This window comes from Lutra lutra, chromosome 4, assembly GCF_902655055.1.
Source record: "Lutra lutra chromosome 4, mLutLut1.2, whole genome shotgun sequence".
Lineage (NCBI taxonomy): Eukaryota > Metazoa > Chordata > Mammalia > Carnivora > Mustelidae > Lutra > Lutra lutra.
In genome coordinates this window covers 178,578,035-178,649,503 of record NC_062281.1, presented here as the reverse complement: position 1 = coordinate 178,649,503, position 71,469 = coordinate 178,578,035, and the positions used below count along the sequence as shown (strand labels likewise).

At 47.2% G+C, this 71,469-nt stretch overlaps 1 protein-coding gene across 3 annotated transcripts; it reads right to left on the bottom strand.

Annotated features, from left to right (window-relative positions):
• Window positions 1–37,725: 37,725 nt before the first annotated feature.
• PAFAH2 (platelet activating factor acetylhydrolase 2) lies at window positions 37,726–69,381 on the bottom strand. 3 transcript variants are annotated; one of them, XM_047726594.1, is made up of 12 exons: window positions 69,233–69,342; window positions 65,827–66,036; window positions 62,133–62,273; window positions 61,026–61,179; window positions 60,368–60,464; window positions 55,262–55,330; window positions 54,528–54,669; window positions 53,425–53,538; window positions 49,759–49,850; window positions 47,600–47,770; window positions 45,683–45,837; window positions 37,726–39,076 (listed from the first exon to the last, which is right to left on the bottom strand). In XM_047726594.1, exons 3-12 carry the CDS (start codon window positions 62,220–62,222, stop codon window positions 38,982–38,984), a joined length of 1,179 nt encoding a protein of 392 aa, XP_047582550.1. In that variant the 5' UTR covers window positions 62,223–62,273; window positions 65,827–66,036; window positions 69,233–69,342; the 3' UTR covers window positions 37,726–38,981. The 3 variants fall into 3 exon arrangements, with proteins under 3 accessions (XP_047582550.1, XP_047582549.1, XP_047582547.1); XM_047726593.1 differs by having other exon boundaries at window positions 65,838–66,036; XM_047726591.1 differs by lacking the exon at window positions 65,827–66,036 and having other exon boundaries at window positions 69,233–69,381.
• Between the last annotated feature and the right edge of the window lie 2,088 nt (window positions 69,382–71,469).

Genomic DNA, 71,469 nt, shown 5'->3' with positions numbered 1-71,469 from the left:
ATATTGTGGGAGAGGTTTTCTCCTTGTCCCCAGCCACTCTGTTCCCTTTGTCTCCTAATCCTCAGGCACTGTGCTCTAACACTCCCTTCCCTGTTCAAGCCCGTCTGTGAATCTGTTTTACACGCCCAAGAGGGCGGGCCTTGTGCCTGGGTCTCCTCATCTCTCAGGCCCACAATGGGGCACTTGGCCCAGGACAGTGGGACCTGCATGGTCTTTAGCGCCAGAGCCACTTCTGTCATCTTCCGTCTCCTCCTCTGTGATGCTAGACACCTGCGCCAAAGAGAGGTGGTGAGGACTAAATGAGATGTTGTCCAGGAGAGCACTTAGCACGATGCCTGGCACGTTTTAGCTCTGGTTGCTAGAGAAGGTTCTTGATTACCTAGGTTATGGAATGAATGAATGGATTATTGAATGAATGAATGAATGAATTCCCACACTTTGATAGGAATCAGAGTCACTGGGTTAACTCTTCGTATTTGATGTTTTTAAAAATGCAGTTAATTTAACATTTTGTATAACCCATTCATGTAGTTTAGAGATAAGTATAAATAGGGCGCCTGGGTGGCTCAGCTGGTTAAGCGTCTGTCTGCCTTTGGCTCAGTTCGTGATCCCAGGGTCCCCAGATGGAGTCCTGCATGGGGCTCCCTGCTCAGCAGGGAGTCTGCTTCTCCCTCTGCTCCTCCCCACTGCTCTTTCTCTCTCACGTTTTTCTCTCTTTTTTTTAAAAAATAAAATCTTAAAAATTAAAAAAAAAAGAAGGAATAAAAGTCCTCTTCTCTTTTCTGTCCCCATCTGCCAGATCCACCAAGCCTCCCCAACCATAACCATTATCATCGGTTTCCTGGATATCCTAGAGTCTATTCAACAAGTTTCTAGGAGCACCTGGGTGGGTGGCTCAGTGGATTAAGTCTCTTCCTTCGGCTCAGGTCATGATCTCAGGGTCCTGGGATCGAGCCCCTTATCAGGCTCTCTGCTCAGCAGGGAGCCTGCTTCCCCTGTCTCTCTGCCTACTTGTGATCTCTCTCCCTCTCTCTGTCAAATAAATAAATAAAATCTTTAAAAAATAAAAAAATCAAAAACAAGTTTCTAGATGTGTATCCTTACTCCCCCTTCATCATACGGATGGTAGTTAACTGAAACGGTTCTGCACTTAGCATTTTTTCACTTCACAATACATGTCAGGGATCTTTTTCCTGTTCATACATTAAGCGTTTCCTTGATCTCAAATCCACTGTACAAATATTCCATAATCTGGTTAATCTGTGCCCTATCCATGGCTTTGAGGTTATTCCTAATTATTTCCTATTTCAAACACTGCTGTAATGAATAACCTTATATAATGTGGCATTTTCCACACATGGGTGAGTAGATCTGCAGGACATTTTCCTAGAGTGGTATTGTGAAGTCAAAGCATGAGCGCATCTGAAATTTGGACAGTGCCAACCTGCCTTCCCTTGGATTTGTACTAGTTCAACACTCACCATGTGGTGTTTTAATTCATTATCTCAATTCATTCAAAAATGGTTTGAAAGGCTTTGTCCCTACAAATTTCAGGCATCAGGGAAAAGGAGGGGGAGGACTAGAAATCCCAAGAAAGATGTGCCTGTCAATTCCGTCTATGTTAATACCTCCTATTAATACTCAACAAGCAGCAGCTGATTTCAGAACAGCTCTGGCGCCTGCGTGGTAGCGCTCCTCCCACTGCTCCCTGCGGTGTCAGAGTCTGCAGGTGTCACTCTGAGACTGGAAGCCTTTTGAAGGCAGGTTCTCTTCTTGGCTGTATCCCACTCCCCTGCCATGACGCCTGACTCAGTGCCTGGCATGCATCTTACTTAATTCTAAGACATATGTTTTCCCCCACATTTTTGTGTCTCTGAATCGGTTGTGCCTCATGGTTAATAAATAGCATGTCATAATTACTGAGAGCATATTTTCTTAGTGGGACATAAAATAATGGTATCTTAAAAATCAATGGCATTTTTGGTCAAAACATGGTAAAGGGCGCCCCTATTAAATGTGTGAGTGGAACGACTGCCAAGATGGCACTGATCCTGCCAGTCCTCTCGTCTGAGTTCTAACCATCACAGTGTCCCATTTAGCCGGTGGCTTTGCTAGACACTCAACCCCCCAGGTTTAAAGCTTCAGTCAGACTCAACATTTCCCTCTTTCTCGCCCAAGCCTCCAATTATGGAAACTTAGCATTTTCTACTAGAACGGAATCTTTAAAATGATAATAGCTACAAAAAGAACAAAGCTGCAGCACTCACACCTCCTGATTTCATAACTTACTACAAAACTACAGGAATCAAAACAGTGTAGTACTGACATAAAGACAGACAGACACCCCAAGGAATAGAATAGAGAGCCCAGAAATAAACCCTTGTATATGAGGTCAAATACTTTTGACAAGGAAACCAAGATTCATTCATTAGGGAAAGGACACTGTCTTTTCAACAAATGGTGCTGGGAAAACTGGATATTCATTCACACGCAAAAGAATGAAGCTGGGCCCTTAGCTCATACCATATACAAAAATCAACTCAAAATGGATCAAAGGTCTAAATCTTTATAAAACTATAAAACTCTTAGAAGGAAACATAAGGCAAGAACTTCATGACGTTCAATTTGGCAATGATTTTTTAGATGTAACGTCAAAGGCACAGACAACAAAGTTAAAAATAGACAAATTGGATTTTATGAAAATTCAAAATTTTGTACATCAAAAGAATATAAACACAATCAAAAAGCAACCCACAGATTGGGAGGAAATAATTGCAAATTATATATCTGATAAGGGATTCACATCCATTATACAGAGAGAACTTCTAAAACTCAACAAACAGCCTACTTCAAATATGAACAAAGAAAGGCCTTAAATAGACATTTCTCCAAAGAAGATATACGAATGGCCAGTAAGCACATGAAAAATGCTCAACATTACTAATCATTAAGGAAATGCAAATCAAGACCACCTCACACCTATTAGGATGGCTACTATAAAACAAAACAAAACAAAACCAAAAAAAAGGAAAATAGCAAGTGTCAGAGAGGATGTGGAGAAACGGGATCCCTTGTACACTTTTGGAAACGTCTATGGTATAGTCACTGTGGAACACAGTATGAAGGTTTCTCAAAAAATTAAAAATAGAATTGCCATATGATCCAGCAATTCCATTTCTGGGTATACACCCAAAATAACTCTGACACAGACTACAACATGGATGGACCTTGAGGATATTATGCTCAGTGAAATTAACCAGTCACGAAAAGATAAAAATACTGTATGATTCCACTTATATGAGATGCTTAGAGTTGTCAAAATCATAGAGGTTTAGAAAGTAGAATGATGGTTACTGGGGCTCGGGGGCGCGGGGAGGGACTGGGAGGTGGTGATTAGTGGGGACAGAATTTCAGTTTCACAAGGTGGAAAGAATTATGGAGTTGGGTGGTGATGGTGACTGCACAACACTAGGAATGTATTTAATATCACTGAACTGAATACTTAAAAGTAGTTAAGGGGGCACTTGGGTAGCTCAGTCAGTTAAGCATCTGACTCTTGATTTCAGCTCAGGTCACGATCTTGGGGTTGTGGGATTGAGTGCGCCATGGGGCTTCACGCTCAGCAGGGAGTCTGCTTGAGATTCTCTCTCTCTCCTCTTCCTCTGCCTCTTCCCGCACTGGCACACACTCTCTCTCTAAAATAAACAAATAAATAAAATCTTTAAAAATTAGTTCAGATGGCAAATTTTATATGTGTATTTTAATACAATAGGCATAAATGGAAAAAAATGATAATAGCTAACATACTCACAGAATGTTTACCATGAGGCAGGCACTGATCTCAATACTCTCCATGAGATAACTCATTTAATCCTCATAACAATCTTAGGAAATAGTATTAGCCTAACTGTAAAGCCTAGGAAAGGAGGGTGACCAACCAGCCTGGCTTGCCCAGGACTGAGGGGTTTTCTGGGATGCAGGACTTTCAGTGTTAAAAGTAGGAAAGCCCCAGCCAAACCTGGATGATCTGTTCATTCTAAAGGAAACTGAGACGTAGAGACACTATATCTTCCTTAGACATACCAAACAGGGTCCTTGCCCTAGGCCCTGCACTTCCAAGGGCTGCACTCTGACCCTCCAGCTGTGTCCCTTCTCCCAGACAAGCTAGGACCTGGGCACCCCTTTGAAACCACACTGTGGGTATCCGGGATTCTAGAATTCCTGGTCCAAATGACCTGAGTCCACTTTCAGCATCTCTACCAGTGTCTTTTCCTTGCTTCATTCCCCCAAGGGCAAACTTCCCTGCCTGAGTGCAGAGCTGGTTAGTTGTAAGGGGTGGGGACAGAACCTGGACATGAGGGCCAGGAAAAGGAAGTGAAGGGGCCTGGCTCTGTCACGCTCTGACCTGGAACTCCACAGACTCCAAGAATTCTCAGCTCAAAACCTGGCATTCTAGTTTATTATGGAGGTATTATTCTCAAGGTAGAAGGATAAAACATGTATCTTTAAAAAGTAGTTTGTTAGGGGTGCCTGGGTGGCTCAGTGGGTTAAGCCTCTGCCTTCGGCTCAGGTCATGATCCCAGAGTCTGGGATCGAACCCTGTGTCGGGCTCTCTGCTGGGAGGGGAGCCTGCTTCCCCCTCTCTCTTTGCCTGCCTTTCTGCCTACTTGTGATCTCTCTCTCTCTCTCTCTCTCTCTCTGTCAAATAAATAAATAAAATCTTAAAAAAATAGTTTGTTAGCTTGATTTATAACTTACATACTCAGACCTAGGTATGTGGGCTTCTCTCTTAATCCTCCTGCCTCGTGTCTGGCAAATGTAAGCAGTAGGCCTGCAGAGAATAAATCACTAGTCCACCAAGGCTACACAGAAGTACAGAGATTTGCAGCCTGGCACCAAATCTATGCTTTTAGCTGGCTCACCCCGTTATTTTCCAAACTGGCGGAAAAGGCCCAGAGAACTTGAGACAGTTGCCCAAGGTACCACAGCTAATTCATGTCACAGCAGGAATTTGAATCCTATGCTTTAAAAGATGTTGCAGGGACACCTGGCTGGCTCAGTTGGTTAAGTTGCTGCCTTCGGCCCAGGTCCTGATCTTAGGGTCCCAGGATCGAATCCTGCATTGGATTCCCTGCTCAGCAGGGAGCCTGCTTCTCCCTCTGTCTGCTCTGGCTGCAGCTCTCCCTGCTTGTGTTCTCTCTCTCTGACAAATAAGTAAAATCTTAAATAAAAAAATGATGCTCCAGGGACTGCTCAGTTACCTCTCGTGTGAGTGTGGGCAGATGTCTTCTCCCTTTTTAGGCCTGCGTTTCATCATCTGTGAAATCGGGGAAATGCCCCAACTTCATAGGGTTGTCATCAGGAACAACAACCTGAAATATTAAATGTAAAGTCTGATGCATAATAAACCCTCAACAGGGGAGAGCTGCAGTGTTAGTCATTAAGCACAGCTCTGATCATGCCACTTTTCTGCTTGAAAATATTTGACCTATTAAACCTTGGGGCACATCATATGAGAAGCATACAAATTCCTGAAACAAAAAAAAATTTTTTTTTTGATGACTCCCTTGGATTTATAGTGACAAGGGTCATCCCTGGCATGGCATTTGAGACCCTCCATGAGCTAACTGAAGTCTACCTCAAGATGAATTAAACTGAGACTCTTTGGTTTTTGATGCATTTGAAGATCTGTCATCTCAAAAAAGGATAGTTACAGGGTAGTGCAATTAAGATACATGGAAAGGGTTAGCTAAAAACAGAATGGACCTCCGAAGAATGAATGAGATTCTTGCTATGGGAAGTATCCAGACAAAGATTTGTCAGTCAGCTGCTGGGAATACAAGAAGGATTCTTGCATTAGGAGGAAGATGGACTCCCTTCATGCTTTAAGAATCTTCTTTAAAAAAAAAAAAAGAAAGGACGCCTGGGTGGCTCAGTTGGTTAAGCAGCTGCCTTCGGCTCAGGTCATGATCCCAGCGTCCTGGGATCGAGTCCCACATCGGGCTCCTTGCTCTGTGGGGAGCCTGCTTCTCCCTCTGCCTCTGCCTGCCACTCTGTCTGCCTGTGCTTGCTCTCTCTCTCTCTCTGACAAATAAATAAATAAAATCTTTAAAAAAAAAAAAAAAAAGAATCTTCTTTAATGTGATGGGGAAAGGCTTGCGATATTATGCCAATGAAAGAAACCAGCAAAAGCTACCCAACTGCATGTACAACATGAGCTCAAGTAAGAGCAAAATAAAATGCACCAAAATATTTGTTTGGAGGGTAAAATAACAATTGAGTTTAGTTTTCTTCTTTGTACTACTCTGAAATTTCCAAACTTCTTAAAGTGAACATGGATTATTTTTATTATTATGAAACATTTGTATTAAAAACAGAAAAGAATTTTGTCCTCCTGACTGATCTTGGGTACTCCTATGTCTCTGAAATCCCTACCCTCCCACGACCTCCTCCACCATTCCCAGCTCCATGAAAAATCATACAGCAAATATGCTTCAGTGTTTTGCTGATAATAATCCTCCGCCTGGAGTCCCTTGGCCTCAGGTCTTTTTTTTTTTTTTTTAAGATTTTATTTATTTATTTGACAGACAGAGATCACAAGTAGGCAGAGAGGCAGAAAGAGAGAGGGGGAAGCAGACTCTCTGCTGAGCAGAGAACCCGATGTGGGGCTCGATCCCAACACCCTGGGATCATGACCTGAGCTAAAGGCAGAGGCTTAACCCACTGAGCCACCCAGACACCCCACCTCAAGGTCTTGATTAATCTCTGCCTCCTCCAGACTATACCTGGTTTTGAGTCGATCCATACACATCTTTGTCCTCCTTGCTACACAGTGAGTTCCTTGAGGGCAGGATTACATATGATTTCCTCCTCTCATTCCTGCAGTGCCATGAATAGACACTCAGCAAATATTGAATCTTTTGGCTGACATCTTTTTGACCACTAAACAACACTTAGGCCCAAGGGTCAGACAGTATAACTGAGGGTTTATCCTGGAGTCTAGCCTCCTTCTATTCAAAAAATACCATCCCAGGAACATTTATATATATATATATATTTATATATATATATAAATATATATATATATATATTATATATTTATATATATATATTTGCTTGCTTTTAAGCTTTTAATTTGAAATCATTTCAGATTTCCAGAGTGTTGCAAAGGTAGTACACAGAATTCTCATAGACCCTTCAGCCAGCTTGCCCTAACAGTGAACATCTTACATCGTCATATAACAGTTATCTGGACTAAGACATTAACACCGGTACAAGGAAATGGCTGGCTTTAACAGGATTCTCCATTTTCCCATCGGATCCAGGATCCAACTTAGAAAACCACCTTGTACGGAGCATCATGTCTCCTTACCCAGCGACATTTCTTTTAAGGCTGGGGTGACTGCTTTCTATTATTTCTTCCAACAAACCTTTTTCCAAATATTCAAAATGTGAGCAAGAAAGATGGTATGGGGACAATGAGGCCGCAGCACTTGCCCTCTCCTGGGCCTCTGGGACTTCAGACAAGTAAGTGGACTGTTCTTCCCACCTGGGACTAGGAGGATGACTTTCGTGTCCGAAGATCTAATCTTCTTCTTGAATGGACACCTGTAGACCTAAATATAGAGGGGGTTTACAGGTTACTTTTAGTTCATTCAATTTCTGGGCCATTCCATAGACCACTTCTCCACGGCTTGGCATGGGGACACGTTCCCAGTTACTTCCCAAACTTCCCAGCAGCTGGCGTTTATCAGCAATTTTAGCAATTCAGTGAGAACAGAGGTTACAGCTGTCACAGGAAGCTGAAACCAAGCCTGCTGAAATCACACCCATTGGAGGGCGGGTGAAAGTACAGACTGAGTAGAATTCAAGCGCGGAAGGTGGGGGTGGCTGGGGTGTCAGGAGAAGGGTGGGATGTTGAACAGGAGCGAATACACGGGGTGGGGGGGGGAGAAAAGCTCATGTGTCGCTGGAACTCGGGTTGATTTATAGACTTTCACGGGCTTATTGCTGAACCCTTGTATTGATTAGTAACTAACATCTGCACTGCTGGGCTCTGGCAGACCCCGCCACGCTCCTGGATTACCGCAGCAACCTCCTCACTGGTCTCCCGCCCGCCCCCTCCCTCAAATCCATTCCCAGCATGGACCCCTGCCAACTCAGGTCTCTGAAGAGTGCCACCCCCCATCTAAGCAGGAGGGTGTGGGGTGTGTTACTTTCCGGGGACTGCCTTAACAAAGGGCCACAAGCTGGAGCTGGGTGGTGGCTTTAATGACAGGAATTTAGTGGATTCTTTTTAGGATCATTTATTCATTTATTTGAGAGAGAGAGAGAGAGAGAGAGCACGAGCCAGTGAGAGAGGGAACACAAGCAGGGGGAGTGCCAGAGGGAGAAGCAGGGAGCCCAATGCAGGGCTCGATCCCAGGACCTTGGGATCATGACCTGAGCCAAAGGCAGACGATTAACAACTGAGCCACCCAGGTGCCCCAGACAGAAATGTGCTGGTGCATAGTTCTGGATTCAAAGTCTGAAATCAAAGGTGATGGCAGGGTTCATTCCTTCTGAGAGCTATGAAGAAGAATGTGCTGTGCTTTTAGCTTCTGGTAGTCTCCAGAAGGGAAGAAGGTGCCAGGAAGAGGAAACAGGGCAACTAAACGCCCAGAAGAGAGAGTCAGCCAAGCACAGTAGTGAACCGCAAGTGGTCTTGGGTTTTAACGGGTAAGACTAAATTGAAGTCTGGGGAATGGGTGGGGCAGGAGCACCAGGGCCCTTGAAAGCCCTTCAGCGGGCGGCAAGGACTTTAGGATGCTGCCCTAGAAGCACAAGATCACAGGCCCTTTGAGCTGAGGGACTTGATGGGTCACTCTTGAACCCCTTTCCTGCATTTTAAAAACAAAAACCAACCCCAAAAAGTACAAAGAAGAAGACAATCACATTCCTCTCCCCCTGGAATTAACCATTGTTTACGTTTTGACATATTTTGTTTCCCAGTGTTTTCTTTATGACTATATAGTTTTAAATTCCTTGGGCAACATATGAATGCACTGTCACTTTTTTAAAGTTAGAATGTTACAAGGAAAGCTCAAGATCACTTTCACCTCCACTGGCTATCCCAACTCCCTGCTCCTCTCGCCAGAGAAAGCCACTCTTCTGAGTTGGGAGTGTATCTTTTCATTTTTCAAAAAATGCATTACATATGTTTGAATATACCACAGCTCTGTTTGGTATGTTGGAAACGTTGTATTGTGCTGTATGCATTATTCTACAACTTTCTGTCTTAATATATTTTGAGCTCTGTCCATGGCCCTGCATATATAGACCCAGTTTATTCCTTCTAACTGCAATCTAATGACCCATTATGAAAACAGACTTTTATTTATACTTTCCCTATTGATGGCCATTGAACTATTTTCCGTGCTTTGTTATTAGATACGAGCCTGCAGTGGCCAACCTCCTTGAATATACCGCCTAAGTATTTCTCCAGGGTAGAAACCAAGAAATAGAATTGTCAGGACACAGGGTATAAACCCATTTCCCCACACCTGACGTGGTCTAACTCTATTCCTTCTTGCATCTTTATAAATGAGAAGACAGGCCTGGGGCTGTACTGCTTTCTCATAGTTACAGAGCAGGCTGGGTTCAGGTCCAAGAGGAGGCCCCACACCCCCTGGTTCCACAGGGCTCAATCCATATAGTCACTGTTGGTTCTCCCTGGAAAATCAAGGGAAAGGCTAGCGTCTAAGGCAGTGGGTGGGGAGGGAATGGCTGAAATTCTCCAGCATGGTGATTATACTGTGAGTGGACAGACCTCCAAATCATCCCAGAAAATGGCTTCACTGTGCTCCACGGATCTGCTCTCCCACCCGAGGCGGTTTCTACCTGCAGCTTTCACAGCTACACACAGGCACCGTGTATTGTGATGTGATTGGCTCTTCCAGCCCAGACAAGGGTGGGGACAGAAATGGCGTCTCTTAAGCAGCCGATTTTTTCAGGGCTGCATCCCTGCTCCGGGAGGTTGGGGGAGGGCAAGCCTGGGACTCCTGCAGGTGCGGAGCTCAGGGAGGCCACCCTGCATCCCAGGCTCGCCAAGCCGACCACAGCACCCAGCACCCAGAGCGAGCCCCAGCGACCCCTCCCTGCCACTTGCAGCACCTCGAGGGTGGGCTGGCTCTGTCTGGGGCCCCGCAGCCAGCGCCTGAGTGGCTGGAAGGGAGCCAGCGCTGCAGAAAACGGCACTAAGGACAAGTCACCAAGACCTCCCCGGGCCAGCAAGCACGCAGCCGCGCCCACGCACCGGCGCAGATTTAAGATGCTGGACCCTGGAGGCACTGGCAGCAGCCGCCTGCTGTTAGCTACGAGTAAGAGACCCAAGGCTCGGTCAGCAATTCTCACTTCCCAGACTCCGATGGGGCTGTGGAAGCTCTGAGACAGGGACCCCCACGGAGGATGAAGACTAATCCTGCCTGCGTTCCCCCTGCGAGGCGCAGGAGGGGAATCTGGGTGAGGTCCCAGATCCCAGACCCTCCTTAGAGCTAGTCTTAGTGTTAGGTGCTTCTCCCCAGGGGCTGCTGGCCAGATTTCCCTTTTTCTTCAAGGCAGGAAAGACCAGAGGGAGAATTTGAGGGAAAGAACAAAGCTGGCACCGCCCAGCCTTCTTTTCAGAGCTCCCTTCCTCTCACAGTTGGGATTATTTGGAGGGTTGGCATTTTTTCCTCAGCTAACTTTTCTTCTTAGCTACCACGTTTTGAGCCCTTGTTATATGCCAGGAGCTGTACTAAGCGCATTCTCTCATCTCCCCTTCTGGACAACTCTAAGACCTTAGTCTCAGAGAGGATACGCAATTTCCCAAGGTCACACATATAGAAGTGGCCAAGGTGGGATTAGACATTTTCCCAGATGCTATGTTTTAAAAACTGTTTTAGGTTTAAAAATTAACTATTTGCGGGGCACCTGGGTGGCTCAGTGGTTTAAGCCTCTGCCTTCGGCTCAGGTCATGATCCTGGGGTACTGGGATCGAGCCCCGCATCGGGCTCTCTGCTCAGCAGGGAGCCTGTTTACCTTCCTCTCTCTCTGCCTACCTCTCTGCCTGCTTGTGATCTCTCTCTGTCAAATAAATTAAAAAAAAAATTAACTATTTGCTCACTTCCACTAGTCTTTCACGGGTCCTTTTTGAAAAAAATGACAACTGAGCACAAACACCACAAGCATTAGCTATTTTTACTCAGTGGGAGGAGGGATCAGAGTGCTGGGTTCTGCTGGCAAGAGTTTAGATAGATAACACTTTTCTGGAAAGCAGTTTGGCCATTTGGATTGAGAGCTTTTAAAAACTGTCCTTGCCCTTTAATGAGGAAATTGGCACCATCTAGGGAGACCACACTAGCTAGCACTGTGTAAAACGTACATTTTCAGGGACCCAGAAATTCCACTGAAAGGAATCTATTTTATAGATGGGTGTGCTAGCATATACATGATCAAAATGGTATATATGTAAGGACATTCCAAACTGCACAGCTCCAATAGCAAAAGATGGGAACCAACCTAAAAATGTTTCAATAGAATTCATTATGGCACATCCATTTGAAGAAATTCTATGCAATGTTTCTAGAAAATGAGGCAGTTCTTTTCATATATGGACCAATCATCAAAAAATATCAAGTGAAGAGCGCCTGGGTGGCTCAGTGGGTTAAGCCTCTGCCTTCGGCTCAGGTCATGATTTCAGGGTCCTGGGATCAAGCCCCGAATCGGGCTCTCTACTCAGCAGGGAGCCTGCTTCTCCCTCTCTTTCTGCCTGCCTCTCTGCCTACTTGTGGTCTCTCTCTCTGTCAAATAAATAAATAAAATATTTTTAAAAATACTAAGTGGGGGCGCCTGGGTTGCTCAGTGGGTTAAAGCCTCTGCCTTCAGCTCAGGTCATGATCCTAGGGTCCTGGGATCAAGCCCCACGTCAGGCTCTCTGCTTGGTGGGGATCCTGCTTCCTCCTCTCTCTCTCTCTCTGCCTGCCTCTCTGCCTACCTGTGATCTCTGTCTGTCAAATAAACAAGTAAAAAATCTTTTAAAAAATACTAAGTGAGGAGAGAAAGTACAAGAGTATGCATCTGGTATGCTATTTCTGTATGAAAAAATGAATATATATGTCCATATATATGTGTCTTTGTATGTATGTGTGTATATGTATATGCATATATATGTTTTTTCTAAGAAAGATACAGAAGAAACCAGGTAATAGTGTTGCCTTTATGGAGGAACACCATAGCTGAGGGACCAAATACGATACAGGTTTTTTTTTTTTCATTGTGTAATGAAATAGTACCTTTGGAATTATGTACCATGCATGCCTATTAGCAATTTGAAATTCCACTTAAAAAACAGATGCACTAAAATCCTAACTCTAGACCCAGTAATTCTCCTTTTGGGAATCTAGCTTAAGGAAATTTTTGGATTTCAAAGATTTATACAAAAAGATATTCACTGAGGTGTTACAGTGAAAAAGATACAAGCAATTCAAAAGTCCAACAGTAGAGGAACGGCTAAGGAACTCTGGTATGTACATGCAATACCTATCATGAAATCATAAAATGGATGCTTACAAAAATATTTTAGTGACATAGGAAAATGTTTATTACATTAAATTAAAAAAGCTGGACAGAAATTTTCTCTGCAGTATGATCTGATCACTGTAACCACAATTGGACATAGGAAATAATTGGAAACAAACGTGCCAAAAAGTAAACAATTGTGGCAAGTGGGCGGAGGGACTGTCAGTGATTTTTTTCTTCCTACAGAGCTTTCTATACTTTTCCACCTTTTTTTGCAACCATGTCTTGGATAATTAAACACACACACACACACACACACACACACACACACACACACACACACACACTTAAAAATAAATCCCCACAGTATTTAGAAAAATTAAAGATATAAAAACATGTCAACCTAGCAATTCTACTTCTAGAAATAAACCCAACATAGATAGATGCACAAATGTTCAGAGCATATGAATAACAGAAGGTTATGAACAACTCACGTGTCTATCAGACGAGATCACTTAACACGTACAGAATATACACAACAGGAGAATAGTAAGCGGCAGTTACAGAGAATGAGATAGGTATACCAATGTGGAAAAATCTACAGGGTAAGATATATTTTGTAAAGATTTATTTATAAAAAAATATTTAAAAAAAGATTTATTTATTTATTTGAGAGAGAGTGAGAGTGAGCTGGAGGAGGGGCAGAGGAGGTGGGAGAGAGAATCGCCAGCAGACTCCACACTGAGCAAGGAGCCTGAGGTGAGGCTCGATCCCATGAACCCAAGATCATGACCTGAGCCGAGATCAAGAGTTGGCACCTAACCCACTGAGCCACCCAGGCGCCCCAGGGTAACATATCACTGTGACAGGAAAGCAACTTGCAGAAGAATACGGATGTTATGATTCCATTCATGCTAAAGAAAGAAAAGCTGGAACTCTGTGTTTGTGTCTGTACGTAACTGTATGGAGGATGTTAAACTTGACCCATAGTTGTCTTTGGGGGAGCGAACATACTGAAAAGGAGACTCCTGCTTTGGACTCTACATTTATCTGCCATGTTTGTTTCTCTTATAATGATAATGTGTTCTCGTATCATTTATGTAATTAAAACATAATCTAATATGGGGGAAAGTGTGTGCACAGAGAAAGATCTAAAATGATAGACAACAAAATTATGAGTAGTTTTCAGCAGGAATGAGGGATTGGGGCTGGAAGTGATGGGTCGCTTTCTCAATGTTACTTTATATACTCCGGCACTTTTTCTCCACACCCGCACATGAACTACCCTCATAATTACAACAGCAACATCGAAAGTCCTCTGGATTTCTCCAACTCTCCTCTGTCCCTGTTTTAGGGCTCTCTTAGGTAACAACCCCAGTCACATGCACCGCCCAGGCGTACAAAGCCCTGGACAATACCAGGCTCATTTCTCCTCTTACCAAAGAGGAGGAAACCAGGACGTTGAGACCCAACCTTTTGGCAGCTCTGCCGGGAAAGTGGACACAGGCGACCTGGATCCCAGGCCCCTGCTCTCCCACCTTTAATTTCCAGAGAGAACCCATAGGAAGGGAGTGCCAAGGACTGGTTTCCACCAGGCGAGGGAGGATAGGGCTTGAAGCCACACATTAATGATATCAGTTAGCATCAAATGAGGGAACAATAAACCCCATCATTTGCTGAGTTCCCTCTAGGCTCAGCTTCAAGCTCCTTTCCCAGACAATGGATGGTCACATCCCCACACGGTCTCTGCCAGGTTTTCCAGAGAGACTGCGACAGAAGATGGGGCCAAATTGGTCCCCAGTGGCCAACACCCTGGGACTCACTTCCAAGAGGGAGCTATAGGGAACCTTCCCAGGGCCCAGGAGCTCAGCTCTGGAAGATCTGTTTGCTCTAAAAGCTGAGCAGGAGACAATTACCATGGCCTAGAAGGAAGAAAAGCAGGGTTTCAGGAGCCAGCACTGCTGTGGCCCCTTTTGTGACCCTGGCAACTCACCAGATCCTCCAAGTCTGGGCACTGGGGCAGGGGGTAGGGGGGCAGACAGGAGCCTCTGTATCTGGGGGAGAAAGGGCAGTGTTAAGCCCCCTCCCCCTTCATGGTTGTCTCAGAATCCTAGATGTTGGTGAAGCTGCTGGTCCCTTTCCCGGCGCAGCTGCTGCCTGTCTGTCTCCATGGCAACCAGGCCAAAAGACTAATTTGCCAGGGTCCAGGCTCCGGAGCTTACCTTGGAGCAGGGTTTTAACTTGTCTTTCTGGAAGCCAGTCCATTGCCACTCCCAGGAGCCTCTGATAGCATGCCCTAGGCATTCCATGGGAAGGACACCGGGCCAGCCAGAAAAAATACTCCGTGTGTCCTTTGTAAACTCCACCCACTGAGAGGGAGGAAAGACAAACAGCCTCCTGCCCAGTGGCCTTATTCCCACTAGTGACTTGTGTTTCAGAGACCCCCATCCTGCTGCCTAGTAGCTCCAGGCTGCTAGGAGGGATCTGCCAAAACAGATGGCTTAGGGAACAGGTTCACTTGTCGTAAGGTCCCCCGTCTTACTCCTTTGCATTCCCTCAAGCTCCTCACTGCTCTCTGCCGGCCTGTGGCTGGTCCAGAAGTCCTGCTGTGGCTTGTGTGGTTCCAACAAGACTGGAGTCTTTTTTTTCTTTTCTAAACAAAAAACCTTGATGATTGCCTCTCTCAGAAGTGCATGGAGGGTTAGGTGGGCCTTCGGAGCTTTACAGATCTCTCCCCTAGACATAGTCAAATTTGCCTCACTTTACTGGCTTCCCCCCAGGGCCGTTTGAAATCAAACAGCTATCTTTTTCTATGTGTGCTCTGCTACCCTGGCTGTAACTTCCTAGAGGACAGGGATTATACGGCCGTGTCTCCCCAGGATATGGCTTATTGCCTTGTACACAGCAGATGGGTTCATGAACGCTTCCAAAGCACCTTTATACCCCAACCAAAAAAATCTGACATGTATCAGAGGACCTGGTTCTGGGCCTAGCCCTGTAGCTAACTTCCTGTGCAACTTGGAGCAAGTCTGTTGCCTTTTCTGGGCCCCACTCTCCCCATCTGTGAGGTGGAACTGTGATCTGTAAAGATTTCTCCTCCGTTCCAACCCTCTCTGCCCAGGACAGAAATCCACACAGCTTTCTGTAGGGGAAACTGGGACAAGATCAGGATCGATTAAAGAAAAAAGAAATCATGGGATGGTAACTTTGAGCCCTAATGTCCCAATGGGAAAGGGCTCACAGGATAAATAACACTGTCTATGCAGATGAAATGGCTTCCCTGAGATGAATTCTGGAAAGCTAAGTGACCTGCCCTATTCACAGTCGCTTCTGAGGAAGGCGTCCTGAGTTCTCTCTGTATGAAGTTGTAGCGGATTGTGATCAAAACCAGTCTTCTGTGGACCCAGGATGGGATGGCCTGGTGGATGCTGGGCCCAGTGAAAACCAGCTCCTGCCATGGGGGCTGGACTGAAAACCCCACATACTGGGGCGAGTTGCGTCGGTTGGGAGCGAACCAAGGTACCCGGCCTCTCTCTGTGGAACTGCCACCACTGGCAGCCAGCGGAGCCAGGGGGTCCCTACAGCTCAGGCCATAACTGAACAGCTCTGCACTTGGAAGCAGGAGATCCTGAGCATGGCCAGGTAGCAGCTGAGACAGTTTAAAACAGCAACAGAAAATCTCTCCCCATCCAGGGGAGCCTCACAACAAACTTCCGTCACTGAGTTTCATTTACATGGGCTTCTTGTAACCCAGAAAGGCAACCCAATACACACAGACATACCTGCCTAAACATAGCGCAAAGAGAACTCCAGGGAGACCCTGGGGTTCCATTCTGACGATAAGAAAGAGCTACCACGCTTCCTTGACCAGCCCATGCTCCAACCACACTGCACTACCCACAGACTCGTCCACACACTGTGCACGCTCCTTCCGCTCCACACAGCCCCCCTGCCACCTTCCCACTCATCTGCCTTCTGTGGGGCCTTCTCTGGTCCCGACTGGTGCTCACCACACCCCTTTCTAAATCCCACAGCACCTTGGGACACCTCAGTTAGAGGTCTTGACTGTGGACATCATTTTAAACTCCTCACGTCTAGGTTCCATCATTTTTTGTCTAGATCTGTCTCTTCACCCTTTGCATTCCCCAGAGCCTGGAGATTCCCTCAGGTCTCCAGTGCTGAACACAGTGTCTCAGTGTCTGGCCCAGGGGAAGGATTCTACAAGCATTTTTTTTTCTAGCACTGAGCAAATGCATGAGGCAAACAGTCTGAGGGCCTCCAGACCTCATGTTCGTGTGAAGATGTTCAGAATCGTGCCTAGCACTTGTTACCACGCTTTTCATACTCTCAAAGCATTTCTGATATTACTTGTTATTTTGATTCTCATCATACCCAAGGTAGGCAGGGAGAGGGCACAGACTCCCCGCAGGAGAGAAGGACCCCAAGACTCTGAGAAGGGCAGTGACCTGCTCAAGGTCACAGGAGAGATGGCTCAGAGTTGAAGGAAAGCTCTGACCTCCTGCTTTTGAAGCTGGGGCTCATTACATACACACACACACACACACACACACACCCCATTGGCTTCCTGATGTCCCTGTGACTTCCCACATGAAAGGGAGTATGGAGAAAAGGAAGGGAGCTTTGAGGCCACACTGATCTTCGGCCCTTTGTGGGACCCTCTCCTTCTTAGCAAAAACCCAAACCCACGGCCCTAGGGAAGGAAGCATCTAGAACTGTGGAAGAACTGGGCGCACAGCCAACAGAGTTGGGTTCCAGATTTGGGATTTCCATATTCTAGCGATTTCATCTTGGATAAGTTGTTTACTTTCTCTGAGCCTCAGTTTCCTAAGAAGTGACAAGTACTTGCTTCACAGAGGTGTTACAGAATCTGCGGGTTTCCAGAGCTGAAAAGAATTCATGCCCTGTTAAAGTATCATATGCATGTGAGGGGAAAAACAAAACTGACAGGGCAAACAAAGCATGGTGGACAAGACCTCAAGTCTGAGCTTGCGCGGGAACATGCCCTCAGACGCAGCCCTGTGTGTGAGCAGAAGCCGCTGGCAGGGCGACAGGGCCAACTGCCCTCTGTCGTATCATTCCCACCTCTCCTGCCATGCTCGTGGCTAACTGAGGGAAGCACGTGGAGAGGGTTCCACTTTAACCTAAACCTGCAAAAAGAGGTTTTCCTAAATTCCTTGATCTCAGAAAAACCATCTGCTTACTTTGCCATCACTTTATTTATTTAAGTAATGGCCACACCCAACATGGGACTCAGACTTACATCCCCGAGATCAAGAGTCGCACGCTGAGCGTGCTCCACTGAGCCAGCCGGGCGCCCTGGTGATCCGCTTAGTAGACTTTCCCGGGTTCTGGCCAGCAGCCTCTTCCCAAATCGCCCTCTGGCCATTTTGCTACTTATTTTCAACTCTGAGAGATGGGTGGGGAGCCCACACCATACCAGTTCTGACCCCGCTGGTCTTGGTTGGCGGAGGGGTTGGTACGCACAGGGCCTGAGGGATGATTACTTTTATTAAGGCTCTAGAAAAGCCACGCTCAGTGCTTTCATCACTCATCACCAGACCCGCCAAGGAGGAAATGATAATCACAGGCCGCCATTTTACACCCTCTCCCCGGAAATGGCCAGTTGCTACTTGCTGTTGTTATTATTTTTTTACACGTCCACTATTAAGGTCATGGGTTCAGTCTCTGTCCTCACACATACAATTTTGCTTAGAGATAGAGAGCTCTCGTCCCTGCTGCAGACGGTGCCACTCCCAATGCCCAGTGTGGTACGTGTTTGCTCACCTCTTCTACTGTCCACCAGACGGTCAACTCCTCAAAGGCGAGGAATCCACCTTATTCATGTATTTCCAGTGACTGGCACAGCGCCCAGTGCACTGAAGGCATTTAATAATTACAGCTACTGGTGGTCGCACACTGTGCTACGTACTTTTTTTGCTTATCCTCTCATGTAATCCTTACAATATCTCAATGTAGAAATGTAATGATTCCCATTTTACAGATGGGGAAATTGAGGCTCAGAAAGGCAAGATAGCTTGTCCAGGGAGACAGCTGGGAAAGAGCAGAAGTAGGACTGAACAGAGGCTGACTTGCTTCAGAGCCTGTACCCGGCCACCCACCACCCCTGCTGAGGAAGTCTGTCCTTTGGAAGGCCATTTCTGCAGCTGAGGCAGAGCCCAGCCCTGAGCCTCTATCCGGTCCTCCCAACTTTCTCTGGGGTCTTCGCTCTTTGTTTTCCCAGTGACTCTCTGTTTTCCCAACAACAGAACAGGACACTTATCCTTCTTCTTTAGACCCCATGACTGCAACGGTGGGAACAAGGGTTTCTTATCACAAGTGCACGGGGACTTGTAATACGGAAAAATTCATAACGATTAAAATAATGAGGCAGTGGAGGGACACTCCAGGCTCGTCTGTCCTCGAGGGAGCCTCACATCCTAATCTGGGCCAAGCCACTGCCTCCCTCCCCAGGAGGGCTGATTTGATGGTCTATAAAATGATGATAATAATGCTGACCCTTCTCGTGGGAAGGAAGAGGAGGTACATAGGAGGAGTTAAGGCTTAGAAGGGAAAAGATTAGAGATGAAAAAGCACGAGTTTCAGGCTGAATTTAGAGTATGACATCATTTATTTTCAGAATCAAAAGTCGCCTTTAAGTCGTGTTTATGAAATTGCTTTTTGGAGTTCCCTGAATCCCTCATTTTTGCCAGTCTTCTACCTCCTATAACAGGAGTCCAAAAAGCGGGGAGACGGGAGACCAGAGGGTGCTGAGGCTCAAGCCTTCACAGGACAGACGGGAGACTCACAGGCTCACAGAGTGCCCACGCCCGCCAAGGAGTGAAGGACAGCAAAAACAGGAGGGGATAGCTCGGAAGGTGGCTTTGGCTAGCTCTTGGTGCGGGAGGATTTTCAGGGGGAGACGCACAGTTCATGGGGAGGGAGGCTCACTCTGAGCTGGGGAGGGGTCCTCGGGCCCTCACCTGGACTGCTAAAGCCGACTGTCGTCCGAGGGCTTGCGGGCTCGGAAAGATAAAAGTGGTATTTAGCAGAAGAGAGAAAAATGTATTCAACTCCCAGCCCAGTTATGATTTAGACGCAGCCGTGGGCAGAATAGCAATGAGCTCCTTATTTTAAACAAGTGGTGGAGAGATGGAAATAGATCAAGGGTGTGGAATCAGTGGAGCTTTTTGCAATCAGGGAACGGATGGCAGACCACACCCTTGTCAGGCAGGGAGAAGAGAGAAATATGAACTATTCCTTAAGAACAAAAAGCCTCTCTTTTCAGGAAGGAGTGTCCATGTTCCTGCTGCAGACCAGCCTGCATCCAAATCATCACTAGAGAAGGTTCAGACCTTCTCTTGGTGCCGCATTCAGGAAGGAAGGAGACTCTAGACCTTCCCCTGGGGACTCTGGATCCAAGTAAGACCTTCCTCTGAAACTAAGGGGGCATTGGACTGGATGGACCCTCAGGATCATGTACAAAAAGCTAGGACAGTGGTTCCCATTCATGTATTCGGTGCCAGACATTTTATAGATATTTTTGGTTCCAATCCTACCGCATTCTCATGAAGTAGGTCCTTGGATCTGCATGCTGTAAGGGAAGGAACTAAAGCTGGGTCTAGCAAAGGTCCAGCCCAAGGCCACACAGTTAAAAGTGGAGACTCGGGATTTGAACTTGGGCCTGTCTGGCAGCAAAACTCACATTTTCTCCACGACACCACAGAGGCCTTTGCTCACTTGTTACTTCTCAGCAAGGTCTTCCTTGACCCCCCCGAAGCAAAAATGCAGAGCCCCGTCCCTGGCACTCTCTATGCTCTGCCCCTATTTTCTTCCTCTGCTCAGCACCTAAAAGCATCTGACCTACTATATTTTTTACTTATTTCTTTACTATCTGTTTTCTTCCCCTAAAACCTAGGCTTCACGAAGGCAAAGATGTTTATCCATATCCGTAGGGCCTAGAACAGTACCTAGAAGACTAAGGAATATCTAGCAAATAAACAAAGGTTGAAAAGCCTCTTGCCTGACTTTCTACTGGAAAACTAACATTGAAATGCCCACCGCTTTTGATAAAAAGCAACCCCGTGGTCTTTTGGAAAATCTAAAGTTTCTAGACTCTGATGGAGTAAAAGGGAGAGTAAACAGACAGCGGGCCTGCCTTTGGGAAGAAAGGATCGCAGAAGGTGTTATCCAAGATGCCAAGGTGGGCGAGATGCAGACACGAGGCGCTAGTTCACAAGCTAACTGGAGCGCGCACAGAGATCTGTGAATAAGAGAATAAAACAGGTAACCAGAGATGCTGGGACAGACAGTGGGGCTCAGTCTCTAGGAAGAATCAACAAAGCCATTCCACAGCCTCATCTGGCATGGGACGTGGGTGTGCTGCTGCCAATAACTCATTCTTCATTTAGGAAGATTAAAAAGGTGGGGGGTGGGTGGGAATAAGACTTCCCGGTAGGACAGACATCAACTGTATACCGGAGAAAAGATTCAGAGTCACTTGAAAGCAGTGGTTCTTTGGGGTGCCAGAGTGGTACAGTCGGTCAATCCTCTGACTCTTGGTTTTCAGCTCAGGCCCTGATCTCGGGGTCTGGAGATCAAGCCCCGCATTGGGAGTTTGCTTAAGATTCTCTCTCTCTTGGAGCACTGGGTGTGGTGCAAAAATAATGAATACTGTTATGCTGAAAAAATAAAAAATTAAAAATAAATAAATAAATAAAAAGATAAAAAAAAAAAAAAAAGATTCTCTCTCTCTGCCCTTCCCCACTGGGTTCTCTGTCTCTGTCTCTCTCTCAAATATATAAATAAATCTTTATAAAAGAGAAAGAAAGAAGGAAAGAAAGAAAGGAGGGAGGGAGGGAGGGAGAGAGGGAAGGAAGGAAGGAAGGAAGAAGTTCTTAACTTGCCCAAATTGGTAACTTGGGTCAAGTTTCTTGACTCAGTGGGGATAACACGAGATAATGTATGTGAAACCCTGAGTACAAGATCTGGAACATGGGAGCCATGGATGTTCACTATTAAATTGATATCCATTTCTGAAAATCTGATAAATGATAAATGACAACCCCTCTCCAGAAAAATGCACATTTGACTATGTCAAATTTCTGTCAAATGTCAAAATTCTGCAGACAATTTCACAGGGGCTAGGTGCCTTCTAGAGCCTTCCAGCTCTACTGAATAAGGGGTTAAGAAAAAGTGCTTTAATGAGATAGAAGGGCTCCAGGGTCAACAAGATCTGGCTGTAATTCACTAGAACTTAATTATATACCTAAAGAAACAATGTGTTAACCGGAACAGGGGTTAATCAACCTTGGGAGCACAGAAATGGCAAATACAGGCTGTCCCTATTCAAGCATTGCTTAGGGAGGAATGTCCGGGGCCAAGAACCTATTCATCTGTCCTTGGTGGCCATGGTTTAGTCCTACTATGGAAATGTGTGTAGTTTGGTATCTTTAACATCTGAATCATGTCACCTAATTCCCCTGACTCTGCCAGTGGAGGGCCTACAGGGAGTGAAAGCTCTGGCCAAGAGCCCGGGAGTCTGGTCCCCTTCGCTGACGTTTCTCATTGTAAATAGTGAGCTAGAATTCTGGGTTTAATAGAACAATCTGTGAGTATGGCTAACCCCTCCTCCTCTGCTGACATACAGATCAATTTTCTATGCCCACAAGGCTTCTTGGGTGATAGCCAGGAAGCCCCAATGTGCTGAGATCCAGAGCTCTTCTTTTCTGCTAATGAGTAGAAATGAATAGTTTTTTTTTTAAAGATTTAATTTATTTATTTGACAGGGAGAGATACAAGTAGGCAGAGAGGCAGGCAGAGCGAGAGGAGGAAGCAGGCTCCCTGTAGAGCGGAGAGCCCAATGCAGGGCTCTATCTCAGGACCCTGAGCTGAAGGCAGAGGCTTTAACCCACTGAGCCACCCAGGCACCCTGAAATGAATAGTTTTTAATGAATAATTTCTCTCATAGCAATCAACCTAAAGGAAATACTTAGAAGTTGAGATATACAGGTACATCCGGAAGATGTCCACTATAATACATTCCTTAAAACTTTTTATTTTGTGTTCATTTTTATTTATTTTTTAAAGATTTATTTATTTGAGAGAGAGAGAGCAGGCTCACGCATGAGCAGGGGGAGGGTGAGAGGGAGATGGAATCTCAACACGGGGCTCGATCTCATGACCCCAAGATCACGACCCGAGCTAAAACCAAGAGTCGGACGCTCAACAGAATGCCGCCACCCAGTCACCCCTTGGGTTAATTTTTAGATTAACATGGAGTTATAAGAGGTAATATTGAGAGATTCTCTATACCTTTCGCCTAGGTTTCCCCAATGGTAACAGTCTCAGTCTGTTCAGGCTGCTATAACAAAACACCAAGTGGGTGGTTTAAAAAACAAACATTTACTTCTCATAGTTCTAGAGGCTGGAAAGTCCAAGCTAAAGGCGCTGGCAGATAACATGTCTGGTGAGAGCCCCTCTCCGGGTTCGGAGGCAAGCATCTTGCTGCATCCTCAACATGGACTGAATATTTGTGTCCCCCTAAAATTCATACGTTGAAGCTCTAACTGGGAATGTGATAGCATTGAGAAGCGGTGCCCTTGGGAGGTAATAGGGTTCCAATGGGATTATGAGTGTGGCGTCCTCATGATGGAATCAGTGGTTCTAGAGGAATGGAAGACCGAGAGAAAGAGACTGCTCTCTCTAGGTCCTGTGAAGACATAGGGAGAAGGCAGCTGTCTGCAGGCCACGCAGAGTGACCCAAGAACCAAATCAGCTGGCACCTTCGTTTTGGGACTTCCTAGCCTCCAAAACTGTGGGAAACAAATGTCTGTTGTCTAAGCACCTCAGTCTGTGATATTTTGCTATGGCAGCCCAAGTTAACAGGAGAGCATCCCTTACTCAAAGAATGGGGGTGGCGGGTGTGTGTGTGTGTTGGGGGGTGGTGGGAATACAAGAGGGGAAGAAGGGAAGAGAAACCAAATTAAATACCAAAAATTTTCACTCAAGGGTGAGACCCCACCTGAGGAGGGACTGCCCCCTGGGAAACAATTGATCTGTCTGCCCCAGTACTCCAGGGCTGTGGGGACCACCAAGGCCTATGGCTTTCCCAGGTACCGCCGAGGTGTGGAGGGAGTCTCCAAGCTCTGGAGCTCTGGTTGCGAACAGGGGGGGGACAAGGAAGTGGGGGCATCCTCTGAGCCTCAGCCTTCACTGATGGAAGACAAGGAGGCCGGAGAGACTAGAAGGGCAGGGGTTAGGAGGTGGGAGCCACCAGTTAGCTGACCCTTGACCGCTCCACACTCACCTTCCTGATCTAAACCCAGGAGGAAGAGGAAGGGGGTGTGGGGAGCGGGACACAGGATGGGTGGAGCATCTGCTCAGGCAGAAACCCACGGGAGACAAATGAGGGCAGAGCCTCAGGAATTGTCAGGAATCTGCCCTGTCTGTGTCTGGGTCTTCCCTGCAAGGAGACTGTACACCATCTGCTAAGAGTACTGGCCTGGGAGTCAGCTGATCTGAGTCTCATTCCAACTGGGCCTCAGAGCAGGGCAGTTGGGCGAAACCAATTCGATATGGGGGACATTTCGATAGAACTGAGTCAAAAGAGAAAATTATCATTAAAAAAAAAAAACAAGTAACTTCTGAAAGACCTTTCCAACCCTTACTTTCTCTCAGACCCTCCTCTTTCCCCTCATTCCACATCCAACCTTGACTCCATTCCTGATTTCTACCGTTCTCTGACCGCTTCTCCACTGCAGATCATTCCTGACTTTCGGAAGTGAGAGCTGGCATTGGGCGGGGCTTGGAGGGGAAGTGAGGATGTCTGCTTTGCCTGTATAGCTTGACAGGAAAAAAAAGGTTACAAATTTAATGATTCGGTTTTTAGGGTAGAAGTCCTCATATGAACAGTGCTGTGTCAATGCATTCCAGGGCTGAATGGCCACTTTTATTTTATTTTATTTTTTTAAAGATTTTATTTATTTATTTATTTGACAGACAGAGATCACAAGTAGGCAGAGAGGCAGGCAGAGAGAGAGAGAGAGGGAAGCAGGCTCCCTGCTGAGCAGAGAGCCTGATGCAGGGCTCGATCCCAGGACCCTGAGATCATGACCTGAGCTGAAGGCAGAGGATTAACTCACTGAGCCACTCAGGCACCCATGAATGGCCACTTTTAAATCTGCTAAAGGTATTGGAAGTGATTTCTGAACAAAGCTAGATATCTCAGGGAGGGCTGGTTCTCAGGTGAAAAAGCCAGAGGTCCCAGAAGGGAAAAAGAGACAGCTCCATACGAGAATGAAAAACCCTAGAATCCTTATGAGGATATAGGTGGTCTGCCTGCCTGGAATTCTGCCCTTTGCGGGGCTGCCCGCCCTTCTGCCATCCCATGTGGTTCTGGTAAACAGTCACAGTGTCATGCCTGCCCCAGGCAACAGAAGTGGGCCACGGCTCAAGCCTGGCCAATTCTAGTACCTATCTCCTGTCCACAGCAAGTGGTCTAAGACAAAGGTACAGAAACCAAGCAGAGTCAGCCTCCTTCCACAGGTCTAATAATATGGTGCCTGGGAGAGAACACTCTAGGATCTTCCTCCGGGATTGTGGACTATAAAGATGATGGCAGTGTGGGGCTGCTGGCAGCCATCTTGCCACCATGCAGATAGTCAGCAACCCTAGTCAAACTTCCTAAGCCAATGAATTGTCTTTGCTTAAGCGGGGTCATGCCTATTTTCTGTCCATTATAATTAACAGACCACTAACACACTGTTCCACTTCTTATTTTAGAACTTTGGGGATCCCGAGATTGTCTGATGGGAGGCTTGCTTATTGACAGGCCCTTATTCTCAGAGCCCATATAATCAGACCTCCCACAGAGAAAAGTGATCCCCTGTGAAAAAATACCTCCCAGGCATCAGAGGAACCCACACCAGCTATGTATCTACACTAATCAACCAAGTCTTTATTCATAAATGTCTTTCAATCAAAAAGAGATACATACCCAGGCACATATTGGTGTAGTGCCTGACCTCTGAGGATAGAAGTTGGCCTCTAGAGTTCCCAGAGATAAAGGATCAAGACTTAGACTGGCATCAGGTCTCTTACCAACAGTACTGTATGCTGCAAGACAAAGGAGTGAGGTCTTCAAAGGTCTGTGGGAAAAAAAATGAATTTTTACCTAGAATCTTCTCCCCAGCCAAATTAACATACACTTCTGAGGTCCTAAAGGACTCCACGTTTCCCTGTCACACAACCTTTCAAAGCAGTATGCATACTCACGCAAAAGGGAAAAGGAAGTCAAGAAAGAAATGGACCCAAATGGGATACAGGAAACAGAGGACTAACCCAAGAGACCCATGATGGCAATGTTTTAGGAACTACGTGAGTACAGAGTCTCAAATTATTGAATCCAGTGGTGGGTTTACAGGTGGTGTTCTTTGTACTATGATTTCGACTTTTTTCTATGTTTGAAATTTTTCATAATACAAAGTTGGGGAAAAAATAGAAGCACAGGGATCAGGAAGAAAAAAATTAAGCAGCACATTTAATGTTGTGTCAATAAGAAAAGGGGGCAGTTAAATGCTAGGATAAATTAAAACATAGCTTATTTAATGCTTTGTTGACAACATAGGTGGTTCCTAATTCACTGGGTCATACCATCTAGGTATTTAAACCTGTGCTTCTCAAGAAACATGGGATTTTTAGGTTATGCAATGTGAATGCATTTAACACCACAGACCTGTACACTTAAGAGGGATTAAAAGGGTAAATTTCATGTTATGTATATTTTACAATAAACTTTTAAAGGAAATGTGATTTTTTTAAAAAATTCAGGATTTTTTTTTTCTTTTTAGGAGCTTTTGGCGAAACAATAACTTTTGCGACGAAGAAAGATTCGTGTGCTGCAAGAAAAAAGAAATCTGTATGTGATGTTTTGTTGTCTGTGATTTTTTTGTGTATGTGTGGTTTTTGTGGTGTATGTGTGATTCTGTAGGTGGTGTTTTTTGTTTTTGTTTCTGTTTTTGTTTTTTGGTTTTTTTTGTTTCTTTGGGTTTGTCTGGGAGTAGACTTGCTGCTCGTTGGGTATGTGCATTTCCAAAGTGGTTGCACCAACTGACTGGTGTGCCACAAGAAGGACGTGAATATTCCCAATGAGTATTCCCCCCAGTTCCACATTTTTACTGGCATTCGTGTTTTCAGACTTCTGCATTTGTGGTGTGAAATTTGAGTTTCTTTTTTACAGAGTAGGAATGAGCAGACGGGGCTCTGTCAGCCTGGCTGAACCATCTGAACCATCGAGAGAGTGCCCGACATCTGGTCCAGCAGTGACACAAGCAAGTATGACGTTGGTTGAACTGAATTGGCCAGGGATGCCTGTCTTTCACAGGCTCTTTTGTGTGACGGGGGAACCAGTGTGCATGAGGACCTGGGTGGCAGAAGCTAACAGCCCCGAGGAGTAGGCCCTGGGTGCCGGCAGCAGGCAGGGGCGAGAAGATGGGGGAGCAGCTTGTGTGAGGTTTGCAGGCTGGGTTTTTCCAGAGAAAAGTCCATGGCAACACTGGAACAGAGGGGAGGAACAGAATCTGATGAAGAGAAGAGGAGAGGGGGGATAGAAGAGACTACAGCCTGTTTCAAAGCTCAAAAGCAAGAGAAAATTCTTCATCATTCATGGAAGAAGATGGGTGTGCTTGGCAGAAAAGAATTTAAAGTCGAGAATAATCAGAAACGTAAAATTATTAAATTGGTGCATACCTCAGTGTCCCCAGTTGTACAGGCAGGGATATTGACGGCACCTATCTCATAAAGTATGGCGAACATTACATGAAATAATATCCCTAAGGAGCTTGGCATAATGCCTGGAACAAGTAAATTCACTAAGTATCAGCTCTTGTTAAATAAGTCGTTCAAGATCGCACAGCTCAACTCATGAGTGGGTGTCTAGGATTTGAACAGTTCCCTGATTTCAAAGCCCAGTCTCTTAACCCCTGTGCTCTACTGGACCACAGTGCTCCACACTCAACATTACCTCATTCACTCCTTATCGCATCCCTGAGCCGGGCATCACCATCTTACAGTAGAGGAAATTGGGCATCGCTTAACTCTGTTGCCCAAGCTCACACAGCTGGGACTCACTCATAGCCAGGCCTGCCGGGCTCCAGAGCCCTCTCCCCACCACCACGCTGGGAGTCTCCTGGCCTGGGTCCCAGTCCCAGATCTGCTGCTGATCAGTCTGCATCACCACGTCTGTCTCCTCCTTGTGTAGATAACAGGTGCTAGTTAGAGCACGATCTCTATGGTCCCTTTAAGCTCTACTGTTCTGGAAAGGTGGATTTGATGAAATCAGACCATGTTCCAGGTAGGAGAGAGAGGTGTGAGTCAGACGGATCCCCATCCCCATCCGACTGCACAACATCAACCAACAGAGATCCAGAGGCGCCGAGAGAGGAGTCCAGGTCTCCAAAGCATTAGTCATCGTCTGATCCCACCCCCCAGGGGACCAGCAGGGCTGCTGCTCCAATTAGAGTGGATTGATGAGGGGCCTCTAGGATGATGAAAGGGTGGGAGAGGGCATCTCAGAGGGCACACTGGGAGATCTGAATCACAGAGCCTGGAGAAGAGAAGGCAAGAAGGGCCGGTCTTCAAGTCTCCAGTGAGTACGGGGTCTGGGTGGCAGGGGAGAAAGAACACAAGGGTAAGCCTCAGGGTATCTGGGACCTGGCCCTCGTCCTGGTTCTGACACTAACAAGCAGTAAGACCTTCATTTGACAAGTTACCTCATTTCTCCAATTTTCAATTTCTACATTTAAAATATTAGGGAAAGAATGTTAAAGAGAAATCCCACCAATTTATACAAAGGAATGTAAAATAGGAGAGTTGTAAAAACAACTAAAAATGGCTCAAAACCCTGGCAAGGGGGAGAGCTGCTAAGTAGACCCAAACGGGACAGTGGTGTGTTTGATGCGACAGAAAATTAAAATGTCGTTTGGAATGCTGAACGGTAGTGAACGTTGATGGCATGCTGTGTGCCGGGCACCGAGGAGAGGTCTTAAAGTGCAGGACCTCCTCTGATATCCTCAAGCATCTTCTGAGGCAGATAGGATTGCATTTTTCAAATGAGTTAGCTCAGCCCTGAGAGGTTCAGTCACCCAACACGATAATAAGGGATGACACCAGGACTCCAATCCAGAGGTCCATCCGACTGAGAAGACCCCCGCCCTCACTCACATGCTCCTGTTGGATGGGAGGACCGTGCAGAGATAAACAAATGGATATATGAAAGTGTGAAGCAGGAGAAAAAAAAAATCCTCAAGAGTGATTATGTTAATGTAAGAAAGTTGGCATCCACACTAGGTTTGGAAATTTATAAATAGGCAATTTAGGATGATGAGAAGTTACTCGGAGCTGCTAAAGTTTAGATACTTCTGCTCCATTTTTGGTAGTAAAGAGGATGACCCATGGACTACCTGAGTGAGGGGTGAGGGCAGAGGATGGAGCCTTTCTAATTCTACTGGTAACTTTCGAGGTGAGCCAAGAGGGAAAGTAACAGCTTCACTTCCTCACCCCTGAGAAGAGTCTAGAAGAGTCTGGAAGTCTGGTCACCTAACTCTCCTGCTTCAAGCTTTTTGGTTACTTCATGTGGCCTACAGCACTGGTTTTCCAACTTGGCTGCATATTATAGTCACCTAAGAAACTTTTTTTTTTTTTTTTTAAGTAGGCTCCATGCCCAATGTGGGGCTTGAACTCATGACCTCAAGATCAAGAGTCGCATGCTCCACTGACTGAGTCAGCCAGGCACCCCTCACCTGAGACATTTTTTAAAACTAAGAATACCTGGGTCCACCCCTAGAGATTCTTACTTGATATGGGTGTAGCTTTGGCATTGGAAGTCTTAAAATCTTCTCACATGATTCCAATACGTGTGGAAACATCTGAAAACCACTGGCCAAATGATAAAGGCTTAACTCCTTCACTTGACACAAAAGGCCTTGATTTCTTCGGTAAGCTTCCCTATATTCCCATTTTTTCACTTATTTTCTCCAAACCAGTTACAATGTCCTGAATATGCTTTGCCTTGCTATTTATATTTCTGGATCTTTACATGTTATTTCTTGTGCTCAGAAGGCCTTCTCCCTTAGCCATCTGGAAAATTCCATCCGTCCTCAATTCTGTGGCAGCCAGCCTCCATGACGACCCCCCAGTAATCTCCACATCCTGGTAGTCACACCCTTGTAGAATCCCCTCCCCTACTGAACAGGCCTGGCCTGAAAAATAACAGGATATTGTGGATACGATGGAATGTGAGTTCCAAGGATGGGTCGTAACAGACACTGCAGCTTCCATCTTACTCTCTCCTGGATCCCTTGCTTTGGGAGAAGCCAGCGGCCATGTCTTAAGCAGCAGCCCCATGGAACGTTCCGTGAGGTAAGACCTCCTGGCAGCGCCCATATGAGTGAGCCAGCCCGGAAATGGATCCTCCAGTCTTAGTCAAGCCTTCAGATGACAGTAATCCCAGCTGACATCCTGACTGCGGCCCCAGGAGAGATGTTAAGCCAGAACCACCCAGCTAAGCCACTCCAGAATTCCTGAGCCGTAAAGTGTGAGATAATGTTTGTTGTTCTAAGCTGTTAAATTTGGGGTTATTATGCCGTGATGACTAATACAAATCCCAAGCTCAAGTATATGATACCGAGAGCTTTTCTCCTCTGCTAAAGTTGAACTCATCACCCTGTGCCCCTTCAGAGCCTCAGATAGCCTCTGGTACAGCGCTCATGACACAGGGCCTAACTATTGGCCTCTCTTGCCCTCTAGATTCAGTTTCATGAGGACGGGGCCATCCATTGAGAGTACATGAACACATGTGAGAAAGGCCATCTGAGTTGATTCCCACAGACCTTTTAGCCCAGGCTTCTTCTCTACACAAAAATTCCAAGATAGGACTGTTGGAAACCATGGATGTCATGGTGAGTGGGTCCTGAGGATCTTCTTCATGAATCCAATAAAATCGCGGCATCTCTAGAAGCATCTAGAGCACTAGAATGGAAGTCAGATTTGGATTGGATTTGATTTTTTAAGTAGGTCCCATGCCCAGGGTGGAACCCAACACAGGGCTTGACCCAAGATCAAGACCTGAGCTGAGATCAAGAATCAGACACTTAACAGACTGAGCCAACCAAGCAGCCTGAGATCGGGATTTTAATTCTCTACCAACTTCCTCAGGAACTTCTCTGAGCTTTGGTTTCCTCATGCACCAAAAGGCTCTTCCTATTCTAAAATTTAATGATTCTGTATTTTCAGCTATTTCTCTTGTTCCATAAAGAAGAGAAAAATAGGGCACCCCTGGGTGGCTCAGTGGGTTGGGCCTCTGCCTTTGGCTCGGATCATGATCCCGGGGTCCTGGGATTGAGCCCCACATTGGGCTCTCTGCTCAGCGGGGAGCCTGCTTCCCCCTCTCTCTCTGCCTGCCTCTCTGCCTACTTGTGATCTGCCTGTCAAATAAATAAATAAAATCTTAAAAAAAAATAGAAGAAGAGAAAAATAGGCTAATAATATTAAATCCATAGCAGGGGTTCTCAAACTAGGCTGCTTATCAGGAATACCCCTCGAGCTTATCACACACACACACACACACACACCCCTGAAGCCCACCCTCTACTTTCTGAATCAGCTTCTCTGGGTCTCTGGAGACATGGCCAGGGCATCCGTATTCGCACAAAGTTCCAAAGCGATTCAGATGTGCGTCTAGAGCTGAGAATCATTGATCTACCCTGTATGTCAGAGATTAAAATTTTTTTTTTCTGCCAGTTGGTCAGCCCCATGGGTTTGTTCTCTGAACTGTTCACTTTCTGTGCGGTGGACAGATGACAGATGGACTGTTGGAACCAGCCCACCTCGACTGCTAGAAACTGCTAGAAAAGCGTTCCAGGTGCACTATCAGGACCCAGTTGGACCATCAACAAAAATGACTCTTTGTATGATCCAACTGTTGAGGGCATTTACTGGAGAGCAAATCATGGGTGATTTTCGCCCACATAGGATAAAGAGCTGCTTTCTTTTTGTGAGATGGGAATGCTCAGAAATTCAGAGCACTGGCCTTAGAACCTGACACTTTAGGTTCAAGTCCTGGCTCCAGGACTTAATCACATGCTGGTGACTGTGGCTGAGCCACGACATCTTTCTGAACCTCATTTTCCCGAGCTGCGGTATGGGGAGAACATGCACTACCTTGCAGGGATGTTGTTAGGCTTAAATGATACAATGTATGTGCAACACTTAGCACAGAATCTGGCCTGAAACAAGTGCTCATTATGTAGCGGCACACTGGCAAAAACAAAATATGGCACTTCTGTTATTAATAGCGATACATATTTGTCTAGTGCCTTGCAAATTACAAAGCCGCTCTTGCATCTGACACTGAAACCCTCCCTCCACCCCAATCCTGAGGTGGGCATGGCAGGCATCAGTGACCCCATTTTACAGAAAAGGAAGGCTCAGAAGGGTTCACTGGCTCCAGATCAAATGGCAAAAAAGTGTGTCTGGCTTCAGACCTGGGTGTGATACCATGCAAATGAGTAATTATACGTGCACACTTGGCAGGCTGAGCATGTAGGGACCATCTGGCTTCGCAGGCTGAGGAGGACTGGATTTTGGAGCAGCTTCTTTTTTTAGACGAAAGCAAGATGGGGAAAATAAGCTGGCAAACTTTCCCTCGTTTTTAGTATCAGTGTGATCTGTGCTCAGTTTTGCTTTCCTTCTAACTCTTGGGCGCCCCGCTTCCGTGTATCTCTGTTCACTCCAGCTGCCCTGGGCCGCGTCATCACTGGCTCTGCCCCTGGGCCCCACAGCTGGGGTCTGAGAAAACCAAAAGGAAGGGAAGCAGGGGCAGCTGGAGCCATGAGAGGCCTGGGCGAACACCAGCTGTTCCCAAGTCTGACTGGGGAACAAGAAGGGGACAAGCAGGGAGGGGACAGTTGATCCCTGCTCCCTGTGTCAGTCAACAGGGGGATGCTTTCCCATGCAACAGATGGGTCTTGCTCCTGGAATAATGTAATCCAGCCCAACACTAAGTATGGCACGGATGTGTTTCTCCTGGGGAGCAGGAGGCCAAGGGATCAAATGTTGGTTGAGTCTAATCAAGAAGGCTTTTATAGAAGAGGGAAACTCTAAAGGGGCCTAAAGGATTAGCAGTACTTAGAAGTACAGGAAGGAGGGCTGGGAGCCCTCCCCCCCACCAAGCAAGAAATATCATGAGAAAGGGCATGCATGTTGGTTTGGGGAACTGGGTGGGCATGTTAGGGGGACTGGGGAAAAAGAGTGCATGGTAAGAAGCAGAGGACAGAAGGGATAGGGCAAGACCAGACGGAGTGAGGAGGCGAGATGTCATCCTACAGGGAAAAGGGAGTCCTGTAGGTTCCTGACAACTCCAGGCCAGAGCCCCAGAATGGCAGAACCGAAGGGGCCTCAGATATCAGCTAGATCAACAACCACAAGCCCAAAGCCCAATATACAGATAGAGAGACCAAAGTCAACGGAGGGAAAGCACCTACACAAGGTCACAGAGCAAGAGAGACCATGACAGAGACAAGACGAGTACCCTGGCTCCAGACCAGCAGTTTGGTCCTCTTCCCATCAGACCACCTTGCCAGACTGGCATTTTGATACAAAAGGAGTGTTTTAGGGCAGATTTGGCAGCAAGACACAGGGGGAAAGGGATTAGTCCAGGGGTAAGCTGCTGGTCAGACTGGCCTCAAAGGACCCAGAAACCAGCAGCGGGGAGGGCACAGCGGTGTTGGTGGGAAATCAGAGCAGCAAGCGAGGGGGAGAGCTGAGGTCATTCTCAGGCCCTCGTCAGGCCTTGGGGGTGTCTCCTAAGGAGGTCATGGGGCATTTGAACCCCTTTATGCCCACCTCAGAGGCAGCAGAAAACTACACTACAACCACTACACACTCCCTGCCTCCAGGTCCTCCTCCCTCCGACCAACATCTACACAGGCCTGTGAGTTTCCCACTCAACATTTTAGGACCTCCAGGTTCTATCTGCTGCATAGACACGTGTGCTTGGATGATCAGGAGTGAAACTAAAACCCAGACCAGAACCTAAGAGCGTAGACCCTTCCTGGTGGCGAAGAGAGCCTACCAGGCTAGAACTGTGGGGCGGGTCTTGAGTTTGATGTGAGGAGCCAGAAATCAGAGCCAAGAGAACAGAAAAACTGTCTTCATCTAGCTCCTCCCTTGCACAGTGAGAGCAGCTGGGTGGCACGGGGTGGTTTCTTGTGACGGAAATACCCGAGAAACCAGAGAAGCTACAGTAAGAGCTGAGGCCAGGCCCACCGGGGTCCACTTAGGGAAGGGCAAGCGACACCTGACCGTATAGGCATGTCAGGAGGACCGAAGAACACAGCGTTGGTCACAGCTAGTGCTGATGAAGCCCTGAGAAGACTAAGGGCTTTACACACAGTACTTCACCTAATTGTTCCCACAGCTCGCAGAGGGAAGTACTACTAGAATTCTCACTTGGTAAACGAGGAAACCGAAGTTCACGAACAGCCTGAAGTCATAGGGCTTATACCAACCAAACACCTGAGCCACAGTCCTTGAAGAGGGGCACTCCCCCCGCAACCCATCTCTCGATAATGCTGGGGTGCCACTGAGTCTAAATACTCCTACAGAAAATTGCTGGAGTCTTGACTTTTTTTTAAAGGATTTTATTCTTTTTTTTTTTTTAAAGATTTTATTTATTTGACAGAGAGATCACAAGCAGGCAGAGAGGCAGGCAGAGAGAGAGGAGGAAGCAGAGCAGAGAGCCCGATGCGGGGCTCGATCCCAGGACCCTGAGATCACGACCTGAGCCGAAGGCAGCGGCTTAACCCACTGAGCCACCCAGGCGCCCCCTAAAGGATTTTATTCTTTTTTTTTTTTTTAAATTTTATTTATTTATTTGACAGAGAGAGATCACAAGTAGACGGAGAGGCAGGCAGAGAGAGAGAGAGGGGGAAGCAGGCTCCCTGCTGAGCAGAGAGCCCGATGCGGGCCTCGATCCCAGGACCCTGAGATCATGACCTGAGCCGAAGGCAGCGGCTTAACCCACTGAGCCACCCAGGCGCCCTAAAGGATTTTATTCTTAAGCAAGCTCTATGCCCAATGTGGGGCTCGAAATTACAGCCCCAAGATCAAGAGTTGCCTGTTCCATCCAGGGACTGAGCCAGCCAGGCACCTCACAGAGTTTGCTGTTTTTGATTCCATTCCTCATGAAATTACATTTTTCTTACCCTGACAGTTTAGAGACAGAGGAAGGTGCAAAACCGAGACTGTGTAACCAACAGTACGGCTCAGTGATTGGGAGCTTGGATTTTGATGCTGAAATGCCAGCTTTGCCAAACTCTTGCTGTGACCTCTTGATCAAGTCACTTCTCTAGGGCTCTAGTTCCTCATATGTAAAACGAGGCCAACTGCACCCGAGCTCAGGGGGTTCAGGTGAGAAGCAAGCGAGATGATACGTGTGAAGCCCAGAGCGGAATCCTTGACTCCAGGAAGGGCCCGGTAAACACAGGCTGTGGCGATCATCATCTCGGTCCCTTCGCCATGCGGCACTGGCTGGGGACACTGGGCATCTGCATGTGGTTGTGACAGGACAGGAAGTAATCTTCCTAATGAGCATGGGTCCTGAGTATAGAGTGCAGGCTCTCCTGTCCCTCTGTCACTCGGTAGGCCCAGGGACCCCAGAAGAAAAGGGGAGCAGATATACGACCCCCACAAGGCCCAGACACGCAGTTGAAGTCCACTGACGTTTCAAGAGCCCCATAGTCCTCCTGAGGATGGGCAAGGAGGCAGCCATGTCAGGACATACATAGGAAAGACACCTGGGGACTGTGTTGGGAGGCACAGCAAGAACCCGATGGGCCTCAGCGTGACAAGTCCGGGAAGGGGAAGGGATGAGGAATCTCATTCCAGTCTGTGTTGACTGACCTTCCCTCACGTGGCATCCCACGCACGGAAGCTTCACCATGTACCACTAGGAGGCTTCCCTAGGTACAGTCCCAGAATGGGATGGGGAACAAGATGCAGAAGAACCCAAGGGGCGCCTGGGTAGCTCAGTGGGTTACGCCGCTGTCTTCAGCTCAGGTCATGATCCCAGGGTCCTGGGATTGAGCCCTGCATCGGGCTCTCCCCTCAGCGGGGAGCCTGCTTCCCCCTCTCTCTCTGCCTACTTGTGATCTCTCTCTCTGTGTCAAATAAATAAATAAAATCTTTTAAAAATAATAATAAAAAAGAAACCCAAAACCTCTTCTTAGCTTTTGGAAAGGTAATTTACCAGAAGGTTATTTACCAGCAAATGATAAACAATATGCACGATTACCTTATTTATCTAAAGGCCCACTTAGCTGGTATCTTTCAATCCCCTGGAAGCGAACAAAAAACCAGGACAAAGGGGGGCGCCTGGGTGGCTCAGTGGGTTAAAGCCTCTGCCTTCAGCTCAGGTCATGATCCCAGGGTCCTGGGATTGAGCCACGCATCAGGATCTCTGCTCAGCAGGGAGCCTGCTTCTCCCTCTCTCTCTGCCTGCCTTTCTGCCTGCTTGTGATCTCTGTCAAATAAATAAATAAAAATCTTAAAAAAAAACAACAACAAACACAACCCAGGACAAAGGACCAAAGGCCTTGTGACATCCCTCCTGAGCAGTCGAAGGATTACAAAGTCCAGCCACTAAAGGCAGTGCATTTTAACTGCAGGAGAGTCTCTAACGCCCTCTCTGACAGCCACTGGGGCCGCAGAGGGTCGAAGCAAACAGCTCTCCACGTCTTTGCAGACCGGAGGGTACCGCTGCTTGGACCTCAGACCTGCCCACCGATAGGTCAGCTCTCCTGCGGGTGGTGTGGGGTACTAGGTATGGCCAGATGACTTGCTCTGGCTAATGAAATGTGAATGGAAACAGGGAGTGGGTGGCCCTTTTGGGCAGAAGGTTCAAGCACTAGTGGGCGCTCCATCACGGCATACCATCACGGCAGCTGGCAGCGAAAGCTTTCAGCCAGCCTGGGTCCCCAAGTGCGGATAAAGATGCCGCCAGGCAGAGCTTCCCCAACCAACAGAGATCAAGGACATGGGCAAGAAATACACCTGTTACCTTTGGGGACTGCTTGTTAACGACTACATAATCTAGTTTATCTTAACAGAAACATCCTAAAAAGTCAGAGGTCGGTTCACATTAAGAAAATGTGTGCATTATCTTTTCGGTAGATTGCCACTCAAAATATTCTATTTTGTGGCTTAAAGGATAATTTTCAATTATATAAAGATTCACCTACTCCAGTGTTGCCAGATAAGTGAGTCAATACCAGATCATGAACTGAATGGGGGAGGTTGGTCCAGTTTCTGAGTACCTTCTTAACGATACCTACATAGACATGGGACATACTTGCTGGGTCTCCTGGGCTAATGCTGCCAGCACTGGCCCCCAGCACCTGCAGGACCAGCCCCACGCACAAGAAGTGGCATCTACTGGTTCTCTGAGTGCGGACGGGCTCTGGTCCCTGTACGGGGGTTTGCAGGCTCTCTAAAATACTTGTATGCACTCTCCTAGAAGAAGTCCGTAATGTGTTGTTGAGTAAAACGGCAAGTCCCAAACTTCAAAATATACAGTCTTTTAAATCATATATGGAATATTTATAAAACTGATCTTCCAGTGGGCCAAAAAGCAAGTTTCAACAAATGTTGAAGGATGAAGACCATAGGGTTATTTTCTTTGACCACAACGCAATCAAGCCAGAAAACAAAAGCTGTAAGATAGTTAAAAAAAATCTCACATATTTGGAAAGTAGGAAACATACTTTTAAATAACCCATGGGTCACACATCCTTACGCTTAATCCGCTGAACAATTCATGGTGCAGATCCCCGTTTTAGAAAGTCGGGAACTGAGAATGGAAAGAGAACACAATTTGCTCAAATTTACACGGTGGTGGTAGAGTCGGAACTCAAAACCAGGATACACAATTCTAGAGCCCAGCGCTTTAATAAAGGATTTTCTCTTTATACTCTGTCTTGCCAGAATTCCTAAGATTCTCCCAAGTCTCAGTGGACCCGGTATTTCGTGTCTTAGAACAGCTGTTGAGATGGGAGACATGGTCCCTGCTTGCTTTGGTGGCACTGACCTTGGGTCTACTGTGTAGACCCTTTTTGCTCCTGCCTCATCTGGGGTCCCTACCTGGGCTGAGGTATGATGTCTGAAGGAGTGGAGAGGAGAGTTTGGATGATGTTCGCGGACAACCTTGAGTTAGATCTCCAGGAAGATTTCCTTTCCTTTTAAAGTTTTTTTCCCCACATGGGCATAAGTGGTAAGCGAACAAAGAAAGACAGAAGGAAAAGTTACTTCCAGATGGCTCGCCATCTTGCTCTAATGTAGATTAAATAAAGAAAATATTCCAATGTATCATTAGGCAAACATGAGTATTAATATCATTCATATTATAAATGGAACAGAATGGAAATTCAGTCTATATCTTGACATACATTTGAGGCTAGGGCCTCAGAGCCGGAAAACAGACAATTATAGCGCCCTGATTCCGGGCACGTTGGAGGCTCATGATACCTGAGGTAAGAGAAAAGACCAAAGTGTTCCTAGATATCTCCGGGGGGCAGGGGGGCTGAATTATAACCAACCAAACCGTCTCCCTCCTGTGGCAAGGGCCTGTTCAAACAGCCACTTAACGGTGTTAACCTACCTTCTCCATCTCCACCAACTTGTGTGGGTTCCTGTTAAGGTACATTTCTGGCAAACCTCCCTGATACCCAGAGCTTCTGTGATACCACTCTGGACCTCAGCTTCTCTCCCTATGCTGTGAGGACACTACTCCCACCCTCCTCTGTGGGCTCACAAGTCTGAGTCCTGACCATGTTTCATGGAACAAGAAAATAAATGGAGAATCTTGGTGGTGTTCCACGTCCTAGAAAGTTACCTAAAGTGCTCAGAACTTACCAAATGGCCCTGGGGAGGGAAAGGCTGAGAGGCAGGAAGAGGTAGTGCTAAGCTGGGCTAGAGGTCCTGAAGGTGGGAATTTCACTCCATCCTTTGGTTTCATTTATTCCACAGCAGAAGATACAATGGCCCAAGGGGAGAGAGTAGGCCCCTGGGTTAATACTGTTCAGCTTAAAGCTTGAAGCAACCTCCCACCCCCCAGCTCTACCCCACTGCTTGTTCCCCACACACACCATCAGGGTTCAGTTCCCAGAAAGTCAGTAAGTGATCCAAGTCCCAGCGTGAGTTTAAGATCAGCAAGTCCAAGATCAAAGTACCCAGTTATCCAATCAGCAGCGTAATTACATCCTCTTAATCTGTGAGGGTCACATCAGCCACTTCTTGATAGGAGGCTACATGTCCCTGGGCAGGCCCCAAATGGGAACTCAGCTCAGTGACCTTTCACAAACAGCCGGTTGCGCCTACAGGCTGGACAGATGGTGTGGGGCCCCTGGGGTGAGCGATGGTCCAATGCCTTCAATGAGGCTGTTCCACTGGTCATAGTCCTCTTGTAGGTCTGTGTGGGAAAAAAACAGGAAGGTTAGGGAAATCTTTGTAAGGTTAGTTCAAAGAGTAGCTACCGTGGATTTCAGGGGTCATCCTGGAGAAGAGCACCAGGGATATGGAAAGGACTGGTTATGGTGGGTGTGATGGTTGAGAGCACTATGGTAACTAGTATCCACTGAATGTTTCATCAGTGTGCTTCATAAATGACTTGCTTGACCTGGAACAACCCAGTAAGGGCAATAATAATAGCAGAAGGCAGCATTTACCGAAGGGTAATCCATCCTAGAAACGGTGCCAGACACGAACCGATTCATGTAATTTTCACAGTCTCCCTACACAGAAAGTCCTGTATTAGCTATTTTAGAGAGGAGGAAACTGAGGCTCAGAGAAGCTACCCGACTCACCCAAGGTCATTCCAATGGAGAAGTGGTAGAGACAGAATTCAAACCTGGGTCAAAGGCGTGAGAAAATGGAAAGCCCACGTCCAAGCTCAGGGAAGCCGTTGAGCAGGAAGGAAGGGATCTTTGCACGTCAGCCAGGGGACTTCCATGATGGGTGGGAGAGAACTGGATGGCAACATCGTGAGGCAGCCCATCACCGGATAGGATTCCAGAGAGGGCCCTGGGATCGCAGGCAGATGGGTCTACCATAGCAAGAACAGTCAAAAACGGACTAAGGCCTCAGGCGGAGGGAGCAGGGCACAGCTGAACAGGCAAATGGTGCTTTTGTTCCAAACAAACAAAAGCTGGGACAGAAGGCAGGGACCACTCTCCTTCATCTCTGGATCCCCAGTGCCCTGCCACAAACCTGGCAGGGAAGAGTTCCTCAACAAGTAAGTGTTACATATTCATCAATTCAGAAACTATCAAGCACACCCATGATGGGCCAATCTGTTCTTGGTGCTAAAAATACATCCACACAAAAACAGAAACCCTTATCCTCGTAGAGCTCATAATCTAATAGGCAGAGGTAACAATAAACACAATAAATTATATCGTGTGGGAAAAGGTGGTAAGTACTATGGGGAAAAAACAGAGCGGATAAGAGAAGCAGTGGTGGTGCCTGGGAGATGGGGATGAGGGGAGGAAGGGAAGGTACAGGGCCGTAATAAGGGGGATCAGCGGTGCCTGGGTGGCTCAGTTAGAAGAATGTATGACTCTTGATTTCAGGGTCATGAGTTCTAGCCCCACACTGGGTATAGAGATTACTTAAACAAAATAACTTAAGGGGCACCTGGGTGGCTCAGGGGGTTAAAGCCTCTGCCTTCGGCTCAGGTCATGGTCCCAGGCTTCTGGAATTGAGCCCCGCATCGGGCTCCCTGCTCGGTGGGGAGCCTGCTTCTTCCTCTCTCTCTCTCTGCCTGCCTCTCTGTCTACTTGTAATCTCTGTTTGTCAAACAAATAAATAAAATCTTTAAAATAAAATAAAATAACTTAAAAAAAATAATAAAAGGGTGGTCAGGGTGGGCCTCACTGGAGAGATCTGCACAAAGACCTAAAGGAGATGGGAAGAAGCCACGGGACCAAACAGAACAGTGTCGCAGACAGCGGGAACAGCAGTGCAAAGACCCCGAAGTGGGTGTGTGCCTGGAGCACCGGAGGCTTGCGCAGCAACACTGAAGGCGGCCTGGGGAGGAGCAGCAGGGAGGGGGGGTCAGGAGGGACCGTGGGCCACATCATACAGGGCCAGCAGGACACTGGACATTGGCTTTGACTCTCAAAGAAATGGGGAGCCATGGAGGATTCGGAAGAGGGGTGTGAGAGACTGGACTTAGTTTCTATCAGGTTCACTCTGGCCACTCGATTAAGAAAAGACCATGTGGGGAGGCAAGGGCAGGGAGAGACAACTTGGACAGGGTGACAGTCATGGGGGTGAGGGCATGTGACGAGGTTCCACATGTAGTCGAAAGGTAGAGCCAAGAGGATTTCTGAGGGATCGGAAAGGGGAGCAGAGACAAGAATGAAGATGTCAGCTTGAGTAACTCGGAATCGGGTTTTGTTGGGGATGTCTACTGGGTGGAGAAGCCCTGAGTGGTGGGTTATACAGATCTGATGCTCGAGAGATCGAACTGGAGACATAAAGTGGGGTGTTGTCAGCCTGAGACTTACCCACGAGAGTGGATAGATAACGTGAGGGGATACAGAGACAAGGTCCAAGCCCTGAGCCCCAGAAGCAGTAACGCAGACTGAGGAGGAGCAGACGTCCAGACAGGAGAACACCCACAGTGGGGTATTCTGGAAGCAAACATGGGGTTTCACGGAGGAGGGCATCACCAGCTCTCTCAGAAGCTGCTGAGCATGCAGCAGATGAGGAAGGAGAACTTGCCACCGGGCTGAGGGCTGTGACGGTCACTGGCCATGTTGACAAGAGCAGTTGTCACAGGGAACTGGGATGCAAATGCCTGACTAGAGTGGGTTTAGAGAGAATGTGGAGAGAAGAGCCAGAGAAAGTAAAGACGGACATTCTTTCAAGGAGTTTTGTTAGGAGGAACATGGAAATGGGGCGCTAACTGGAGGGGAAAGTGGGGTCAAGTAGGTATCTTTTAAGAGAAATTTCAGGGTGAGGGGCACCTGGGCGGCTCAGTTGGTTAAGCATCTGCCTTCGGCTCAGGTCATGAGCCCAAGCTCCTGGGATTGAGTCCTGCATCAGGCTCCCTGCTCAGCGGGGAGTCTGCTTCTCCCTCTCCTTCCTCTCCCCCTACTTGTGCTGCGTCTCTCTCTCCCTCTCTCCCTCTCTCTCCCAAATAAATAAATAATATCTTTAAAAATAAGAGAGAGAGAGAAATCTCAGGGTGAAATGAACCAGGTCAAGAGGGGCAGATTGACGTCTGCAGATAAAAGGAAAAACCTGTTGTCACAATCACCTTGAACCCACGGGGGAGAGAAGGGAACGTGGTGTGCGGGTAGTAGGGCTGGCCTTAGAGAACGGACTGGGAGCTAGTAGCCAGGCATGGAGCAGAGCACCACACAAAGGTGGGTGGATGAGGTGCTGGGATTTCGAGGAAGTATCGGCTACTTCCATTCTCTCAGTGAGCCGGGAGGCCAAGTTTATCAGCTCAGAGACAGGGGAGGGGAGGGTGTCAGAGGTCTGCAGAGAAAGGAGAAGGGAGAGTGGAAGAGTGGAGAGAGAAGCTGCCTACAACTCATAGGACAGAAGCACCGATCTTCTTAATAAAAGAGAAGGAACATCCCTGGGTCAGTGGCAGATGCGCTCCCAGAGGCATTTTTAGGAGCGGGGAGAGGTACAGCTCGCTGCAACCCATTTTGGTTTCCTGTGTGACATGCACCATGTGGCCACCAAAATGCTTTTCTCTCTTTGCAAAGCTAATTGCCCCAAACGGAGAGGCTTTGCCTTTTCAGACTCTGTCCCATCTCTTCTCGCCTAGTGACACCAGAGCCTCGGAGTGGGACCCTCAGCCTCTTAGACAGGCCCACCGCCCGTCATCCATGATGCAGCCGGACGGCCCACACACGTCTACTCATGACACTCCCTTGCCAATGGACTAAAATCCACACTCATTTCAGCAAATCCGTGGCTTTTACACCTGGCTTCTGCCCACTTCTCTGCCTTTAAGTTCTGCCAATTCACTCTCCTGGGCGCCAGACACACTAAACCCAGTTTCTCCAAACCAACCACACAAGCCTCTGTGCCTTCTGTTTACAAGACCTGGGCCCCTTCCCTGGTGAACCAGACTCATCTGTTAAGGTTAAAGACACGCATCACTTTGTCTGGGGATCCTCCTCTTCTGGCTGTCCTTTCCCTTCCATCAGTTTGGTGCCTGCTCTCTGTGTCTCCTCAAGACTGAGGCTACACCTTGGTCATTGGAGTCGCTGGCAGGACAGGGCATCAGCTAAGTATGTGGGCTTTGGAACAGGCAATTTAGGTGCATTTTGGCCTTGCCACTTCATAACCAGATAACTGCGGACAAATTACTTAAATTTCCAAAGCTACATTTCTTCATCTATAAAATGGCCTTAATGAAACGAGTACCTACCAGAGAGGGCCATCTTTGGGATTACATGTGATGGTGAATCTGAGTACTTAGTGAAGGCCTGGCATAAAGCAAGTTCTGGATAATCTCCCTATGGTCTAAGACTCTCCTTCCCAGCTCTTCTGTTGGTCTCCAGTAATGAGCATCTTAGCTCAACAGATACCACTTCTAAAGGCAGCCAGATCATGCCACTGTGGCCTCCCCTGCCAACTTTCACTCTTTAAAGCTAATGACATGATGCTAACAGTGACCAGGGAGAGTGGGCCGAGGACCATGTAGTCAGTCCCCACTGCAGTCTAGGGTCACGGATCCATTCCCTCTCCCATGCGGTGATAGGGCGCTGCTTTAAAGTATTAACCCTAAGGTCTCTAAACCCAGGGGGCATCATGGCTGACAGGAGCAAGATGAAATGAACATGTACGTAGATATGTAAATTCCGGTTAAGAGAATCAATACATTCATAACAGAACAAATATATTTTAAAAGCAAACTGAATCCGTGGGCACCTGGGTGGTTCAGTTGGTTAAGCATCTGCCTTCAGCTCAGGTCACGAATCCCAGGATCCTGGGATCGAGTCCCACACCGGGCTCCCTGCTCAGCAGCGAGTCTGCTTCTCCCTCTGCCCTTCACGGGGGGTTGGGAGAGGGGGGATGGGATTATGGACATTGGGGAGGGTATGTGCTATGGTGAGTGCTGTGAAGTGTGTAAACGTGGCGATTCACAGACCTGTACCCCTGGGGATAAAAATATATTATATGTTTATAAAAAATAAAATTAAAATAAATAAATAAATAAATACACCAAGGGGGAAAAAAAAAAAAAGAAAGCAAAGTGAATTCACACCAAATTTGTTAGGCACTCAGGCCATGCAACTAGACGTCTAGTGTCCAGAGCATAGAGGTGACCGTCCTGCTCTATGTACCACATCCAGCATGTCAGGTTCAAGTCAGGGCATCGCACATCAAAAGGCACCCTGACAAACAGTGCATCCAAAGAGGATAATAAATGGCGACATGGGGAACTGCATGGGGAACAGGTGGAAGTACCATGGACATCGAGCTTACCGAACAGAAAACGCAGAGAAGACACCACTGGGGACTTTGAGTACCTGAACAGCTGCCACGTGCAAAGGGTCTGCAGCTTCGATGGGTGGCCCTCGAGGGGATGACTAGGCCAAGCAGAGAGGAGTCAGAAAGGATCAGATCTCGGTCTTAGGCTAGAGTGAGGTGACCCTGGACACTCGGGGTGGCCTGGCTCCCTTCTGAAGGAAACTGCTCTGTGCACAACACCGCTGAGGGATCAGTCTGAGGCACACAGTGGTAGCTGCCTCCATTCTTTCTTTTTTTTTTTTTTTTTAAGATTTTATTTATTTGAGAGAGTGTGAAAGCAAGAGAGATCAGAGGGAGAGGGAGAAGCAGACTCACCGCTAAGCAGACAGCCCGATGCGGGGCTCCATCCCAAGAAGCTGAGATCATGACCTCAGCCGAAGGCAGATGCTTAACCGACTGAGCCACCCAGCCCCTCGCCTCCTCTATGCTGGCTGGATTAGAAAAGGACATTGGTCAAGAGAGCTCCAGGCCTCAGTGGGGCACTGGCCTACAACATACTGCTAAGTAAAGGTGAGCTGGGAGATCAAGCTGTCTCTCTTGGGAATCTGGACGAAGAAACCCAAGAAAATATGGCAGTGAGGACCGAGAGCCACAGAGGAAAAGGATGCCACGAAGTAGGGAGACCAAGCCGTGAGTGGTTTGAGCTGACCGAAGCTATGAGGAACATAGTTACCTATGAATAAGGAGATGCTATCAGCAAGAGAAAAACCAGAGTAGAAAAGAAGAAAATAGACCAGAGGTAAGAGAAACAGATGTTATTAGAAGAAGAGACAGAGAGACTGAGCCCACGAAAGAGACCAGAGAGAGCAGTCAGTCCTGCTAAGCTACCTCGGTTCCCCTAACTCTTCACTTCCCACGTGGCCAGGTATACTTTCAGGGGTACTCTCCTTTTTTTCTCAAGGTAAATGATGGAATCTCCAGTCCTCATAACCAAAAGGAGCCTAACTAGAATATCAGTCTGAAAATGGAGAGGCAGAGGGGGCTGACCCTCGTAGTGGTGCACCCTCCATGCTGCCTGACTGTGTGGTGGGACGAAGGGAGAGGAGACGTCCCCTGCACCAAAGACCTCTACAGGCCTTGCCACTTAGCTGGTCAGTGATGGATGACACTGGTCATAAGCTTTCCACGCTTTGTTTTGTTTAAAGTATGTCTACAAACTTAGCCCATGTGGCATCATAACCTCCTCTGCAGTACAGGTGAGGGGAGTGAGAATGAGTTAGGACACAGGTAATGGAAGAGAGAGAGAGAGAGGTGAAAGTGCCATTTACAGTGAGGAAACCGAGGCTCAGAAGTAAAATGACTAGGCTGAGGTCATTCGAAGAGTAAGAGACAAGAGTTAGGGTCTGCAAACTTACAGCTAAGCATTCTGTCTGCAACTCTATACAACTCTCTCCTTCACTCAGATTTTTCCTTTTGCCATATATCTGCCTGACCTGGGACATGTCAGGATAGGCCACTGGGTAAGGAAATCTAAGGGACCCCCAGGGCTGCCCACAAACCCCAGTTCTCTACTTACCTAGGTGCTTCTGCAGGAAGGCCAACATGGCCCTCACCATAACCTCCTGACCTTCATACGGGTCCAAGCTCCCACGAGTTTGCGTGGAGAAGAGTTTACCGATCCAGTTACCAGCCACAAAAGCAAAGTCGGTTTGACTCCGATGAACAGAACCACTAGAGGCAAAGAGAAATGAGTAACTGGTACAGGTCTGGAGGTGAGAGCACACGAATATTTGCTAAGCACCTACCATGGGCAAGGGGCTTTATCTGCACCACCTCTGAGTTTTCACCACAGTCTCGGAAGGGAAGCATTTTCCTTTGGACAGAATCAGAGGAAATGATCTGCCCAAGGTCACACAGCCAGGAAGGAAGAGAACTAGGACTTAAATGCAGGTGTGTCTGGCTTCAAAGCTGCCTCAACCCCCAGACCACGTCTAACAGTGCCGAGAAAGGCTGAGTTAAGTAGAGTAGGGCAGGTGCAGGGCGAGGCAGCGAGGAGGCAAGGCCTGCCGTACCTGCCATTCCACTGTCATTATAAACCACTGTGGCTTTTCCCTGGTGATGTTTGAATAGTCACAATACATATCGGCTCCTTCTTCATCAGAATAGTGCCACAAAGTAAACAGGAGAAGGAATCACCTGCCTTTATTGAAGTAATCAAAAAAGTAAGGGCAAACACCTATAAAAGAGGGCTTTTGGATTAGAATTTAAGTTCCTAGCTATCAAACGCATTTAATTCAAAAGTGAAATTCCCACTAGGTTCACTTTGGGCTATGACTCACAGCTAAGTATTTACTAGTCAATTCAATGAGGGAAGAAAATCTAAACGCTAAACTTTAGTTGACATCATGCAGAAAACCCGACTTGTTTTTTAAAATGTGTTGTTTAAGGCAGATGAAAAAGTGGAAAGAATAATATAATGGACACTTGGGTACCCAACACTCGGTTTAAGAATACAGTGTGATCGCCCTTGGGTTCTCCTTGCCAACTGCTCTCACCTCCTTTCCCTCCAGAGGTCACTATTATCCTCCATCTGACTGGCTGGGGAAATTGTCAAGCAGTCCCCTGCAGCCATGAGATCCGAAGGACAGGGGAGCACTGGCCCTAAGGAAGACAGCCTAGCCAAGAGAAGCATGGAAGAAGTACTGACTACGGGACTCCCAGCATTCCAGGGCTTTGGAGTCAGGATTTCAACTACCCGAGTGATTCCAGAAACCTGGGACATGTAGTTCGTTGTTGTTTTGCTGAACTAGGACCTGGGGCCCTTGAGGCATATGTGGTCAGGCTCTGTTAGGCTCGAGTGCAGGGCAGAAGCAAGTTGGGAGACTTGTCCATGGGCCCTTAGCCCTGCACCTGAATTCTGTGCCACTTCTGATCCATGGTACGGATCTGAAGGTCATTCAAAATTTTCTTTCTGTGATAAGTGGCTCCCAAGAGAAAACCACCTGATGATGCTAGTAATGGAAGTGAATGTGGTTTCTCTTGGGGAGAATATAGATGGTTTATGGACGATATCTGAATTGAGGTATTCAAAGTCTCCAAAAGTCTACCTTGTGAATGTCAAGGGTCTGTTGTATTTACACTCTTCAAAAGACTCAATAAAATTCCCAAAGAGGTTAGAGATCTCTAAAGTCCATCGACCCATACTTTCCCTCTCCAACTCACAATCCGACAATACTCTCCTTCCAGAAGCAACAGGTAAATCACATCATCGGGTCATATAAAGTAGTAAAGGAATTGCCGTAGGTAGAGCTAGATGAAGGAGGACAGACCGGAAATCCTAAAGTAATTAACACTTTGCATTTCAGGAAGTATTTAAGTATTGTGTTAATGGGTAGAACTTACAGATAATTTACAAGAAATTAAGAGAGCCATCACCAAGTAGCAAACAGAGAGGACACTGGGGATCCTGATCAAGACCCAGGGGCTTACTCACAGGACAGTTATGATCCTGGACTGTTCGTGCTGGGCACATATCTTCTTCATCAAGTTGACACTTTCCACTGTCTGGAATTTCTCAGCATTGATAAAGAACACAGGGCCTCGGGCTTTGGGGTAAAAGTCATGTTCCAGAGGAAACATCCAAGCGTCCAGAGCCACAGCACACCTGCGACAGGACCAGACATTTGGAACTGCTGTGCAGAAACCCAGGCAAGAATACTCAGGCCAGTGGGGGAGGGACAGGGTTCTTCCCTTCAGTGGGACGAAGGCTCAGAAAGCCAGGAAGGGGGTACCCCCAGATGCTTTAGTTGGGATCTTGGAGAGACGTCCCTTTTACCTGTCACCAAAGATGCTTTTAGGTTTTGTTGGTTTGTTTATATTTATTTTAGAATAGGCTCCATGCCCAACACAGGACTTGAATTCACAACTCTGAGGTCAAGAATTGGATGCTCTACTCAATGAGCCAGCTAGAGACCCCAGATCCTTCTAGATTTTAAAGTCCCTGACAGCAAGGATCAGACCTTTTCCCGGGTCTACTCTCAGGCAGCTGACCTGGGTTACTCAAAGGCCATTCATTCAACATTCATTGAGTACCTACTATGTGCTTAGCCCCATGCTGTGGATACAGAGACACATAACTCAGTTCTTGATCTTAAGGAGCAAGGGGAGACAGAACAGACAATGGAACAAAATAGAGCTTAGTGCCCTGACTGCATGAGGAGCTATGTGAGCCCACAGTGTGCACAGTACAGGAGGTCAGGAAAAGCCTCTGTGGTGCCACAGCTCAAAGACATGGCCAGTATGTCCAGCAATCTGTGTGCCCTGGGGAAAAACTAAGGCCCTAAGATTAGCTCCTCTCCCCCACCCAGAGTTCCTCCAGTCCTCTCCATCTCAATAAAGGACAATTATCTCCCCCACTCAAATTCTAAAACATCCTGACTCAATTTGCATCTCTCCATCCTGACACCTCCATCCGAATGCCAATCCATCATCTCTGACCTTGACTCTGAAATAGCCTTCCTCTAACTGGCCTCTTGGTTTTCAGTCTTGTCCTGCAATGATCTACTCTTCATACAGTAGCCAGAGGGATCTTTTTTTTTTAATTTTTAATTCTTTTTTTTTTTTTTTTAAAGTAGGCTCCACACCTAGTGTGGAACCCAACACAGGGCTTGAACTCAGGACCCTGAGTCAAGACTTGGGCTGAGATCAAGTTGGACACTTAATCCACTGATTTTTCCTGGAACTATCAGCACTGTATTCTTTTTTTTTTTTTTTAAGATTTTATTTATTTATTTGAGAGAGAGACAGTGAGAGAGAGCATGAGCGAGGAGAAGGTCAGAGGGAGAAGCAGACTCCCCATGGAGCTGAGAGCCCAATGCGGGACTCGATCCCGGAACTCCGGGATCATGACCCGAGCCGAAGGCAGTCGTCCAACCAACTGAGCCACCCAGGCGTCCCAGCACTGTATTCTTAATACTTTAACACGTAAGTAAGACTTTTCTCAGGGCGCCTGCCTGGCTCAGTTGGAAGAATATGCAACTCTTGATCTCGGGGTTGTGAGTTTGAGCCCCACGCTGGGTGTAGTGATTAGTTAAATGAATAAATAAAAACTTAAAATATTTTTCTCTGCTTAAAACCCTTAATGGTTTCCCATCGTACTTGGAATAAAATTGAACTCTCTTCACTCTGGCCAAAAGGCCGTGTGATCTAGCCTGTTTATCTCTCTGATCATTATCTTGAACCACTTCCCCCTCACTCACTGTGCCATTCCTACACTGACACCGCAAGCTTCCTTCTACCTCAGGGCCTTTGCATGACCTGTTCCCTCTGCCTAGAATGATCCTTCCCTAGACCTTCACACGGTTGGCTTCTGAAGTCTTGGCTTACGTCACTTTCCGAAGGAAGCCTCAAATTACTCTGGCCTATCAGCCTCGTTTATTTTCTTCACTGCACCTGAATGCTGGGGATTTGGCTGTTAGCTTGTTTACTTGTCCGTCTCCTCCCACAATAACATAATTCCATGAAATCAGAGACCTTATTTTCTTGTTTGCCACCTCCCAAACCAAGGCCTAGCACATAACACTCTTGTGACAAATACTTGCTGAATGACAGAACAGTGCGCAGAGCTCACAGCAGCGTCGCTAGGACACTCACCGAAACTGGGTCTCCTTGGCCAAAGCCAAGACAGCTGTGGCCCCGCCAAATGAATGTCCCATCACAGCCACGCGGCTCATGTTGATGCTGCCCTGAGGAAAGCAGAGAACTGAACCAAATCAGAAATGTGGGGCTGCTTTTCCAGGAATTCTTCAGAGACAGGAAGCAGAGAGTGAGACAATGAGGCAGAAGCACTGTACAGCAGGTGAGGTCCCACCTGTAGGGCAGGAACCTCGTGCCCAACGGAGAGCGGCCAGTCAGCCAATCCCCAGACCAGACAACTTCCTGCAGTCAGGAATTCTGAAAATTATGCTCTTCATCTTTGTTGTTTTTTTTTTTTAAAGATTTTATTTATTTATTTAACAGAGATCACAAGTAGGCAGAGAGGCAGGCAGAGAGAGAGGGGGAAGCAGGCTCCCTGCTGAGCAGAGAGCCTGATGTGGGGCTCGATCCCAGGACCCTGGGATCATGACCTGAGCCGAAGGCAGAGGCTTTAACCCACTGAGCCACCCAGGAGCCCCTCATCTTCATTTTTGTAAGCATACCACCTGTGACGCCTGGACCAGGAAGACAGCTAAATATATGTGAAGAAATGACTGGGCCTAAATGATGGATTCCACACAGATCCATCCGTGCGAGCACGTTAGGAACGAGACCCGTCTCCAACCCCTAGATCCCTGCCTTACAGCCAGACCAAAGGGTGACACAGGAGCCAAGTAGGGGACAGAACGGAAAGCTACTGCTTCTTCCATGTCGCTCTGAAGGCAAGGGCTGCTTGTGTAGAAACAAAGCCAGCTTCTACTTCCTCTGGGTATCTGTCCTGACTTTGATCGGGCAGAATGAGTCGGCTTGCTCTTCCTGCTCTGCAAATATCTATTTCAAGTTGTCCCCAGAAGCCTCTAGGGCACGGTTATGTAAGAAGCCACTGCAGCTGCCTGCCGAGGGGTTCGGGAAATCTCTCTAGCCTTTGTGGTCGAGGCTCTGCCCTGAACCCGTGCTCTCCTCTGCTCTCCCCAGTTTCCACCCTGAGGCTCTGTACTTAAATTCTCTCCCTTTGCTTAGTACCTTCAGACCAACAACTTGGTTGATGGCCACTTCTGCTTTTTTTCATAGGTTAATATATTTATATATACAGAAAATCAGGAGCATATAAATAAGTCACCCACATACCACATTCCCTTTCCACATAGTGGCCCAACACGTATCCCCAAATGGGTCAGTTTCTTCAGTGTCTTTGGAGAGCTAATGGAGAGCTAATGGAGAACTAATGCACACACAGGTAAATGCGAATCTCTACGTCCCCACTCTTTACACAAAACTTACCTTTGTGCATAATAATATTAGTTACAGAAAGACCTTCCTTATCCTTTTTTTATAACTACATCTGGTTTCCCCATGGCGTAGACGGCTGGCTGATCACCAAATCTGTTTCTCTTCTTTCTGAACATACAGCTGGACTCTGTTTCCCAGCAGCTGGACATGGCCTTGGGACTGAGTTCCAGCCAACAGGAGGAGCATGAAAGCGGTATCTCCACTTCCAGGCCTGGCCCATAAAAAAGTGTTTTGTACAAACCTCCATGCCCTTCCCCGCTCCTGGCTTAATGCACACAGTGGCCTTGTGTCTCACAAGTGGAAGAGGGTAGAGCTATAAGCTAAAAGGAACCTGGATCCCTAAGTCACCCCTTGCAAGAGGAGCACCTGTTTGCAACTTTGCGTGGGAGAGAAGTAAGTTTGTATTGCATTAAGCTACTGAGATCTGGGACTTGGGAGTTACAGCAATTAGCATTACCAAAACTAATATCCATTATCCCATAATCTTTTCTACTACTTCCCTTACTGGAGAACACTTAGGATATGAGCAGTCTTTTGCCATGACCAACAGCAGTGGAATGAATAACCTTGTACATATTATCAAGCTGCACGTGCAGATATCTACAGAATCCATTCCTAGAACTGGACATCGCTAGGTCAAAGAATATGCCCGTTTGTACTGCTGATAGCTATTGCCAAACTGCTCTGCGTGGGGCAATCTGTACTCTCACGGGCAACCCAACACAGTATCTACTTCTCCAGAGCTTTGCCAACAAGAGTAAGTAATCAATTTTTAGAACTTACTCTGCTAGGTGAAAATGTTCTTAGCTGTTTTTATGCCGTCTTTCTCCGAATGATAATCCAACTCAACTCCAGCCTGCCCAAGGCCTGTCGCAGGCTCACAGGCACGCAACCCTGCACTTCAGTGACCGGAACCCTGTCTGTCTGCTAGGGGCCAGCAGCACACAGCGATCTGCTGGAGAAGTGCTTCAGATGTCGGCTCCCAGCTGCCCTCCAGGCAGATACCGTGCCCTGGATGGCCTTGACTCGACCAGAGCCTTTAAAAGGCATTTGCTAGTAAGTCTGTGGGGCACACAGCACAGGCTTTGGGATCAAAAGGCCCCAGTTTGAAGTCTGACTCTACCACTTACTTGACTGTGTAACCTTGGGTGGATTCTTAGCGTCTTTGATCCTTGGTTTCTTTTTATGTAAAGAGCTAATAATGCTTGCTGCGTAAGTTTCTGTAAGGGGCTCTTATCATTTTAAGTACTCACACAACAGTAGTTGTTAATTTATATATATGTATGTATGTATGTATGTACATACACAAACACACACACACACACCCCATTCTCATTTGTGCAATGGCATACTACATGGCTATCAAAAAATCATGCCATAGAAAAATATTAACCGGCATAGGAAGACATTCAGACTAGTATGCTAAGTGAAAAAAAGGGCCACAAAACAGCACGTATTAAATAATAACATTATTGTTTTTAAAAACATTAACATATGTGTTACGCGTTTTGAAGGAACTGGAAAGACAAACGTCAACATGGAAAAAGAAAAGCTTTTTTTCTTTATGCTTTTGTGTGATTTCTTGGTTCTCTAAATAGAGCCTGAGCTACTTTTGAACTCAGGTGGGAAAGATGGGGGTGGTTGCTCGGAATGTATCTGCATAGGAACCAGATTCCATAGCTGGGGCAGTTTCTATCCTCCTGGAAGGATTTTTGGGATTCCCTCAAAGGAAAGAATTAGAAAAGAACACAGGTTGTTTGTTGCTCAACAGCCCTTCCTTTGGGGAACGAGACATCTTTCCCTTATCCACGTGGCCCCGTAGGGATGCCAGTCCTGGCGCTCAGGTTCCCCTGACCCAGAAGTGGGTGTATAACGTAGGCAGGCCAATCAGAACACCCTGTCCCTCTGGTACAGTGACTGGTCCGGAAGGGACATGTAACCCAAGCAGGGCCACAGCCTTCTCAGAACAGTGGAAGCCATGAGAATCTCTTTTCCTTTTAAATTTGAAGCTGCATTGAAATATAGGCTTGGGCTGCCAGCAACCAGGGTTCCTGCCTAATGGAGAGAGTCCGGTGAGAATGAAGCCCACACGTGGAGTGGAAGGGAGCCAGGAGAAGAAGAGACAGTGCCAGAGCCTGGATGACAATGTCTGAGACCCTGGATCTCGCTACGCTGGCCTAAAGCCAGTCTGCGTTTGGTCTTCTTCACTTATCGGAGCCAACAAATTCTCTTCTGGTTTAAGCCAATGATTTAGGTTTTTGTTATGTGTAACAGAACAGACCCCAAGGTCCTGATGAACACATGTGCTCCAGGTGACACCAATTGCTGCCATACCTTCAAGGTCATCAGATCCAGCCCGTCGGGCAAGATATTGAGGACGATCTGCCCAGCAGTGACCTCTTGCAGGATCCTCAACACCTGGGTACACTCGTTCACCCTCTGATGCACCTGCAACACAGAGTCGTGGGGGGGCGGGAAGAGAACACGGCACAACCGTTCGGCAAGAAACTCACTCTCTGAAAGAGCCGAGGGAGGGTGTGGGGAGAGTGTGCCCACCTAGTGCTCAGCAAGCACCGTGGGCTCCACGGCCTGAGAAGGGCTCAGCAACCTCCCAGCAGCTCACGCAAGCGCCACCTAATAGTCCACTGGCGTCAACACGGCCCTTCACACTCTGCCCCCCTCCCCATGGGGCGTCAGGAGGACCCAATAAGACAACACATAGAAAAGCACCCTGAACACAAAAGAAATGAGTGTTTTTTTGAATCAATCCAGTACTGGATTCTATTTGCCTATTTATAGCACACATCTATTGTTTTCGTCTGCCTAGCGCTTACCTGCCCCCAATTCAGCCACTACCCCTGACTTTTGAGGACTGTGACCCCCTCAAATCTGTTGACCTATTTCTGATGAAAATTTCCCATTTGGGTACTTCTCCTGGGCCCAGGAGCCTCCCTCCAGGATTTTTCATTCTGCAGCCTGAGGCAGGTGTGATGACTGGGGGATGACCCTCCAAGGAGCCCTATTCTCTCTGGTGGTGAGGCCAGGTATATGCAAACTCAGTCTGTCCAGAGCTGTGGTTTTAACCTCGTGGTTCTAAGCCAGTCTGCAGATAAGACCAACCAGCAGAGGAGACAGAGAAGGAAAAAACATCCTGATGGTATCGGTCGGGCTCCAGTGGTCCCGCCCCTTACATGCAGCCTGTATAAGCCAGTCAATTCTCTGGTTTGCCTACCAAGATTAAATTAAGTTTCTGTCACCTGCAATTGTGAAGAGTCTTGATTACTACCCCCTTTCTCTGCGATGGCAAGCTCAGACTCACTCTGAGTGAGATTTTAGGACAGAAGGTCAAAGTCTTCTTAGTTCAGTCTTCTTAGGGACTGTTAGTGTCAAGAGGACAGGCTTATTAACTCTCCTACCCCAACACAAGCACAGCCTACCTGGCAATTCCGGACATGGAACTCCTTCTCCCCTTCCTCAATCTGACAGTAAGGGATCCATTCTTCCTCCAGTGGCTCGGGAGTTTGCTGGTTCTCCCCCGGGGCCTGCTTGCAGAAACAGGTGGTCGCGGCGGACCCATCCCTGAAATACACGTGCCACTGGAGAAACTAGAGGATGCCCTTGAGCTTACTTTTCCCCTTTGCCAAATCCTCCATTTCCGCCAAGACACTCTAGGTCATCTTTTGGCTAGCAGGAAGAAAGATCTGGGGCCATACACAGGAGAGTAGAAAAAAACACTGATTTTGGGGCGCCTGGGTGGCTCAGTGGGTTGAGCCGCTGCCTTCAGCTCAGGTCATGATCCCAAGTCCTGGGTTCAAGCCCCGCATCGGGCTTTCCGCTCAGCAGGGAGCCTGCTTCCTCCTCTCTCTCTGCCTGCCTCTCTGCCTGCTTGTGATTTCTCTCTGTCAAATAAATAAATAAAATCTTAAAAAAAAAAAAAAAGAAAAAAACACTGATTTTAAAGACTGACTTGGACTTGGGCCCCAACTCAGCTGTGTCCCTTCCAGCAAGTGAACCTCTGAACTTTGGTTTCCTTGTCTTGAAAATGAGTAGAATACCTGCCTTGCATGGTCATTGTGAAGATTAGAAATAATATATGGGTAAGGGACTAGCCTCTATCCCAGCCCACTGGTGGCAGCCGATCCAAGAGTTCATTATGTCCTTCACCCCTCACCTGTGCTCTGGGACAGCAACCACAAAGCCGTGGGAGGCGAGCTCCATGCAGAAGGCTGAATACAGCGTCCTAGAGATGCGAGAGAGGAGAGGAGCACTCAGAAGAATGGCCCCCTGCAGCCCCCATTCCAACCATGCTCTGCTGGTGACCATCTCAAAAGACTGAAGAGAGGAAGTTTCACCTGCAGCAGCCCTCCCTCCTCAAGGTGCTTTCTCTGGTTAGCAGAGCACTCGTCTCCCCAGGGCTCCAAGAACCATGTGTAAATCCATCCATGGTGTTTTCAAGCCCATATGGACCCTGACTCCTCTCCTCCACCCACCCCCAATATAGTCTGGCTACTCCAACAATTGCATTTTTATTGTCTACATATTCTTGTAGGTCTCCCAAATTAGCCGGTCAGATCCCCGGAGACAGGCACTCTGGCCCTTTCTGTAATATGCAAATATGCACCTATAATTTAGCACGTCAATCTGTCCAGCTTCCAACTTCCTAGAAAAAAAGGAATATGGCAGACACTGTCAACTGCCTAAACACTTATTTTTCTGTCCTCCTTAGTAGCAGAATCTGATTATCAGCTGAAGATACAGCCATCAGTACGACATCTGCAGCCTCCCTTGTAGCCAGGTTTATTTATGTGATTAAGTTCCAGCCCAGCAACAGAAATATAATGCTGCCCTCGTAAGTAATTAAAATTCTCTAGTAGATATATTTTTTAAAGTTAAAAAAGTGGAATTAATTTAAATAATATATTTTATTTAATTTAACAGAGCCAAAACATTATCATTTTAACATATAATCAAAATGTCTGAATTAGGGGTGCCTGGCTGGCTCAGTCGGTAGAGCATCTGATTCTTGATCTCAGGGTCATGAGTTTGAGACCAACGTTGGGTATAGAGATTACTTTAAAAAAGAAATGTGGAATTAATGAAATATTTTATTAAGCTCTTTTATCCCATATGAAGTCTTTGAAATCCAGTATCTTATAATTCAGTACATCTCAGTTTACACCAGCCATATTTGCTACGTTCAACACCCACATGTCGCTAGAAGCTACTAAAATGAACAGAGCAGTTCTAGTCATTGGGATGTAACCGATGCTGCTGGATAGAACTTTCAAGAAAAAAAAAAAGGTCTCAGGAGAGTTCTCCCTTCCTATTGCCTGGAATGTAGATGAATGGCAGGAGCTACAGCAGCACCCTGACGTCATTAGACAGCCTTAGAAATGGAAGCCACATGGGGCAGAGCATGATAAAAGAAGTCTGGTTCTCCGGTAACTCTGTGGAAGTACCATATCATCTCTGTCTACCACTAGCTTTCTTTGAGCTGAGCAAGAAACACATTTCCTATTGCTTAGGCCACTACTGTTGGTGGTTTTTCTATTATTACAATTTGCCTGGATCTTAACTGATTCAGAAAAGTCAGGAAGCACAGACATTACATTTCCTTTCACCTTCTCTCACTTTTCCAAGGGAGGCAGACCCAGAGAGATCTCTGATCCCTTCCCAGTTCAGACTGTGTAACCTTCAGCAAGCCCGCCCTTCAGAGCCTGTTTGGTCATCTGTAAGATACACACCCCCACCGCCTACCTCACAGGACTGTGTGGAAACCAAAGGAACAATAGCACATTGCAAGCAGGGAACGTTTAAATGCACATACTGCTCCCTGGGGTGGGAACACATAGGTTTGGAAGGATTTCAGATCCTGAATTAACCACTTGTGCAACGGGAGGAAACCAGGTCCCTCTCCCTCCCTGCCCTTTGGCTTGGAGTTTCATTCTGACGAATGAAGAATACTTATAACTGGGTCACCCAGGTCGATTGACGTGCGAAGTCTCAATACAGATTCTTAAAAGACCACTCTCCAAAGTCATGTGCTCACCTGCTCTCTGTATAAATACCTGTGAGCTTAGGAGAGAATGTTTCTGACTTCTTTTTCCTGCTAGACTACAGTCCTTCTGACGGAAGGGACTCTATCTTACTCACTAATGAGTAAACAACCCCAGCACAGGCCCAGCAAATGGCAGGTACTAAATTTACTGAATAAGAAAGCGACACTGAAAACCATCCACTTGCCTTACGGCCTCATCTCTGCATTTACTCTCCTGCCACGGGCTACAGTTACGAGAGACCATGTTCGGGCTCCCCAAGCGGATGCAATTCCTTGACTTATCTCCAGAGGACTCACCTTCTTCTTATGCCGTGTACTTGCTAAATGAATGAAAGCCTAGCAAAACATAGCCCTTGCACTCACTTAATAAATATTCATTGGGAAACTATTACTTTCCAGGTATTGTCCTAGGTACCGGGAGAGAGAGAAGACAGATATGGTTCCTGCCTTCATGGAGCTTACAATCTAGTAGGAAAGACAGACCTTAAAGAATAATCACGTGTAATTCATTCACTACAATTGTGTTAAGTACTGGAAAGTACAGGTTATCTTATGAAAGCACATTATGCAGACACCTGGGTGGCTCAGTGGGTTAAGCCTCTGCCTTCGGCTCAGGTCATGATCTCAGGGTCCTGGGATCGAGCCCCCCATCCAGCTCTCTGCTCGGCAGGGAGCCTGCTTCCCCACCCTCCCTCTGCCTACTTGTGATCCCTCTCCGTCAAATAAATAAATAAAATCTTTAAAAAAAATTTTTTTTAAATTTATTTATTTGACAGATTACAAGTAGGCAGAGAGGCAGGCAGAGAGAGACAGGAGGAGGAGGCAGACTCCCTGCTGAGCAGAGAGCCCGATGCGGGACTCGATCCCAGGACCCTGAGATCATGACCTGAGCCGAAGGCAGAGGCTTTAACCACTGAGCCACCCAGGCGCCCTCTTTTTAAAAATTTTAAAAAATAATAAAAATAAAAAGAAAGCACATTATGGGAAAACTTTAACTAATATAATACAGGGGTCAGGATGGGTGTCCCTAAGAAAGCCACATCCAAACTAAGACCTTGAGGGAGATCTGGAATTAGCCAGGCAAAGATGAAGGGGTGGGGAGCACGGGAGGAAGAGAGGGGCAGAACAGCAAATATTCCAGGCAAAGGGAACAGCCACAAAGCACAGAACAGATAAAAATCTGAAGCAGAAAATACCGTAGTGCCTTTATGTAAGTAAAAGAAGGTCAGTGTGTCTAGAGAGCTGGAGTGGGGCAAGTAGTAAGAAACAAGGCTGGAAACTATCTGGGACATAAATTCAGGTAAGACCCTGAGAGGAGTTGAAATTAAGTTCAAAGGGCTACTGTAGAGACAAAGTAGGGAAGCGATATCCATTCATTTATTCAACAACTATTTACTGAGCACCTACTATCTGCCAAGCACTGCTCTAGGTATTGCAATTAAAGGTCATATTTGCTTTTAAAACAGATCTCCCTAGGGTAGCGCCTGAGTGGCTCAGTGGGTTAAAGCCTCTGCCTTAGGCTCAGGTCACAATCCCAGAGTCCTGGGATCGAGCCCCACATTGGGCTCTCTGCTTAGCAGGGAGCCTGCTTCCTCCTCTCTCTCTGCCTGCTTCTCTGCCTACTTGTCAAATAAATAAATAAAATCTTTAAAAAAAAAAAAACCAAAAAACAAAAAACAGATCTCTCTCAGAGCGCCTGGATGGCCCAGCTGGTTGAGCTCAGGTATTGATTTCAGGGTCCTGGGAACAAGCCCCACGTCGGGGTCCACATTCAGCAGGGAGCCTGCTTGAGATTCTCTTGCTCCCTCTCCCTCTGCCCCTCCCCTGCTCATGCTCAGTCTCCCTCTCCTTCACATAAATGGATAAATCTTTAAAAAACAAAACAAGGGACCCCCCGGGTGGCTTAGTTGTTAAAGTGCTTGCCTTCGGCTCAGGTTATGATCCCATGGCCCTGGGATCGAGCACTGCATCAGGGTCACTGCTCAGTGGGGAGCCTGCTTCTCCCTCTCCCTGCTCCCCTGCTTGTGTTCCCTCTCTTACTGTCTCTCTCTCTCTGTCAAATAAATACATAAAATCTTTTTTAAAAATTAAAAAATAAAATAAAAATAAAAAACAAAACAAATAGATCTCCCTGGCTACAGTGTGGACAATGGTTTGGGGAGTGGGAAGGCAAAAACAGACACATTTACAACGTGTGACACTCTAGGATATAAACTAGACTTACATGTTGATAATAAACATAGAGACAGAATAGTAACAAAGTTAAACAGCAACATATGAATTATGGTTATTAAGCTACTTAACACAGGGGCACCTGGGTGGCTCAGTGGGTTAGGCCTCTGCCTTCGGCAAGGGTCGTGGTCTCAGGGTCCTGGGATCAAGCCCCACATCGGGCTCTCTGCTCAGCAGGGAGCCCGCTTCCCCCCCCTCTTTCTGCCAGCCTCTCTGCCTACTTGTGATCCCTGTCAAATAAATAAATAATCTTTAAAAAAAAAAAAAAGCTACATAACACAGCAAGGTGGGAAAATCAGTCTCCACAGGAAGACCTCTGAATGGATACTGCCTTACAAACATCAGGCAGAGTTTCCCGAAGTCTGGTAAAAGAGACCTTACAGTTCCCCAGCCTGTGTCCTCCACGCAGAGAGCAAGCACTGTGTGTACACGCTTGCTAGGTGCCGGCGTAACTGAACCCTCACACACCACGCAGAGGATATCTAGGCCCCAAGAATTCTACAGCTGTGCTGCGCTCCCATGGGGCACAGCCTCCCGGGTTGGGCCCTGCACTGCAGGCGTGCAGGGAGTGGGCCCGTGTCACCACTATGTTGGCGCCATGGCAGAGCTGTTCCTCCACAGGCACTGAGGGAACGAGTTTGGCTGTAATACTCCAGCTCCTTCTAAGACTTCTGTGCTGTTTATATGGGAAGAGAGCTAGAAGTGCTTATTTATAAATGTTTTTTTATTTTTAAATATAATATAAACATGTAATCAATTAGGTCTGCTTATTCATTTATCCATGCAGGAACATGAGACATGAAGGATGGGAAGACCCTGGAAAGACCCCACCAGGTGACAGAGGCTTAGGGACGGCCTTCATGGGACGGTGGACCCAGTGCTGGCAGATGGAAATGTCTGTCTCTCTGCCCTCTGAGAGTAAGTGAAGACTCAGCAGCTGCCATGAGTTAAGGGTTATGACAAGGTCTGAGGGACAGAAGCTCTTACCTGAAGGCTCCCATGCCATGGGAGAAGATGATCAGAGGGTATCCGGAGTCCTTTGTCTTAAAGGGGCCATTCCAGCTAACAGGCAGGCGACAAGATCCTAGCAGAGACAGGTCCTATATTATCTCCAGCTGCCCTGAAGCCGGAATCCCAGGGACAGTCTGGGCAAAGGCATGGGTGGGGACATGTGCCCTCCTCACTGGAGAAGCACCTTTTACCCCTGAGCAGTCCAGGACAATCAATCACCTTTACTTTCCCCCTTTCTTCCTTAGAAAGTACAAATACGATAGAATATGGGAAGATAAATGCAAAGAAGTACCAAACAACTATGGGGTAAACCCCTGAGATGCCAAGGCAGTTGACTAGAGTTCCTCATGGTGGGGCCTTTGGGGGAAGTGGATGATTCAACATGACTTTACCCAGAGAGAGGAGAGCTAAGGAGAAACTTTCAATGATGAAGTGTGGATTTGAACCCAGGACAACATAGCTCTGTAACCAATGTATGTAATCCTCTCCTAACTCTCCACACCACACCAGCTCATGCATGTCCCACTGCAAGAGGGCTGGACGATGCCAGCTTTACAGTACTATGCCTGCCTAGGGATCTCCCAGGAACAGAACTAAAAAGCTGGGAATGTGGAGTGGCGGGGGGAGCACTTACCCACAGCCAAGCTGAACAGCAACCCCCCCCAGCGCTTGTTAAAGCGCAGATAATTGGCCAGGCCCATGTAGTACTCATAGCGGGGAATCCAAAGCGGCTGCTCCGGGGTCTCTTCTGCCTCTTGGCAGGGGTAGAAGAGTCGAAAGAAGCTTCCCTGTAGGAAAGAAGAGAGCAACTGCTCAGAGCAAGAACCCAAGCCTGGTAAGATTTCTCAACAGGCACACTCGGGGTATGTGGGCTTACCAGCAAAGCAAGCCAGCAAAATGGGGCACTTAAGCGTCCATTCATATACCTGAATTTTACATCCAGAAAATCCGGAAAGCAGCAATTTTATTTTTAGCATACATGTAAGGCTTATGTTATTTCAAATAGCCGACTGTATTTTCAATGACATCTGGGGGACACTGAAATATTTTCAGTGCTTGGATCAGAGAGATTTAAATCTGGCCCTGAGCCCAGGCCTGGAGGAGCCCTGGGAATGAGATTAGCCCTCATGCTGGTGGGACAGCATCTGAGGTCACCCAGACCCGTTCTCGAGGCTGGCCCTTAGGAAGCAGCAACACACTCATTTCACATGGGAGTGGGTGACAGGTCAACAGGAAGTACGTGCCTCTTCCAAGGGAGAGGGGGAGTCCAAGGGCCGGCAGAGAAGCACTTGGGAACTGGTGGAGGGAAAGTCCAGAACCAAAGCAGGAGGGAAAATGGATAAAGGTAGGAGAAGAGGAGGAGGAGCAAGTCTTCCTACCCAGTTTGGAGAGTAAAAGGACAACAAGCACACGGTCCACTGCTCCCCCCTCACACCCTCAGGTTGGGACGAGACTGGAAACCTTTCCAGATTGGGCATCTGCTCTCAAGACTGGGCAGGGGATCTGAGAGCTGCCTTTGGAGCTGGAGCCCCTGCCTTCCTCCTAGATGGCAAAAGAATCCATCTCTGGCTACTGAGAGGTTTCTAATGGGAAAGAGAAAGAAAAAGGTCAGGAAAGACAGACCTGGGGGCTCTATCAGCAAATCCAGCTCTAACTCAGAGAACCACACCTGTTAGGTTGGCTACTGACAGGGCACAGAAGCTTCGGGGGAGATGTGAGGGGATGGAGCTGAAGCACTTACCTGGCGACCCTGTCCCTCCATCACATCCCCGCAGCCCACGAGGTGGGGTCCTGTGACAGGCGGGAAGCCCATGGACTGGTTCACCCCCATTTTATCACCAGTTGAAACAAACAACGACCTGGGCAGAGCCGGACTTGATGGCTGAGGGCGGAACACAGAACAGCCTCTTGCTGGTTTCCTTTTAGCTTCCTGTTGCTTCTATGTGTTATCTGTCACCCGTGTCTCATGCTCCTTATCACCCCATCTCCCTGCCAGAGACTCACTCCGTCTTCCACGTCATCTACTTTGCTACATTGACTTTGCCAAGGCTTAAGGGCTGCTTTGTTGTTGCTAGGAGCAGGGTGAAGGGACAGTTGGGGAAAAAGAGCCCCCATGCTCCCCAAAACCCACTCGCAAGGGGACGCCTGGGTGGCTCAGTCACGGGAGGGTCCCACTCTTGGTTTCAGCTCAGGTCATAGTCCCAGGGTCGTGAGATTAAGCCTCCTGTCAGGCTCCACACTCAGCAGGGAGTCTGCTTAAATTCTCTCCCTCGGGGCACCTGGGTGGCTCACTGGGTTAAAGCCTCTGCCTTCAGCTCAGGTCATGATCCCAGAGTCCTGGGATCGAGCCCTACATCTGGCTCTCTGCTCAGCAAGGAACCTGCTTTTCCCCTCCCTCTCTGCCTCCCTCTCTGCCTACTTGTGATCTCTGTCTGTCAAATAAATAAATAAATAAGATTCTCTCCCTCTCCCCGGTCCCTCCCCTCACTCGCACTCTAGCTCTCAAATAAATAAAAATTCTTAAAAAAACAACAACAACAAAACCCACTGCCAAGTGTTTACTCAGCACCTACCACGTGCCCAGCATGGCAGTAACTTCTTCAGAGACTGTAACTCAGACTGTGACCTCATGAGGCCAGGATAAGGTGCATTACTCGCTCTGTGTCAGCACTGAGCTAAGCTCCTTCCATACAGTACGTTATTTCATTCTCTCCACAACTCTCTGAAGAAGGGCCTGTGAAGACCCTGTTTACAGATGAGGAAACTGGCTGAATAACTCTCCCACGTGATCCTGCTTCCCGGCCGCAAAACCAGGTCTGTCTAATCCAGACCTAAGCTCTTAGGTCTACTTGGATCTACTGATCCTGCTCATGGGGGAGACTCAGTTACCTGTCTACACAAACACAGACCTAAACTACTATAAAAGTAGCACTTGGAGGGTACCCTGGTGGCTCAGTGGGTTAAGCCTCTGCCTTCGTCTCAGGTCATGATCTCAGGGTCCTGGGATTGAGCCCCGCATCGGGCTCTCTGCTCAGCGGGGAGCCTGCTTCCTTCCCTCTCTCTGCCTGCTTGTGAGGTCTCTATCAAAAAAATAAAATCTTTAAAAAAAAAAAAAAAGTAGCACTTGGGCTGTGCCTTGAGGTAGATTTAGAGGCAGGGGAGAGGAAGGAAAGCATTCCTACACAGGACAGAAGGGCAGAGATGGAGAAGAGCAGGATGAGGCAGCAGATCAGGCAGCAGCCTCATCAAGCAGGTGTGCGTGTTCCTAACTACCAAACATTCCTGTAACTCGGCTGCTCCCTAAATTGGGGTCAATGCCATTGCTCTCTCCCTCTTCAATCTAATCATCCCCAGCATCATCATCCTCGCGACACTTACAGAGTCCCAGGAATTACATTATGTTCTTTAATACATCATTAATTGAAAAACTGAGATGAGGAAACCAATGCTTGGCAAAGTTCGGTAACTTCTCCAAGAACATCTAGCTAACAGAGCCAGAATTTGATCAGGGGCAACGTGGAGAATATGGCCAAACTTCTCCATATCCTTTCTATCCTGCCCTCCTATGCAGTATCCCCGTGGCTTGGGTGGCTTGGGTGGGTCTGACACCCCTTCCCTAACTTCTAGATTTGGGCCTTAGTTGACCTGAACCGATCGGCGTCCCCTGGTCCGTCACTGGATGAAGAGTGGGCACATGACGTAATTGGTCCATTCAGAGTAAAGCCCAGGACCTTGATGGTTGAAGATGGAAATGTTCTTTCTTGTTCTGAACTACAGTGATAAGCAGGTATGAAGCCTTGAAGTGTTGCAGCTGCTTTGCTACCTCGAGGATGAAGCTACCCACGGAGGACAGCAGCGCAGAGAGAATCAGACAAATGGAGTCATATCTATGAAGACATTAAGAATCTCTAGATCAGACACTACCTGAAAAACCTGACCGGCTTCTGGACTTTCTAGTTACATGAGTCAGTAAGTCCCTTTTTTGATAAAACCAAATGACTTTAGATTTCGATTGCCTGAACCAAAAGCATCTAAACCAATACACTGAGTCCCACACTTACATTTTTTGTCACTACACTATTCTGCTTTAAGACATTCTGGAATGGATCAGAAAGTTCAAATCCAAGTGTGTCTGGGCAAGAAGAGACCTTATAAGCCACTTCTATCAATCCTTGCCACAATCATCTCCCACCCCCACCCCCACCCCCACTACATACAGGTCCTCAGAAGTTAAGTGAGCTGCACGTCACAAGCAGAACTATTATCACACATTCAACTCCTGGCTGCCAACTTCCAAATGTCTGGTCCAATGGCAAACCCCAAATAACCAAATAACCAAAATCTGAATGTCATTCTGTTTAATGTAGGAATATAACAAATGATTTTCTTTCTACTACTCAGTAGTAGTAGAATACAGTTCTTTTTTTTTTTTTAAGATTTTATTTGTCAGAGAGAGAGAGTACACACAAGCAGGCAGAGAGGCAGGCAGAGAGAGAAGAGGAAGCAAGCTCCCTGCCAAGCAAGGAGCCCAAGGCAGGACTCAATCCCAGGACCCCAGGGTCATGACCCGAGCCAAAGGCAGCAGCCCAACCAACTGAGCCACCCAGGCGTCCCAATGCAGTTCTTTTTAAAAAGAAACTAAGCTAAGGGCGTTGGGGTGGCTCAGTGGGTTAAGCATCTGCCTTAGGCTTGGGTCACGACCCCAGGACCCTGGGATCAAGCCCCGCATCGGGCTCCTTGCTAAGCAGGGAGCCTGCTTCTCCCTCTCCCTCTGCTTGTGCTCTCTTGCCCTCTCTCAAATAAATAAAATCTTAAAAAAGAAAGAAAGAAAAGAAGGAAGGAACTGAGGTCCGGATGCAGTCAGTGGACTGGCTAGCCAGAGAAGCTGAGTATGTGCTACTTAGTCTCACACCCTGACCTTTTCCCCCTCGCTGCTGAGGGCACACACACGGAAGACATAGGCAGGGGCGCATGACACACGGCACATGACAATGAAGCAGCTCTGAGTTCTAGCTGCCAAAAAAAGAGGGGCAGAAAAGAGGATCTGATGCAGGAGTTCTGAGAAAAAAAGCACACTTCTGTAGCTTGGCAGCAGAGGGCAGAGGAAGATGGCAAAGGTTGACTTTTCAAGTAGAAGAAAGTGCGTGAGCCAAGACACAGGGGTAAGAAAGCACATGGGAGAAGAGAAAGGTACAACGGACATGGAGGGTAGCGGTCTCTCTAGTGCTAGACAAGGAGCTTGAATCTACTCCTCAAATGAGTGATATTAAGTCTGAAGGAGCCAAGTTTGAGCCCAGCTCCTTTGCTGCATAGGTTTTTTACTTTGGGCAGATCCTCTGATCTCACCGAGTCTGATTCCCCATGGGTACAATGGAAAACTATCCATCCTCGTAGGGTTGCTAGGGAGGTGAAATGAAATAATGCATTTAGAATACCTCAATAGTACCTGGCTCTCTCGAAGTATCCAGGAAGTACTTGTTGACTGAGTGGAAAGTAGAAACAACGGATCTGGCAAATGAGTGGATTTGGCGAGGCAAGGGAGATGGACGAGCCAAAGAGGAGTCAGGTTTCAGGACTGGGTGACCAGAATGATAGTAACTTCTTATGTGAAGACATTTCGGTCTTATCCCATATAGAGAAGAGTGCTTTGGATAGAAATCAGGATGAGTGGAGTTAAAAACTGCTGAACAGACAGGACTAGACTCTCTAGTAGTCCCGGAAAGTTTCTGGGAGAATCTTAACTAAGTTTGGAAATAAATACAAACTAAAGCTAACTGGCCAGAGTGAGGTATACACAAAAATGAATCTGCTTTCTCTGGGCTCACATTAACTGATGCCCAAGGAAGTAGGGAGACGGGAAAACCCTATTTTGCCCAAGAGACACACACCCACAGTATCCAGAGTCCTTTCTAATAAATGTCATGTAATTTTCCAAGGAAATCGGCCCAGGTGTGTCTACCTTCTTTTGCTCAGCTCATCCACACAATTCATGATGGTGCCTGTCTAGAAGTCTCTCCACCCATGCAAGCCTGCCCCATTCATGAGGGCCCACGGAAATCTCTGGTTCTCTGTGCTTTAACAAGTCCTTCCACCTGCCCTCCTCTCCACTCTAAGCACTGTCCGAATCCCTCACCTGCTAACCAATCACCGGCTGCCTTAGGATAGCTCTTGGGTAATTCCCTATTCTAGCAGTTTTCAATCAGTGACTTGCCTGCCTACAAGTGGCCCAAGTAGAACCTAGTTCAGAGGTTCCTGGGTCTACTGTCACGGTCACCTGGGAAACTTTCAAAGATACAGATTTTAGGGTCCTCATTCCCAGAGGTCAGTTTGGTTTTTTTTTTTAAGATTTTATTTATTTGACACAGAGAGAGGGACAGTGAGAGAGGGAATACAACCAGGGGGAGTGGGAGAGGGAGAAGCAGGCTGCCCGCTGAGCAACGATCCCAGAACCCTGGGATCATGACCTGAGCCGAAGGCAGATGCTTATTGACTGAGCCACCCAGGTGCCCCCAGAGGTCAGTTTTTAAAAACTTCCCATGTTTCTCACCAGCAAGGTTTGAGAACCTCTGGCCCAGAGGACACATAGGGCTTTTTATTCAGAGATGCACCCACGCAACAAACACCTGCTGGAGTATACGATGTTCCAGCCCACCATTTTATGGTAATGAAATGAAGATGGATTTCACTGGGTTCAATCCCCGTGGCTACCTAGAACCATGTTCCTGCCAATCACAAGGCTTAATGTAGTGCCCTGCATAAAACTGGTCTCAATAATTAACTTATTCAATGAATCTGATTTAATTTTTACACAACTTATGCCTCATTTCTTTGGATACACATACTATACAAAGGTTGTTTTATACTTCTTTGTAGGCCGAACCATCTACCCTCATGCTTTCCTTATGTAGTAAGGACCCACTAAATGCTCCTTTACTTGGCTTTGATTTAAACCCTCTCAATTCTCTTTTTTTTTTTAATCCAAAAATAAGGCTATATGGCATAGTGTAAAAAGAAAGGCTTTGGTGACAGTCTGAATTCCAGTTCTTAAATGGCTGTGATCTTGAGCAAGATCCTTAAATTCTAAGCCTCTGAGAATTTATCCATACGGCAGAAATAACAGCACTCATGAGGTTGTCGATGATTAAATAATGAATATAAAACACCTGACATGTAGAAGGCACTATAACCAGAGATAGTAACTCTAAGTACAGTAATTACTACAGCATGCCCTCTCTAAGCCTAAGTTCTTTATAAGTAAAATGAAGCCACTTCAAAAGTTAAATTTAAGTAAGAAAATTGAGAAAATATATAAAACTTTGAAAAAATACATAAATAAGAAAAGTGCTATATTGCCTAAGGCTTGGTACATTTTAAGTGCTCACAAAATGTTAAAAATTAATTAACAATGCTATTTCATCATACCTGGCCAAGGCGCCAAGGTCTCTTTCATCTTTTCTGTATTAAACCCTTTGGCAAAGTGGAACCTTTCTCCCAGCCTTCTTGAGTCCGAAACACCCCAGCAAAAATCAGAGTGTACTAAAAAGGCCCACAAGAGCCCAGGAGATGGACAGTACCTACAATGCAGCTGTCCCATCTCCTGCCGGGATCCTGTTTCCAGTGAGCAGAAACCAGCCACCCTTTTGCCAGCTGTGTGGACTTTTCATTACTGGCTATTTCAAGACAGAGTCCAAGAGAAGCACTTCTCTGGGGCTTCCTTTCAGACAAAGCTCTCTGGGGACTTAAAGCTCGTCTAACCTTTGGTCTCTGGAGGAAGTGAGGAAATATCCTGCTCTTAGAGAATGGAGACACCAAGCATTCAAGGGGTTAGCTTGAGCAACAAGTGGGCAGAGAGAGAAAAGAACCCAAGATAAAGGGACGCCTGGGCTCAGTGGGTTAAAGCATCTGCCTTTGGCTTAGGTCATGATCCCAGAGTCCTGGGATCCAGCCCAGCATTGGGCTCTCTGCTCAGCGGGGAGCCTGCTTCCCTTCCTCCCTCTGCCTGCCTCTCTGCCTACCTGTGATCTCTGTCTGTCAAATAAATAAATAAAATATTAAAAAAAAAAAACCACACACACACACACACACCAAGATAAGAGTGTTCCAGGGCATTAATAATTCTATGAGACTGACGCGCTGCCTACTGCGCTAAGGAAGCACCTGAGAGCATTAATAATTCTAATAAAAATAACCTCTTTGGCTTGTGGAAGCTTTACAGTTTAAAAAGCCCTTTCACACATATTAGCTTATTGGCTCCACCGAAGAGCCTCACCCTAAGACTGACAGAGCAATTGCCATTTCCATTTTGTAAACGAAGAACGGAGTCCCAGGGAGATTGCTTGATTTGCCCAAGATCCAAGGTCACAAAGCGAGCGAGCGGGGGGGGGGGGGGGGGGGGGGGGGGGGCGGCGGGCAGATCCTGGGTCTGCTGAGTCCAGGGCTTCTTCTACAGTGACAAGAAGGAATGGCTACCCTTCTTCCACTAGCATGAAATAGCGGGAAGTGAAGGGAAGAGAGAAGCACACGGGAGGCGTGGGTTATAAAGACGCCCAGGTTTCGGGGACGTCACGTTGTGTGCTCCGGATGGGGCTGTGGGGGTTGGGTCCTACCACCAGAGCTCAGGGTGGGATTCCAGGGGCGCCGGGAGTGAAGGCGCGAGATGATAGTGGGAGCATTAAGGGTGAGGGTAGATACTGGAAGTGTCTGAAGAGGAAACAGGAAAGGATGAAGGATTAATGCGGAGTTACTGGGATTGAGACAAGCAGCCCCCAAACCCGGCTGGAGGATGAAAAAAACCAGTTGATAGCTCAGGTCAGAACAAGAGCTTTCTCCAAGCCAACTTACCCAGCCAAGTTGAACCCTCAGAAGTAACCGAGAAGGTCAACTCCACCGAAACCAGAAACTACTCCGAACCCCGTGGCCCTTTGGTAGGTGTAGTTTTCAGAACTCATCATTGACCCTTAAAAGCACTCCCCTCCGCTCTGCCTGGAACTACAACTTCCGAGGTGCATCGCGCAAGATTGCGCATTGCGATCCTTAAAACTACAATCCCCAGAGTTCCACGCATCCCCTCTTTGTTGAATGATACCGCCCAAGTCTCGGGGTGCGGCGCGATTCCTCCCCCTGGTGGTCTGAGGCGTCGCCTCCACGATTACAAGACTCGAGCGGAGGGTTACCGCTTATAGTTCCGGTTAGTAACCCTCCGCCTCACCATTCCTCAAATAATTCCCGGGCGTGCCTACAAATGGCCATGGCTTCGTCTTATTCTCAGGGAGTGCGGAGTTTGGAGGAAGTTATGACCCTTTTTTGATTTACCCCTACTTTGCACTCTGTGAAAGTATGAAACTGATCATTCAAGTTAAGCGCACATTTTCTACCAACCGATACTTGTTGACACTTGGGATTTTCCATTGTCCTTCTTCAGAAACTCACTGACAGAGAACAGGGAGGACCCGGAGGGATCAGTGCCCCCACCCCCTCCAGCCCAGCCCTTTCAGCCGTCATCCCTTTGCAGTCCCTATGCTGGTTCTTAGGGACACGGTGGTGACCAAGATACTGTCCCTAGCCTCAAATGAAATCACAATCTAGCGGAGGATTCCGACAGATGAAGAACTACACCACCAGCGATACGTGCTCTAATAGGGGAAACAGAGGGGGTTGTGGGAACCCTGAAAGGAGGCGCCCGCAGGCTTCGGGGAAATGGAACAGTGACAGAAAGCTTCTTAGAGATCTTAGAGAGACACTAAAATTGAGATTTGAGGGAATAAGACTTAGCCAGGAAGGGGATAGTGAAGAATGCCTTATATTCAGGCGGGATGGAGCACAGGAGTGTGAGGGAGGGAGTGGAGAGACACCTGAGGAGGTAGGTAGAGCCACGTCCTCGAGTCTTGTAAGCTTCTGTAAGACATTTGGATCATTCAAGCGACTTAAAAACTTTCAACACCTTCCAACTACCTACCGAACGAGGTCCCAATTTCAACAACACACGAGGTTTGTTGAGGTTATAGAAACAGCAGGTACAGGCAAAGCGTCTGGGAGACTCAGAAAGGAAAAGAATGTGAGTCTCATCTTTGCTTGGGGTCTGGGGGATTTGCTGACAATCATGGTCCCATGCACGTGTCCTCTCAGGCAGCCAGGAACTGGTCAAAACAAGGACAAGGTCCAGATGTCCATCCCAGGTCACGCATTCTCGGAGCCAGGGGTCTTGGTGTTGAGATTTCTAGCACCAGGGGTTTGGAATATGCACAAGATGGCTCTGCCTAGTAGTTCCTTAGATATTATCTATTGTGCTGGAAGCCTCCAAAGATATCATTAACTCTTTGTCCCTTACAAGGGACAAAGTATGTATGTCCCTTACAAGGAGGACATACATACAATAAGGCATGTGTAGGGCAGGGGTGCAGGTCTAGCAAGAATAGAAGCCCAAAAAGGAACAAAGGAAGAAAAACAAAAACAAAAAACAGCTTTTTCTCTCATGGGGTCCCTTCGGTTTCCGTGCCTCGGCTTGGCATTGGAGGTCCTCCTCAACCTGGCCCCCCACTACTTCCCCAGAAGTGTCGCTCACTCTGACAGGGATGTCCTCTCTTCTGCTCTGCCTCTAGCTACCTTCACCTCCTCGTCATTCTCGAGATGGATCTGGGTTTTGTTGTTACCTCCACGCCTTCACTCATGCTCTTCCCTCCACTAGATGCTGCCAGGTGGCCGGTCTGATGCTGTTAGGCGCTCCTCCCCATGAAGCTTCCCTGATTCCTCCCGTCTCAAAGGACCTCTGCCCTGGTCAGTTGCTGGGATATTTGTGCGCACCTTTCATGTAGGGGCTTAGCAAGAAATTGTGAGTCTCTGAGGTCAGGTGCTGAGTCCTACAGGTGATCCCCACCCACCCCCACCTCACATACCCTCAAGTGTCCAGAGTCCCTGTTTTGGTCTTTTTTAGGTTCACCCCTGCTGCTGACTCTGTCAATGCCACCATCCTTCCAGGAGCCACGATAAAGTCATCAGGAAAGAGTGACGGCAGCACCGCACTGTGGTAATTAAGCCCCAGATTTAATTAAAGCTATGGTTAGTGGCGGTGACAGCAGAAT

Coding starts and splice junctions, on each gene's coding strand:
- PAFAH2 (XM_047726591.1), bottom strand. CDS start 62,222: ATGGGGGTGAACCAGTCCATGGGCTTCCCGCCTGTCACAGGACCCCAC. Junction 61,180..62,132: donor TGGAGGGACAGGGTCGCCAG/GTAAGTGCTTCA, acceptor TCTTTCCTACAG/GGAAGCTTCTTTCGACTCTT. Junction 49,851..53,424: donor TGGATCTGATGACCTTGAAG/GTATGGCAGCAA, acceptor TGCTTTCCTCAG/GGCAGCATCAACATGAGCCG.